The sequence below is a fragment of the Solanum lycopersicum genome, chromosome 3 (assembly GCF_036512215.1).
Source record: "Solanum lycopersicum chromosome 3, SLM_r2.1".
Classification (NCBI taxonomy): domain Eukaryota; kingdom Viridiplantae; phylum Streptophyta; class Magnoliopsida; order Solanales; family Solanaceae; genus Solanum; species Solanum lycopersicum.
In genome coordinates, this window is record NC_090802.1 from 28465616 (window position 1) to 28537704 (window position 72089).

Consider the following 72089-nt stretch of genomic DNA (forward strand, 5'->3'; position numbering starts at 1 on the left):
TTTATTTCTCTCTCCAGTCAAAGAATTTCTCGTTCTTTCTAGGTATTGTTTCTATTTCATTACTTTTGCTCATAGTTTTTAAAAAAAAGAATCAAAAATTTGATATTATTATGGAGGATCCTCCTTCATTTATCTTAGTATTATTCAGATAATGTCAACCGATACTAATTGTGTTTATGAACATGAAGATGTAAGTTGGGTTGAGAATAGATCGAAAAATTGTCTGATTCTCTAGTTATGGCCAATGGTGAGCATCGAGGATGTGTTTTCTTCTTCAAAGGCAAAAATTGGAAAAACCCCTAGAAAAGGAGTAAAAAAAAGGATCATCCCAAATTTCTTGTTCGAATCTACTCGAGGTAATGAGTTTTGATATGTTTTTGTGTTTCTTTGTTGCTCAAACTTTGAATTGATTGTTAATTTGAAATTTATGATACATTACTGATAGATTAATGTTATCATATTGTAATATATCATCATGTAATTTAATTTTTTATTCTTAAAATCCCAATTTTTTCATTATGTTCTCAATCAATCAGAACATGAATCATACGTTTAATAAACTTCACGATGTATCAGTACTAACATAGCATATACTTGACACAAATCTATAATGTTCATGGATATTTTTCTCAACCTTTTATTTCAACTTATACAAAAATTTGTCAATATTTCTTCTTAATATATCAAGTTAAAATATATTCAGCATATATCATGTTCATATCTATTTTATGTCTCATGCTTTCTATTCAATTCTAAAATTTTTTATCAATTTTCTTCTCAATGTATCAAGTTATAAATATATTCAACATGTATCATGTTTATACTATTTTATATCTTTAATATTTGTTCATTTGTCAATTTTTCTTTTCAATGTATCAAGTTATAAATATATCCAACATGTATGATGTTTATACATAATTAATGGATTTGAGATTCCGGCTAGGTTACCATGTCATTCAGTAGATGATGTTTACATTCCGGTGAATTGTGATGGATAATTTCAATGGATATTGATTGTTGTTTTGAAAAAGAGGCTAATACGTATTTACGACTCAACATTTGGATCAAGGAGAAAAATTTATTCGAGTAACATTAAAAAATTATCTCTAATGTCGCCTACTTACCTCCAGAACAGTGGATTTTTTTTTGTCAATCGGAGCGAACCAACTGGTTATCTGTTGATACTTATAAGGACAAAGAATTGAAGGTTTATTGAAACCAAAGCACCCTTTTCTTGTTGAATATGCACAAGACAATATTCATCAAGGAAGCGACACACTGTAAATTTATAAAACTTTATTTTGAAGTATATTTTAAATTCGTTTTTGATGTATCTTCTACATTTGTAGGGATTGTGGATTGTTTGTAGCACCTTTTCTGAATTTCTTAGCGATGAAATTTCAATCCAATCTAATGCTTTCTGGTCTGACTATCTCTTCTCAAGATATGCAGCTTTGCTAAGAAAATATGACAGTCAAAAGGCCACAGAAGGCATATTAGTGATAATGACGATCCATCAAAGCCTAGGCGTCATTTTACACTACCAAATCATGACGTGTTAGTTAATCCGGAATAGTTTCTGTGAGTCGATGGATAGAAAATGTTTTTCAGTTAGTACTACTTTCAATGTACATTAACTTAAGTGTTGGAGTGTTTCTAGAAAAAGTTTTTTTTCTGACTTTTAATGTCATTATATTTTGTTCCTTAATCTTAGAATGTGTATTTGTCTTCATTTACAAATTTCTATAACTAAACAAATGTTATCAAATAAAATGTACATGATACATTAGTTAATGCACATGATACATTAACGTATACGTTACCTAATAATTTATTTATAATTATAAGTGCATAACAGAATTTGTTTAACAAAAGTAATATTGATACAAAAGTATTTTTCAACACAAATCCAATAGTTGTGCTAAAAAAATTGTTTAATGTATGTATCAAATAAATTATCACACATGATACTTAATATACATTACATGATACATGATACATGATATATAGTCATTGTGATATAGTAACCTTAACAAATGTTATCAAATTAAATGTACTTGATACATTATCTAATGCACATGATAAATTAGTATATACGTTACTCAATAATTTATTTATAATTATAAGCGCATAACATAGTTTATTAAATAAAAGTAATATTGATACATAAGTATTTTTCAACAAAAATCATAACAATGTATTTATAATTATAAGTGCAACTTAAAATTTATTTAACACAATCATAACCAAGTGTTTTTTTAAACACCAATACTGTTTAATAACAAATTTAAACAAAACTTAAAATGATAAATGTTAAAAATTATTCAACAAAAATATAAATGTCTTAAAAATTACGATTGTTTCACTTTTTTTTTGGAAAGAAAGTTCAAGTTCTTCTGATGTGTCCTTCTTGTCCATAGGAATTTATGTGCACAATGATCTTTTCATCTGCATCCTTTTTTCTTCTTTTTCTTGGTAGTAAATACACAATTTCAACCACCATATTCTCAAGAGCTAATCAATCTTCCTTATCTAGAATTGATACCATTGAAATCTCATATGTCAATATGGATGCAAATCTTTGACATCCTTTTTTGTTAAAACAACGATTGCATGTGTACAAGGTATCTCATCTAGTTGAAATCTTCCACAACAACATACTTTCCGCTCAAGACAAACAATGTATCTTCTTCCAGCTTCATAATTCAGAAAATAAATTCAGATGATGGAACAACCTACGTGCATTAAAAAAGTAAAATATATAATTATTTCAAAGAAATCATGTTCAAAATGCAGATGAATCAATGATTTAGATACATATTATATAAAATAATATATCATGATACGTATCTTCATCTTTGAACTTTTAGACGCGTTTATAATCAATACCTCCTCAAATCTTCCCCCTAATGTGTCTCTTGTAAAAGAGGTTATTTCTCTATTTTTGCAATGCAAAAACCAAAAAAAATTCTACACGTATCACAATATTTTATAATGTATCAGCTTTATGATTATTGTTTCAACAATAGTATATTAAAGTATCAACAGAGTTAACTCAATGTATCAATAATATTTAAGAACTAATGAAGCATTTATTAAAACAGATTTCACTCAATGTATCAACGAACTAACGAACTCATACTAAATCATTGTTGCTATAAAATTCAGTAAAGTTACAACTATATTCACTTAATGTATCAACAAATACTCGATATACCAAAAAACATATTCAACATCTACACAAAAATCTTAATCACAAACTTTTTAATTCATAATATATCAGACATTCAAACAAAAAATTTGTATCACCATTTAAAGATCTGAAAATTTTAAACGCTCTCATACCTTTGTCTATCAAATCTCTTTACTTTGCAATTGAAGTTATTCGTTATCTTATATTTCGTCATCACATCTACAAGTGTTGCTTTATCTTATATTTCGCCATCACATCTACTGTTTTCAATGTATTTCCTTGATACATCAATATTCAACTCGACTGCAATTGCTGCTTTGAGATTCAAAAACGAAATTGATTGTCCAACAACAATTTCATCGCTTTTGTAACTTTCATATTGCACTTCGCTGACCCAAATTCCTGAATGCCTAAGTAAAATTGATATTCGTCATGTAGCTGAAAAAGAAACAGAAATTTATTTGAATTTCTCGTTTTCTCAATGGATGTTCATAACCTTTTCGTCAATGTAGATGATATTATTTTGAAATTTGAAACGTGTTACTCAATTACCTATTAAGATATGGAGTATTTAGGATCAGTTAGCCGTAATTTAAGCTAACTGACACAACATAATTAATTATTATATTTTTTCCTTTTTTTGTTCAACAGTTATTTATTTACTGTGTATCATTTACTATGTATCAAATGGTAGTCATGTATCACACGTCAACCTTTTTAAGGGATTTGAAAATGTAAATTAGTTGGGATAGATTGTAATTCTTATCTTACACTATAGGATTCCTTTAAGTTTTACTTGTTTTATTGTTAATATCAAAATAATCAGTTGTTTGATTTGAAAAAATATTTGACTCATTACTACAAGTCATATATTATCTATACAAGTTAATAAAGAGTTGAGCTCACAAAAATGGACAAAATTTATACTAAAAGGGTCGTTATAGGAGGGGGAGGGGGAGGGGGAGGGATTACATTCCATTAATAAGGAACAATACGATAGCTGGACTTTTTTAAAGGTAATATAATTTAATGTACTCGTAGAAGATATCACAACAAAAAATTCCTAAAAATAATATTTTAATATTATCTATGCATCACATCATTACGTACATCAGTGATGACATATAAATAGAAACTAAGAGAGTATTTAGGAATGACAGTGAGGCGGGGCGAGGTGAAACATTGTCACATTTTCACCCACATTTACCCGTGCCCATATTCACACCCTCCGCCCCGCCCCACCCGACATAAGTTTTTATATTTTTTCTTCTTTCTTTACTCCATTTTATAACACAATGTCACTAATTAATAAATTTGAATAGATTACAAATCCTATATTATAATATTTTATAGATAATTAATAGGATTAATTTCTATTTTAGCTAATTTGACGAACTTAACTTTAGTGATAGAGCTTGTTGTTGATGTAATAACTCTTTGAAAACAAAAAAATTGAAATCAAATAAACTTGACCCATTTTTATAGAAAGAAAAAATGATTACATAGTACTAGTATCTATTGGAACAAAATTAGTAATAGGACCAAAAATATAATGTAAAGAAAATATTTTGTAAAACCCGTAACCCGTTTTGGCCTGCACGTAGACTGCTATAGGACAGATACGCCCCGCTTGAGGTGAGCTCTATTGCCATTTTATTTTCAGTTATTTTATTAATAAAAATTTGGTGAAGAGAGGGTAAAAGAGGAAGGGGTGGGTGGAGAAAATGTCGCACCCTTTTCTGTCAAATTGAAAAATTGAATCTCTCTCCCCCTCCCCCTCTCCCTCTCCCCTTTTCCCTCCCCATCTCCCTCTCCCTCCCTCTCTCTCTCTAACCCGGGCTCTCTTTGAATTCGAGTTCAAACATCAATGGAAACCCTACTAACTGAGTCTGTGCAAAATAGCCTCGGCCATTTTATGTACCACAACGCCATTTTCATGTGTGAACGACTCTGTGCCGAGTTCCCCTCTGAGGTTCTCCACCCTTTTTTTTTGTTTTCACTTCATCAGTCTTTGTAAACATATGTATTACTCAATTTATGGTTTATAGAGATTTTAGGTTGTGTTCTTGGACTTCACTTTTTTGTTTCTTGTTGCCCTTAGTGGAATTTGACTCAAGAATGTAAGGGTTTAACGCACTTGTGTTGAAATCTCTTAAGTTGTTCAATTCTATAATGCGCAGACAAATACGCAGCTTTTAGCTGGCTGCTACCTGCACAACCAACAGGCTTATGCTGCATATCATCTTCTCAAGGGTATGACTGCATTTTTGTGTTGCAATATCTCTTTTTTCCCTCCCTATTATCTTCCGATTATGCTCATAATCATCCCTTTTTTAAATTTTTATATGAAGGGACAAGTATGGCTCAATCCCGCTACTTGTTTGCACTATCATGCTTTCACATGGGTCTTCTCACTGAAGCTGAGACAGCACTTTGCCCTCCTAATGAGCCAACTGCAGAGGTAGACTCGTAAAACCATCCTTCCAAATATCTATCCACTTTGCAGATTTTATATTATTCTCATCTCCACTTCATGTTAGCCATTGACATGCTTCTTTAATTTATATAAGCTAATTGGTTCTTGTGTAGGTTCCAAATGGTGCAGCTGGGCATTACCTTCTTGGTCTTATTTACAGGTTCATATTTTACATATTATTTATTTAAGAGAAATATTAACTTCTAGCCTTCCTTCTTCATTCTGAAATTGGTTTGATCTATCTGAATAATGAAGCTAATGCTTTACTATGACAATGAATTTTGGTTGTTTTCTAGTTATAATCATCAAATTGTTAGTGCACATGAAAGTGGTATGAAGTGAAGATCAGTGTAGCAAAATTATGGAGAGGTGGGGATTCGATAACGGAACAAGGCTATAGTAGTAACTGTAGTAACTGAATTTTGGAAGAAGTAACTAACGTTAGAAAGGAACGGCTAGGATTTAATGGGAAGCAATGGTGAGGATGATGCCACGTATATTGAAGGTGGTTATATAAAAGTGGTTAGAGGAGAGAGAAGGATAACTAACTGTTGGGAAAAGTCACGTTTCTTCCTCTCTTCTTCTCACGTTTCTTTCCTTTCTATTTCTCTGTTTCTCTTCTATCTTTTCTTTCTCTGTACTTCCTTTGTTCTCAGCCTTCTTCTTCATTTTGCATTTACAGTTTTTCTATGGAGGCTATGAAGTTCTTTGTTGATAGTTCATTACGTGTAATTGAGACTTCCGACTATCAATAAAGCTTGTTTGGTTTCTGTAATTTTCAATTCAAATTGTAAATTGAATTTGTGATCTTATTAAGGTCATAACAGTTGGTATCAGAGCCTTCCAACCTGTGTGATGGCTGAGGGTACACGTTGGAAGATTACAGAGGATAAGCTAACAAGGCATGATGAAATGCTAGCTGATTTGCTGAATTCACAAGAGGAAGTACGTCATACTCAAACTGGAATTCAAGGAACATTAGACTTAATTTTGGAGAGATTGGGAGTGTTGGAGAGAGCTCAGGTGGTTTCGAATGTGGGAGCAGGTTTACTACCTATTCCGAATGTGGATAATCGCAACAGAGCTCAGCCGAATGCAGTGACGTTACCTAGGTGGGAGTTACCTTGTTTCGCAGGTCAGGAACCGAAGGTGTGGATCCGAAATTGTGATAGATTTTTCACACAGTACAGAGTGGGCAATGAACAGAGGGTAGAAATGGCTGCGTTGTATTTGACCGATGCAGCGAAAGTGTGGTATCAGTCAATGGTGTTAAGTGGAGGAATACCGAATTGGATTGAGTTTAAAGAGGATTTGATAAGTAGGTTTGGGGAAATTGTAGTGAGTGATGTGGTGGAAGAATTTAATAAATTGCAACAGATCGAAACTGTGGAAGAGTTTTTAGGACTATTTGAGGATCTAAAAGCTCAAATGCTTATACGAAATCCGGCTTTGAATGAAGCTCACTTCCTATTTAGTTTCGTTGGAGCACCAAAAGAGGAGATCAGATTAGAGGTGAAAATGTTCAAACCGAGGACATTGAAGGAAGCTGTAGAGAAAGTGAGAATGAAGGAAATGACAATTGAAGTTGGTGTTGCCACGAATAGCAGGAGAAGGTAGTTTGAATATGCTATCTACTGGATCAGTGCGAAAAATGTTGAAGAAAGGTCAAGCTATAGTTGCTCATCTTTTTATGATGAACATGATAAAAAACAGTGAGGATGAAGTAATCGAAGAGGGACTGCAGGAAGTGTTAGATAAATATGGGGACATCTTTGCGGAACCAAAGTCTTTGCCACCGAAGAGATTGTTTGATCATGCGATACCCCTCAAACCAGGAGCTGTACCTATCAGTTTGAGACCCTATCGGTATAATTTCCATCAAAAGAATGAGTTGGAGAAGCAAGTAAAAGAGATGTTAAGCAGTGGAATCATATAGGTTAGTCAATAACCTTATTCATCACCGGCATTGTTAGTAAAAAAGAAGGATTGTACCTGGAGGTTCTGTGTCGATTATAGAGGGTTAAATGATTTGACCATTAAGGACAAGTATCCAATACCAATTGTTGACGATTTGTTAGATGAACTGCATGGAGCGTCGATATTTTCTAAGGTGGATTTGAGAGCTGGGTATCATCAAATTAGGATGAAGATGGAAGATGTACACAAGACTGCATTTCGTCTTCACATGGGCCATTATGAGTTTCGAGTAATGCCCTTCAGACTCACTAATGCCCCAGCAACATTTCAAGCCTTAATGAACTGGACTTATCGATCGTTTATCCGGAAGTTTGTTTTCGTATTTTTCGATGATATACTAATCTATAGCAGAAACATTGCAGAACATTTACAGCATCTGCAAGTGGTGTTTAATATTTTGAGAATGAATGTGTTGTTTGCAAAGAGATCTAAATGTTCTTTTGGTCAAGCTAAAGTGGAGTACTTAGGCCATGTTATTACTAAGGAAGGAGTGACTACTGATCCTCATAAGATTCAAGCTATGGTGGATTGGCTTAGACCCAAGACTTTACGGGCTCTAAGGGGGTTCCTCGGTTTATCCGGCTACTATCGAAAGTATGTACAGAATTATGGAACCATCAGCAGGCCACTCACTGATTTGTTAAAGAAAGAAGCCTTCAAGTGGAATAGTGAGGCTGAAAATGCATTTGTAAGTCTTAAGAAAGCTATGACGACTACACCGGTGTTGGCTCTTCTTGATTATACTCAAGAATTTGTGGTGGAAACTGATGCGAGCCATGGGGGTATTGGGGCTGTGCTAATGCAACAAGGGAAGCCAATTGCGTTCTTTAGTAAAGTATTGGCTCCTAAACATCGAGGTAAATCGATTTATGAAAAAGAGTATATGGCTCTACTTAATGCGGTGGACAGGTGGAGACATTATTTACAGTTTAAACACTTTGTTGTTAAGATTGATCATCACAGTTTGAAATACTTGTTAGAACAACGAGTGACTTCGGCTATACAACAGAAAGGTTTAACAAAATTGTTGGGTCTTGATTATGAGGTGCGTTACAAAAATGGCGCCGAGAATAGAGTGGCTGATGCTCTATCTAGGCGACAAGAAGGATTGCAGGCAGACGAGATTTCGGAGGTAGGTTATTGATGGCTGTGAGTATGATCACGCCCATGTGGATCCAAGAAATTATGCACAGCTATAGTGAGGATTCATTTGTTCAGGAGTTAATGACACTGTTATCAGTAGACACACACGGGCCTAGTTTGTGGCATAATGTTAATGGTGTTTTGAGGCGTAAAGGCAAGGTTTATGTGGGTTCTCAAGGGCCTTTACGGCAGCAGCTCATTTCTAATTTTCATGACACTCCTTTGGGTTGGCATTCGGGTCAGTTAGGTACTTTGAAGAGATTAACTCAATATTTCTATTGGCCTAAAATGAGGACTATGGTGAATGACATCGTAACAAAGACGACAATGCAGCATATCCGGGTTTACTTCAACCTTTGCCGATTCCGAATCAAGCTTGGAGTCATGTTAGCATGGATTTTATAGAGGGGTTACCAAAGTCTCAAAACAAAAAAGTGTGATTTTGGTGGTGGTTGATCGTTTTACCAAGTACGCTTATTTTATAGCTATGGCTCCCTTTACTGCTGTGACAGTGGCTAAATTGTTTTGGAAGCGAATCCACAGGTTACATGGAACTCCAGAGTGTATTGTATCTGATCGAGACAAAGTATTTTTGAGTAAATTCTAGCACGAAATGTTTCGGCTATTAGGTACACAGTTGCATTATAGTTCAGCCTATCATCCTCAGTGTGATGGCCAAACTGAGCGAGTCAATCGATGTTTGGAGAACTATCTTCATTGTATGACTGCTAATCGACCTATTCAGTGGAAGAAATGGTTGTCTGCTGCAGAATGGTGGTATAACACCAACTTCCATACGGGTTTGCAATGCACTCCATTTGAAGCATTGTATGGATATACTCCGCCTCAACTTTCGATCGGGCCTCTTCTGGTTACAGCAGTACAGGCAGCAGAGGATGTAGTGATGCATCGACAACAGTTTCTTCAGTTATTAAAGGTTAATCTCGCTACTGCCCAAGCTCGGATGAAATTTTTTGCGGATAAGAGAAGAACTCAGTGTGAATTTGCAGTCGGCGATTGGGTTTACTTGAAACTTCAACCTTATAGGCAAACTTCATTAGCTTTAAGAAGGAATTTAAAACTCAGTTCTAAGTACTATGGTCCATATCTAATACTTGAGAAGGTGGGGTTAGTGGCTTACAAATTAGCTCTACCTATGCAGTCTAAGATTCACCCGGTCTTTCATGTATCGTTGTTAAAAAAGAAGGTGGGCGATCGAGTGGTAGTACAGTCGGAGTTGCCTTATACGAATGATGCAGGGCAGTTCTTGGTGAAACCAGTGGCTATTTTGCAGCGACAAATGGTCAAATGTAATAATGTGGCAGGGGTGCGCGTACTAGTGCAATGGTCTAATCTTCCACCTGAGGATGCTACGTGGGAGGATTATGAATTTTTGCGCGCTAAGTTTCCCGGTTTCGACTCTATTCCTTGAGGTCAAGGATTCTTTGATGCGGTGGGGAATGTTATGAAGTGAAGATCAGTGTAGCAAAATTATGGAGAGGTGGGGATTCAGTATCGGAACAAGGCTACAGTAGTAACTGAATTTTGGAAGAAGTAACTAACGTTAGAAAGGAACGGCTAGGATTTAATGGGAAGCAATGGTGAGGATGATGCCACGTATATTGAAGGTGGTTATATAATAGTGGTTAGAGGAGAGAGAAGGATAACTAACTGTTGGGAAAAGTCACGTTTCTTCCTCTCTGCTTCTCACGTTTCTTTCCTTTCTATTTCTCTGTTTCTCTTCTATCTTTTCTTTCTCTGTACTTCCTTTGTTCTCAGCCTTCTTCTTCATTTTGCATTTACAGCTTTACTATGGAGGTTATGAAGTTCTTAGTTGATAGTTCATTACGTGTAATTGAGACTTCCGATTATCAATAAAGCTGGTTTGGTTTCTGTGATTTTCAATTCAAATTGTAAATTGAATTTGTGATCTTATTAAGGTCATAACAGAAAGATACTTCGTGCTGATAAATGTCACTATCCTGTTTGCTATTTTATATGATGGATGAGAATGTAATGGAATAGAACTGTCATGGAATAGAACTGTCATCTATTCCTTTTACTGTAAAGTAAATAATAGCATAGACTCTGCATCATCAGATGCTTGAACTATCACCAAACTTTATTAACTTCAAAACTTGATCCTTCTATTCTTATGTGCAAATTATTCTTGTATTGAACTGTAGTATGATGGAGAAGAATGGTAGCATAGACTCAACATCATTTCCTTTTTCTTTTAAGTCAATAATTTTATGGAAACTGCACCATCAAGTATTTGAACAATGCCAAACTTTATTTACTTAAAAGATATTGATTCTTCTATTCTTATGTGAAAATTTACATTTCATTGAAGTGCAGAAAGTGTTGTATGAATTAATATGATTCTTTCATTATTTTTTCTTGAATATCTTTTTGGCTAAATACCTAGATAGCACCTTAAAATTTGCACTTTTTGGAAGATAGACATTTTAAACTTCTCTAGTATCCATCTAGACACTTTTACTTGACTGAAGTGTGTCCTATGAACACTTGTATTTTTAAGACCAAGTGCATGAGATTCACTTGGCAATGACATGTAAAGTGAACCAAATTACTAAGTGGTCTAGCTAGAAAGCTAGTGTTGCACCGGAAGCATATTTCGATGATCGAATAAAATTAAAAGCTGATAGAGCTGTAGGCTCAAAATGTTTTAGCGACCTCAACGAAATAAATTCCAAAAGGAACTGATTAGGTGGAGACTGTGTTGTGGACAGCCAACGAAAGTGAGACAATTCGACCTCTTTGATAAAAAAAGAACCCCAGTGATGCGAGATAGATGGCTCACCTCATCATGGAGATTTCAAGAAGAAGAAAAAGCTTCTTTGTATATCTTAGTGAATATACATGAGAATGAGTACTTATACAATGAATCCTATGACTAAACTAGGAAAGACTATCACATAATCGATTCCTAGGCAATTACAATCAATTACATTAAATTCCAAATTATTCTACGCCTATAATTAAGCTATTAGTATCAATCAACACTTTATCTTGGACCTTTCTGTAAAATAGTTTGTTTCGCCGGCGGAACATCTTTCTGATCAAGCTCATCACAGAAATTGGACACAACCTTTCTTCCTTCATTTACATTTGAATCTGTTTCTAAGTTTGAAATACAACAATTTTAATAGTTTTATTGCTCTCTCTACACGAAAATATGAAGTGGGTTTTGCTTTTGGTGCTTCCTAGTCTGAAGCTTTGTCAGAAGCCATCAGAAATGATGATGCTGACGCAATCGGCAGCGACATTAAGTTCACAGCCTTCTAGATTTCTTCTTAGGGAAATGGAACTATGTAATTTGTTTCATTCAGATGCTTGCCGGAATGGGAAAGAGATGGGTTGAAATATTGGGAGCTTTTTCCAGATAATTTTTGGAAAAAGGAAGAAGGGAAAATATACTTGTATTCAAATGATACATTTGGAACAAGTTCAAGTGTGTAATCATTCTGTAACTTTATAAAGCAATCTTAAAAAAGGTGTCATGTTAAAGGGGCTCCCCTATCTATGTATTTGGCCATTCTTTTTTGTTTGAATTTCAGTGTTTGGGACTTGGTCATTGTAGTTGAGGAGCATGTTTTTTCACCACAATGCATTCGTGTTTCGCTAAAAAAAACCAAACTGGACATTGACATTCTGATGCCCTTGATCTTTGTAGGAGAATAATCTCTACTGCCTTGTAACCACTTATTTTGTTGGATACATTAGTGTAGCAGATATGCATCCAGATCATCTAAGAGCGTGGCAGACCTCATAACCACCTCTTTTTAAGATGATAATTCCTTTTTCACTTTTTCCTTTAAAAAACTTTAAGAAGCTTGCCCTCAATTTTTTTGTGGATGTTATATTATTGATATATCTTGAGTTATTCCGTAAGGTTGAGCATATTTTTCTGTTTCTTTTTTGCCTTAACCTTTTGTTAATCAACAATTGATGGAGCTTAAGAAGAGTTGCGATGGTGATGTATCTTCTCTTGTAAAAAGCCTGGATTGCACTCCTCCAAGGTACTAATGAACTGGATAGTTATTTCAGGTATACAGATAGAAGAAATAGTTCCATCCATCATTTCAACCAGGCATTGTTATTGAATCCATTGCTATGGGCTGCATATGAGGAGTTGTGTATACTAGGTTTGTGCCAGAATAATTTGAGCAAACATTTAAGGTCTATTGCAATATATTGCTGTGTTTTGATATTTGTTATTGCGACAACATTAATAATCAATTTTGTCCCCAAAAAATAGTAACACAATGTTGGAAGCTGACTTGTAGACCATATATCTGGTATTTAAATAGACAAAGGTAGACGGTTGGACCAATCAGCCCCCGATCTTTGAAACTAGAGAGTAGACTTCTCAGTTATAAAAACTACTTCAATAATCAAACTACTTCAATAATCAATTTTATTAACTTTGTGACTACCAGTAGAACTTTCTTTAAATTTCGTAAGCTAGAATTTCTTATACAATTTGTGATTGGAGTGCAGAATTTAAGTAGGTTTTAAGCCTCAAGTGCTAAAAACACTTTCTTGGTGTTGGAGCTGAATTTATGGACAAGTACATCTGTTTGGATAGAAGTGCTGAAACTGACAATAAGGTGTTGATAAAACGTTTTGTTTTGTTAAAATGTTTGAGATAACCTTGAGCTATTACTAATCGGTTAACAGCCGACCACTCTACCACTGAGCTACAGTAAAATGAGTTGTAGTTACATTGAAAAGCACTTTACAAGTGTTGGAGTTGAATTTATGAATAAGCACATACATGTTTGGATAGTAGTGCAGAAACTGAAAATAAGGTGTTGATAAACATTTTGTTCTGTTAAAATGTTTGATTTATCCTTAAAGCTATCAACACTGAAATGAGTTTGTAGTTAACAATCTTTTTACAACAACAAACCTAGTGTAATTCCACTAGTGGGATCTAGGGAAGGTTAAGTAAAATGTACGTAGTCGTACCTCTTCCTTTTTGGGATAGGTAAATTGTTTCTGATTGACCCTCAATGATCCTCCTCCTTTGTCGGGGGTAAGGCAGTTCCCCATGGTATAGCCTCAAGGCAGAAAGACCACCAAAATCATAGGACATGGTGTTAGATGCATGATCCAAATATGTTATAATTATCAAAGAATGTGTGAAAACATTACCTCAATGTTTCTCCTTGATCCTCAATATTTTTCACCTTTTCCCCACAGGCTATGCTTCTCAAGATCTCCAAAAACAGTTGTTTGCACTAGATTTTCTTTTATAACACAGATCAATTTGGTATTTTATAATTGTTGCATCTAAAAAATCTGCCCTCATATATTCACTTTTTTTGAACCGTAACATATCAAATGGACTCATAATTGGACGAAACCACTTTCTATGAGACACAAATAATGAATGGACCCAACCATACAGTTAAATTATGATTTGGACCACATATTGGTTGTACTAAGGGCCTGTTTGGAAGAATACCCTGGTAATTGGATTTGGTGTAATTGATATAATTACACTTAATTGGTTGGACTTGTAATTACTTGGTCAGCCGGTAATTGGTGTAATTGGCAGGGTAATTACACTCTACAATTCACATGCAAAGGCTGTGAATTGCTGGTAATTACATGGTTTAGTTACCAGCTTACTTTTTAATTTTTTTTTTATTTCTATTTTTATTTTTTATTTTAATCTTTTTACTTTTATTATTTTAAGTTATTTTATCATTATTATTATTATTCTAAAAGTTTATTTTTTATTTTATATTATTATATTTCATTATCTTATTGTTCTCAACCTCGCTTTACGTGATTCTATGCAATTTCAATCATCTATTTCTTTATGTCATGCTTATTTTATCATTAGCATAATTTTATTGGTATTCTAATTTTTTAAATTAAAATATAATTTATTGTTAAGTAAGGTTATAGACTTACGTTTTTTTTTATAAAAATTAATCCATATTTTTTATGCTATGTTGAATTTGCTATAAGAGTATTGTTTTTATTTTTTTGCTTTGAATTTTTAATTTGTGCTATATTTTGAGTTTCATTTGTTTTAGAAATATTGAATTTACATTGCACATCATTTTTTAATTAAACTTGAAAGATTATCTTATCGTCAAACATTTAGTAATTTATGGGATTTTATTTATAGATTAATCTTTTCATCAGACACACATTTCAAGATGTCCGTCGAAACTTCATAATTAATTCAATTGAATATATTAATTTGAAAGATATAAATCAATTATTTTTTCATAATATTAGTTAGAAAATACATGTTTATTAATTAATATAATTTCAAAAAAGAATATATATCTTAAATATATAATGTAATGTCATTTATAAAGTTCTTATTTGTCTAGTATAAATTTGAAATAATTAATTTTTATTTTTAAAATTTAATATAATTTTATGATTGCAATTATGCATCCAAACAAAACATGTGTGATTACACTGTGACATCGAAATAGGATTGTGTAATCACAATGTAATTACACTATGACAACCAAACAGGTGTTAGTGTAATTACTATGCTGGTAATAACTACCCTAGTAATTACACCAGTTCCAATTACTAGGTGGCTTTCCAAATAGACCCTAAATGAGGGGTTGGTTTCTTTAATTGTTTCTAAATATGCTATTTATGCAAAATCTGTTCTAGTTGAACCATCTTAGAGTCTAACTAAATTTTCCAGCCAAGTCCCTAATAATTATCCTGAGCTAACTTGTAGATCCACTTATGTGAAATATATGAGAATATTATTGAATTGTGTATCTATGTTACAAAGAGATCTTAGTTATAGACACTACAATACAATCCTTTATCGAGTATGATACTATATGCTCCCTTAGTTCCATTTTATGGAGGTAATTTGACTCGGCATAGAGTTTTGAGAAAGAAAGAAAGATTTTTAGAACTTGTGGTCCAAAATGAATGATAAAATTTGTGTGGCTGTAGCCTGTAAATAATCATTTGTAACTTAAGATAAAAGTGTTCGTTTTTTAGGTATGGTTGTATTTTTCTGTTCATATTCGAATACTCCCCTCAAGCTAGTGCATACAAATCATATGCATCTTGCTTGTTAGAGATGTAACTAATATGGGGATCGGACAGGGACCCGATAAAGATATCTCCAAGTTGATCATTCGATTTCACAAAGTTTGTAACAATATATATCTAGAGAGTAGCTTTTCTTTGACAAAATGACAATCGATCTCAATACGCTTACACCTCTCATGAAATCCATTGCTAGTCATGTCAAACTCCTAAATTACTATGCTCAACTTCCCATGCCAAGCTTAGGAAGATCGTTCCAGACTATAGAGTAACTTGCGCAATCGACATATAAGGCTACTAAACTCTCCATAAGCAGCAAATCCAAGTGGTCGCTCCATATAGACTACTTCATCCAGATCACAGTGAAAAAAGTACCATTGTAATCCACCCCAAATATTTGAGTATAACCTTTTGGCAAAAGTGAATCTAAAGCAAAGAGAAAATGCTAGAGAACTCATCTCTTAGATTTTGCACAACATTGACAAAAGTTGAAACTATGCAAATAGATCTGAGTCACCCTAAAAATGCACGATGCTAGCAAATCGGTTAAGAGAAAGTAGTCACCAGAATGATACATGATGTTATGCAAATTAGGTATGAGAAAGTAGTCATCAAAAAGATGACACTGTGCTATATAAATTAAATATGAAGAGTAGTCACGAAAAAGATGACACGAGGCTACACAAATTAAATATAAATAAGTAGTCACTAGAAAGATGACACGATGCTACACAAAAGAAAGTAGCAACCGAGATGACGACATAGTGCTACAAAAATCAGATATGAGAAAGCAGTTACTCGGGAGATGGCATGATATAAGAAAGTTGTCATCAAAATGATCGCAGGGTGCTACACAGATCAAATATGAGAAAGTAGTCATCAGAAAGATGACACGATGGTACACAAACACACATAGATATGGGGTTGACATAAAACTCTAGAAAGTCGCTGGGCATTGACGCTTATGACCTCTGTGCTTTAGTTTTGTTCCCTTGAATATGGGGTTCATACGTATATCATTGGCCCTACTTTTGTGAAAATAACCAATTACCAGACATGTAACATATATGGGTCATTGGTGCCCGCTGGAAGCAGAAGCTTTTTTTTTCTTTTCTACCAAGATCATAGAAGCTCCGATAGTATGTAAAAATGACACTTGCGCCTAACTCAACCTCTAAAGTTAGCCTATGAGGGGATGTTTGTCCAAGTTCATATTAGGAAACCAATTTATCATCCCTTTGCTGATGTGAGACTTTGTAACACTCCCATGAAGCCTCAACTAGAGCTTGAGCACTTATGAATGGGGGCCCAACGTCGGTGAACAACAATTGGGATGAGTTTGACTCGGATACCGTGTGAGAAATATATGAGAATAATATTATTGAATTGTGTATTTGTATTATTACATAGAGACCTTATTCATAGACATTACAATTCAATCATTTACGGTTTACCAAGTAGGATACTATATACTATTCCTATTTTTACTCTGAGTAGGATTGTATATATCTATTCCTATTCTAAGTAGGATTTATATACCTATTCCTATTCTAACTCTACAAATGACCTTCATGAAAGGAAGGTAAATCATTTACAAACTACTTGATAGGCAACATTTACAAACTTTTCTCCAAAGTGCTAACAGAAAGGCTGGAAAGTGTGATGGCTAAATTGGTACTCTTAGCAGACGACCTTCATTGAAGGGAAATCATGTATGCTGTCGTAGTAGCCAAAATGAAGCAATAGACTCAAGTTGAAGCAAAAGGAATTAGGTATTTTGTGTAAGCTAGACATGGAGAAAGCATATGAGCATGTTAATTGAGGATATCTTATGGACCTAATGGAGAGGATGTATTTTGGACAAAAATAAATTCACTGGATTGAATAATGCATATTAGTACTGTGCTTCTCATTTCTTATGAATAGCCCACCGGCGCGTCTTTTTTGAGCACAAAGGGTCTCAAGACAAAGGATGGTTAAAACAACCAAATCTGTAAGGATGGCTAAAAGGTTCTGATGTTGCTAGAGCGGGTAGATACAACGTAGAGATAACCCATCATCAATATGCTGATGATACACTCATATTTTGTGATGCTGAAGAAGAGCAACTTAATTTTTTTTTGGTGTTTTTTTGAGCTATTTGAAGGAACATCTGACTTGCATATTAATTGGAGGAGTTTCTTGTATCCCATTAATGTAGTGCCAAATATGGAGATGTTGAATGCAATCTTAAGTTGTGACATTGGTGCCTTACCAACCATGTACTTGGGAATGCCTTTGGGAACTAAATCTACGTCCATAAATATGGAATATTGTGATTGAGAAGTGTGAAGAAAATGGCATGGAAGACTCAATATCTATCTCTTGGAGTAGATCGACTGTTTACAAATTTTTTCCTTGATGCCCTTACGACTTATATGATGTATGTGTTTACAATCCCCTCAGGAATTATGAATAGGTTGAATAAAATCAGGAGGAACTTTCTCTGGAAAGAAAATAAAGAAAGAAATGGGCACCACTTGGTAAAGTGTAGACATTATTAGCCAGAAAGCAATATGAAAGATTTAGAATCAAGAATTTGAAAATACAAAGCAAGGCCAAGGCAGTTGAAATGAAATGAGATACCCGTCAGAGAGAACAAATTGTGACAGATTGACTGGTGTTATGTTAGAATTCTCATCCTTCATTGAAGAAATGGAGATGGTTGATCCTCTATTATGTGGAGGCTCTTTCACCTGGAGAAAGGGAGAAATAAAATTGACAGATTTCTATTGTTCAGAGTGGGGAGATAGTTTTACACAGATAAAATTCAAAGCAGTTTCCCCAAAATTGCTTCAGATCATAATCCTATTGTGTTGTCCCGTTGAGATGATGGGTGGAGCGTCTTACTTTAAACTTGAAGCATGGTGGTTAGAGGTGGAGGGGTTTTAAAGAGAAGGTGAAAGATTGGTGGGAGTCTTTTGGTGTGACTGGCAGACCAGGTTATATTTTGGCTGAAAAGTTGAAAATGTCGAAAGTTAAGCTTAAGGAGTGGAGCAAAAATAATAAGGGGAATTGGAGACAAAGGAGGGAAGATATTCTCAATCAAATTTCTAATTGGGAAACAATTCAGGAACAGAGGCCCCTCACAGATGATAAACTGTTGCAAAGGCCACGTCTGGGCATGGAATTTGAAGATGTGGCAAGGAAGGAAGAATTAGCTTGGAAGCAAATACTAAGAATCCTATGGTTAAAACAAGGTGACAAGAACACACGATTTTTCCACAGAATTGCAACCTCTCATAAAAGATTCAATTGGAAGTAGATGGAGCTGTTACTAAAGACCAAGCTGTGATCAAAGAGGCTGTGCATAATTTCTATAAAAACCTTTACAAAGAGGGAAAACTGAGTTGAGACTGCAGGAGGCTACAATGATAACTGAAGAAAAAAAAAGTATGGCTGTCGAGACTTTTTGAGGAAGAAGAGATAAGGGTATGTTTGGACTTATCTGCAAAGGAGAAAACCCCAGGTCCTAATGGATATTCGATGGTATTTTTCTCGACTTTTTTGGGCCATATTGAAGGAAGACATCCCTAATACAATTCAAAATTTTCATTCGAATCAGATTTTTTAGAAGAGTTTTAATACAACCTTTATTGCTTTGATCCCAAAGAAACCTAGAGCATCAGAGTTGAAGGATTTTACGCCAATCAGCCTGGGGGGGGGGGGTCTACAAGATCATTGCTAGAGTGTTGGTCGAAAGGCTAAAAAAGGTGGTGGCAAAATTGATCAACAAACATCAAATGACTTTTATAAATGGGAGGCAAATCATGGATGCAACACTCATTGCTAGTGAATGCATTGACTCAAGAATGAAGGGAGGAGCCCTTGCTCTAATGTGCAAATTGGATATTCAGAAAGCCCATGACCATGTGTATTTGTCTTTCCTTCTGAACACTCTCAGACAAATGGGATTTGGCAGCAAATGGATAAAGTGCATTGAGGTGTGTATAAAAACAGTGAAGTTTTCTATTCTTGTGAATGGGGAACCCGTGGGTTTTTCGAATAAAAAAAAATGCTGAGACAAGGTGATCCTCTTTCCCCTTTCTTATTCATTTTGGTAATGGAAGGTTTTGATAGTATGATGAGGATTGCAACTCCAAACGGATAGATTAGAGGCTTTCAGGTCGGAGATAGAGTGGGGGAAGAAAAAGAAGTGTGTCATCTTCTCTATGCGGATAATGCTATCGTTTTTTGTGAACCTACAAGTGAACAGATTAGCTACATTAGAGTGATTTTGGTTTGTTTGAAGCAGTTTCAGGGTCGAAGGGAAAAAGTAGTCTTTTTTCGGTAAATGAGGTCCATTAGATTCAGCAACTAGCAAATATATTGGGAGGCAAATTGGAGCATTTGCCTACCATTTACTTGTGCATGCCCCTAGGTAGCAAACACAAAACAATGGAGATATGGAATGTCATTCTGGTGAAAATAGAGAAGGAACTTGCTAGATGGAAGGTACAATACTTATCCCTAGGGGGTAGAGTGATCCTCATAAACTCCGTTCTGGACTCTTTGCCAACCTATGTGATGTCCTTGTTTCCAATCCCAGCAAAGGTGGTGAAAAAACTAGACAAACTTAGAAGGAACTTCCTATGGAAAAGCATAAGGAGGGAAAGGGTTATAACTTAGTCAACTGGAAGAATGTTCTTCTTAGCAAAGATAGAGGGGGTTTAGGGATCAAAATTTGAGGCTACAAAATGGAAGTCTTTTGATGAAAAGGCCATGGAGATACACTAAGGAAGATGCAGCTCTCTTGAAGGAGGTTATTGTAGCAAAATATGGAGAATTAAATCCCTGGTGTACAAAAATCACCTCCGAACCATATGGGGTCGGGGTATGGAGGACAATCAGGAACCTATGGCCACAAATGGAAAAAATATGTATATGAAGATGGATAATGGAAACAAATTTTTTTTTTGGAAAGATGGTTCGATAGACCAAACCTCTCTCAGAGAACTTTTTCCAGATTTGTTTCTAATCTATGAGAACCCTGATGCTAGAGTGAGCGATTGTTGGACAATATAGGGATGGGACATATCTTTAAGAAGACTACTTAATGACTAGGAGGTGAAGAGGGTGGCGCACCGGAAAAAATAGCCGGAATGATTATAACTACAACAACAACAACAAACAATGATTATAACTACAACAGCAGCAACAGACGAGACAAGATCCCGTGGAAACATAGCAAGGATAGAGTCTTCTTAGTCCACAATGCCTACAATAGAGGACCAATGGGGATGACGGGGGGCCTGGAACTACTTTTGGAAGTGTGACATTCATACAAAAGTAAAGTGTTTCACTTAGTTAGTGATAAAGAGAGCATGTTTAACAGTAGAAGTTCTACAAAAGAAAGGCAGACAACTGTTTCTAGGTTTTTGTGCAACTTGACAGGAGAAACAAATAACCATTTCTTCCTACATAGTAGTAAGTTTACTACTCAAATTTGGAACATGTTTCTCAACATCACAAGCATGAACTGGCATTGACCAGAACATACATCAGATCTGTTGAGCTGTTGGATTAGGAGGGGAGGCAGTAAGAGTCAAAAGAGAAGGTGGAAGCTAATACCATCATGTGTATGGTGGTCAGTCTGGAAAGAAAGAAATGGAAGATGTTTTGAAGATAGATCCAATTCCATCCACAAAGTTTAAATGGAATTGTATAGTATCTACTTTTTTTTGGTGTAAACAACTTTGTATAGCTGATATAGACTAGATTATAGATTTGATAGGAAATCTGTAATTATTCCTTTTTGGAGGTAGCCATTATACCCTTAATGCTGAAGAATTCAAACCTTACCAGTTTCACAAAAAAAAGAAAGTACAATAATGAGAATCAACTTTTGTGGGGGAAAGAGGAGGAAGATAATACTACACCTTATGGAGATTTGTGTCAGAAAAGGAGAAGCCTATGGCTATCCACCTGAAATTATGGAATGAACTCATGCCCAACGCCAAGATTAAAGTGTAAAATGGGAAAAAAGACCGACTTCTAGAAGGATGATTGTCATGAGATAGGCTACATGGAATTACTCTTCCCACACGTCACTTTCCAGCCCTACATTAACATAGGACTATAGCAGCCCATTGAACGCCTCAAGAATGGAGCTTAACTTTCAGAAATAGCTAAATCATTAGGAAATCCAAAGGGTGTTTGGTATCTTCAGAACAATTGAATCGTTCAGTGATTTGAGGCAGGACAAGACGTTTTATGGTGGCAAGGAAGTAATGAGATCTTTCAAGGTGAAATTGTTTATAATAGGTTGAATCACCCCACTCAGCTAGCAAACATTTGGTCCTGTAATTGCACCTTTAAACTGAAATACCACATAAAGTGGCTTGTTTTGTATGGTTGCTAGCTAAGGAAGCAGTACTGACTCAAGACAACTTGTTCTTGATGTTTCTTTTGTGGTGATAGTGCAGAGATAGTTAATCATCTATTTCTTCATTGCTAGATCACAAGATAACTGTGGAGACTGTTCTTAAATCTCAAAGGCATATTATGACTATGTCCGTAGTACTTCAGAGCTGGGAGGAAGCAGGTCTGCGGACTGCATGCTAAGAACAGAAGTAGATGGAGAATTGTTTCTACAAGCATTTTGGTGGGTAGTATGGAATGAGAGGAACTCTAGGTGTTTTTAGAACATTGTAAATACTGAATTTTATGCGGAGGATCAAACTGAATTGCTTTTTGATCTTATGTTTTTGGTGTAATCAATTACAGATCAAATTGAATTGTATTTTGATCTTATGTTTTTGGTGTAATCAGTTATACTAAAATGATACTGTCTATTATTGATGTTTTAGATTCACCATAGGAATAAGATTAGTAGAATTTCCAAAAATGGTTTCAGTACAATCCATGAATTGTTTTGCTCATGATGAAATATATACACATTTACCAGTTTCCGAAATTAAATAAAATAGCTATTCTGAGCTACAAGAAGTCTCGGAACATGATTTGGATTTGTAAACTAAAAACGGTCAGGTCATCACATTGGGATTGTGTAGATACCATTGTTTTATTTTAGAAAGATTTTACTATTTGATATAATCATAATGAAATCATGAGAGATTTTGTTTTCAAAGACACAAACATTTACTTCATCTTTAAAAGTAACTGGAAACAGACGTAGTATTTTCAGCTAATTGTTATACTTTGTAATATTTTCTGCCTAATTTTGGGATATTTCTCTTGTTTGCCTGGATTGTGAACTTAGGTGGTTTTGAAGAACTTAGCTTTATAGAAAACGAACTTGACTGGTGTTTTGTCCTTGAAACTTAGCATAAATTTCCATTGACTTAACAATGACTGAACATACATTTACTTTTTTTCCAAATAATATTTCGTGTTATTTTCTACTTCATGAAGGTTATATTGATTCCCATTGTTATTTAGTTATGATTTTATATTTTGCATCCTTATTGTTGGATGACATACCAGGTGCTGCAGAAGAAGCAGCTGCAGTTTTTGGCGAAGCATCTTTACTTTGCATTCAAAAACAACACATAGACCAAGGGAACCAATCTCAAAATTTACAAGCATCCACTGATGATCAGAATGTAGCTTCTAAGAATATTGTCTCAGACGACATCAGCCCTAGGCAATCAAAACATACACACAGCAATAATCTTCGAGAAATTTCTGGAAATTATAATGGAGCAGCTGCTATCCAGAATTTAGGTGGGGTTTCTACTAACATGTCATTCTACAACACTCCCTCACCAATGGCATCACAGGTAATTTGATACCGACTTGTAAAACATTTTTTGTTGTAAGCCCTTAATTGATTTTAAACCATAGCCAATTATCTTCACTTGGGGAGTATCATAGTAGAACTTTAAAATGGTTACACCTTAATCAGAATTCTCACTTTTTGATAAAAGAATTTGGATTGACTTTATAATAGTCATGTCTGAACCTTCTAACTTGACCTCTTTCTGGTACGTCTTTTTATACATGAAGATAACTTAGCGTGCCACAACCAGGATAACAGCTTCTCCTTTTGTTAACCCTAGAGATAGCTGCTATTTACTCAACAAATCAGGTGATTTTCTTACTTTTTAAGATTATGCTGCTGCTCATCGGTTGCATTCTATCTGCAATCAAAAATCTGGTCTCTAGTTAACCAGTATTTATTCCAATTGGACCTCACCCGAATCGCCCCATCTATATTTTTCTCTACATTGTTTATATAATGCGGTTATCAGGCTTACATCCATAGTTGTTAGTTTGTCTGTTCAATGACATTTTATCTTTTGTGTCTTTTCGATATGGGAAATAGGAACTCTTTTCTTCTGGTGCTAACTTAAAAAGGGTCATTGGTTGTTACTTGCTATCACTGTATGCATTGCAGTGAAGATGCTTAATTTTTATTATTCTTTAAAGATTACATAACTTTTTCCCCTTGAACTCTAATGATGTAGAATTAGATAGACAATTTATATATATATATATATATATATATGTGTGTGTGTGTGTGTGTGTGTGTGTGTGTGTGTGTGTGTGTGTTAGTGCTCCTTTTTAAAAGGTTAGTGTTAAAGAATGACAAAAGTCCCACATCAATGGTTAATGAGATGAGTAGACTCCTTATAAGGCTTGGACAATCCTCCTCCCTGTGAGCTAATTTTTGGGGTGTGAGTTAGGCTAATTTCACATGGTATCAGAGCAGGGGCCGTCTCACCCGATGTTGGGGTTCCCAAAAATCCAAATTGTCCAGGCACAAGATGCTAAGCACTGGGCGTGAGGTGGGATGTCAAAGAATGACAAAAGTCCACATCAGTGGTTAATGAGATGATTGGGACTCCTTATAAGGCTTGGACAATCCTCCTCCCTCTGAGCTAGCTTTTGGGGGTGTGAGTTAGGCATAAGACCTAATTTCACAGTTGTATTACCGATGTAGCACAAAGGTTGTACCCAAGTACACCACCAAAAGTTCAAAAACCAAGAGAAGTCCGTAATCTTCTATTGCAAGCTATCTATGCGCTGTCATAAGGTTTCTACATCATTTACCAAATCCATCCTAATCCTACTAGAACAAAATATTACAGTCAGATTTGATCTTTAGAGTATTGTTAGCTTGACCAGCAAAAACTCTTCTATTCCTTGCCTTCCATATGCACCACCAAAACATGCTGTAATTGTATTCCATTTAGTTTTCAAAGGCCCAATAAGTCTGAGGTTGATCTTGGCATTACTCAGTTCATGTCCAAATATTGTAAAACATCTACCATATTTGTGTTGCTATTGGACAATGCAAGAATATATGATTGATTATCTCTGTTGTTATTACACATATACCATTTGCTACATAACTGGTATCCCCTTCTCTGCAGATTATCCTGAATGAGACATGCTTCTCTAGATTGTCCTTTGTACCAAGCAATACACCCTTACCATTCTAAAATAAATGGTGACAATGTATTTGTTAGTTAGATCATAGTTTCTTAGATTGAGGAAGAGGGTAGCAATCAGAGAATTTGACTCTAATTTAAAGCAGATTGCAAGTTTTGAAGAGGACAGAAAATATCTAATTTATTGTCAATCCGATGGAGTCTAAAATGTCTTCTCCGGTTTAAAACATAGTTGGTAACTTTCTAATGATATCTGTATAGTTTCACAGAGCTATGTTCTTGTTAATTGAAGTGAAATTAATAGCCTTTTTGGCCTAGCTTCTAAAATGAGTTTATTTTGAGAAGTGCTTTTCTAAAAAGTACTTTTGGTGACAACCAGTTTGTGACTTTGCTTTGTGAGAAGCAGTTTGTGTTTGACCATGTTTTTAACAAGTTCTTCTAAGTGTATTTTCTCAAAAGTGCTTTTCAATACAGCACTTTGGGAGAAAAGCTATCTTTTTAAACTTCTGCTACTCCCTGAAACACTTATTTTCTCCTCATAGCTTGGTTAAACAACTCACTTTTTTAAACATACACACTTTTTTAAAAACAAGAAGAAGCACTTTTGGCCCTTCCAAAAGCTTGGCTAAACAATATGTAAAGGTGACAATCTTCTATATTAAAGAATCAACTGACATTCTTATATGCACTTTGGCAACACTAGAATTTCTTTTTGATTTTTCGAAAGTTTGTAAAATACAATTTCTTTGCAGTTGTCAGGAGTGGTTCCACCTCCAGTTTGTAGAAATTTTCAGCAAAATGGTACTAATGCATCTGTGGCTGGTGCTGATAACTCTCCACGATCAACTGTCAATTCAACCATTCAGGCCCCTCGGAGAAAGTTTGTTGATGAAGGGAAGTTAAGAAAGGTATGCAGTACTATAATACATAGGTTTCAGTCATCTAATTTATTATAATATTAAGTTCTTCTTTCTCTGTATAATCGCTGCAGGATTGTTAGGTTTTTTATAGAAACTTCCCACTGAAGTAATGTCGTACTTCCTCATATTCCATTTTAAGTATGTCTATCAATCAGGATGCCTTTATATGATTCTAAAACAAAGTGAAACAGCTTTTATTCTAAGTTTTTCGTGATAAAAAAAGCTTCACAAAATGATATCATAACAATTTAAGTGTTAGTTTTCTCTTTTGTTGAAATTTGGAAGTGAGCTTTTAGTGTGAAGCTTTTGGTGCAAGCCTGCTGTCCTTACCAATTTTCACCTGTAGAAGCCAGTTGTTAGAGGCTAGGCTCTTATTTTGTCTTATTTGACCTCTTTTAGTTAAAAAACGAGAATGTTTTTACAAACTTTTAGCTTGTTGAACTATGGTATTGATTTTGTTCATCTCCTTTATTTTGTGCATTTGTTCAGTTTTAACTTTCAATCTCTAAACTTCCCTATACATTTCTGGTGCTTTATATGGTGGATTTTCGTTGTCTCCATTACCCCTTTTTTGGGTCTGAGTCCACTATCTCTTATCTTTCCAGATATCTGGGAGGTTATTTTCTGATTCTGGCCCTCGACGAAATTCAAGGCTTTCGGGAGAATCTACTGGAAACACAAATTCAAATGTATCTGCAGCTTCTGGAAATGGAACCATTCATTCTTCCAAATATTATGGTAGTTCGAAGCTGAGCTCAATGACTTTACGTTCCATGACAAGTCGAAAGACACAATCTTGGGCTGCCGAAAATTATGGTGAAGGTGATTGATATTTTGTCTTTTCTCTTGATAATTCTGTTGTTCATTGTATTTTTAACCTAAGCGTTGTCACCTTTTTAGAATAGACTAATCATAAAAATTTTATGTGAATCCTAAGGTTTGGTCACACAATTGCTTGAAATGAAGTATAATTACAAAGAAGTGTTGACTTTTGACTGTACCCAGTCAACATTAATGCGTGAAACAAAACGGAGTGTCAGGCAACTTTTTTCTTCCTCCCCCCCCCCCCCCCCCCTATGCAGAAGTCATAGTACACTTGAACAGCAGTTGGGTGGTGATATGCTGACATCCAGGCCTGCATGGAGCTAAATTTGTATATTAGTCTGCTACAGAAAAAGAAGTCGGGTGTGATTTTCTCTGGAAACTTTCTATCATCTAATAAGGACATATCATCTGAAGATATTTTTACTAAACATAAGGGAGGCACGAAACTCCGCCTGTCCTCCAAATGGATTGCTTTTGTGTTATATGTGTTATTTCTGAAATCTAACAAAATTTTGTTCTTGTTATATTGGAGTCACTTTCATGATCCCCTAAATTCGAATAGACTTGTGCACACTTTTCTTATTTAGTGGTTCCGTCACAAACTTTAGGAAGGAGTTTTTCTCCCTCTATTTTTTTGACTTTTTTCTTACCTCTTTTATTATTCGTCAAAGTTGAAACTTTACTTCTGTAGTTCCCGAGTTCTGGTTAACTACTATTTGGATGTGTGGGATCACAATTGATTAATGCATTAATCATTTGAAAGAATTCAAGAGTACAGATAAATTGTTTTTTTCATCTGAAATTACTGCTATCAACCAATGGAAAAATGAAGAAAGCTGAACACCAACAGCTATGTTCATATGGAATTTCTTGTGTTTGTGCACTGTTGCTACCTAAGAAAAACATCTACCTTTGAGATGTGTTTTTATTCGTAACTGTGTTAGGTCTGCATCTCAGGGACTCGCAATGACATTTCTGATGATTCTCGGCTAAATATGACTCTGTCACACCCTTCTGGTGATGCTAGACCTCTTGAACAAGAAGGGCCCGGAACTTCTGCTTCTGGGGTTAATGTAAGCAGCACATCTATCCTCTCAGGTGCTTCAGATATATTGTCCCTTTTCAGGATTCTTGGGGAAGGCTATAGACTTTCTTGTTTATATAGATGTCAGGTATTACATTTTGATTCTGAATGGATAAATTTCAGCATTTATTTGATGCTCTACATTGATTTGGTTGAAATATGATGCTTTACGGTGGAACAGGATGCACTGGATGTTTATAACAAACTACCACACAAACATTATCACACTGGATGGGTTCTTTCTCAGGTAAAGGTTCTGTCTTTCTTGATCACTTTTTCTCCAATCCTTTTGGAGGCAATGTATGTATTTTTATATTTCCTCCGTTCAAAGTCCTGTTAATTTTAAGTTTTCTCTTTATGCTTGTTTAGGGAATCAAAGGAGATATTCATTCTTGTCCTTTACTGTTTATTTGCTCGTCTCTAATTGAAATTGCTTCCAGTATGTAGGTTCCTAAAAACTTAGCGGGACATGCTCATTTCTTTTTTGGGGTTAATTTCTAACTTGATCTTCATGATGTATAAGTTCCATGTTTAGACTAGTTACATAGTTATGGATACGTACTAGAAATATCGATTAGATAGCTTTGTTCGAGTGCACTACAAGAATATTAAGTGGCCTGGAATAGATATGCATGTCTTCTTTATATTCATTGAATGTCAGAGAGCACTATTTTCTAAGAGTGGTCTTCTAGGATCTTGATTCTGCCGTGTTAGGTGCTGAAGTAAGTCCTCTGAATAGGACAATGAACTTTCATTTGGACAGTCTAGAGTATTGATCATGATTCAAGGCACTGCATTGCATGGTCCGGAGAATATCTACTTTTGCTAGTATAATTTTTAGGACCATTTTGTACTATGTTTGACGGTCTTTAGCCCTTTCTACTTGTGGTGGGGCATGGGCTTCTTTCTTTTTACATATCCCTTGACTTAACCGGCTCTTGAGTTCTCTTGGTATCTCTTGGCCTAACTTGCTCTTTAGTTTTCTTGGTATCTGTTGCTTATCAAATATAAAAAGGTTCTCTTGGTATTTGTCTATTGTGGCATGTCATGACCAAATTAGAATGCCAGATTTATCTGTCTACATGTGGCATCTGATGTGCATATTTGAATGCCAGATTGGAAGGGCATACTTCGAAATGGTTGATTACCAAGAAGCAGATCATGCATTTGGCCTTGCTCGTCTGGCCTCACCTTATAGTTTAGAAGGAATGGACTTGTACTCGACAGTGTTGTTTGTGAGTCTTCTTTGCTCTTTAAGTGGTTCAATCAGAACATGTATGCTTTGCTGTGAGGAAATATTAATTGCCTTTAATTTTACCATCTCTTAGGGTGGTGGGGTGGTGATGCCGGACGGGTTTGATGAAACTTTATTTGATCCCTGTTACGTCGACATTACTATTATTTGCTTACATTCTATGATCATTATTACTATTATTTAATAACAATATTTTTTTTTGTTCCGGTATTTTTGTTGCATCCGGTTATTGTTCACTAATTAAAATTATTTCTTGAAAGCATATTTTTCTTAACCTTTGGTAGTTAGGAAACTGGTTATATATGGTTATCCTAATAGTTCTTATGTTCCAAAAGGGTCCCAATCTTTATGTCCTCTCTGTCTTTTCCTGACAAACTATTTGATTTTAATTTTAGCATCTCAAGGAGGACATGAAGTTGAGTTATCTGGCGCAGGAGCTGGTATCAACTGATAGATTAGTTCCTCAATCTTGGTAATTCCTGCAAAATCCGAAGATAATATTGTCTGATATAGATATTTCTGGAGCTGTTTATTTCTTTTGTCCAGATATGTGTGGATATTTGGGCTTATTTGTAACATCTTATCAAGTATTAATTTATTTACTCATGAATGGCTGAGTATCATTGATCATTCCTTCGCCATGTTTGCTGTTTTTGACCCTTGATCAAGTTGTTAACAATGTGACTCCTTATGTTTCTGATTATTCTTAACCTGCTAGACGCATTATGTTGATTTAACAATTGGACTTACATCTTCTGTCTGAAAATTCTGACTTCTGTGTTTGCACTCAATGTGTAGATAAATATTCGAGAAGTTTTACCCAATGGCTTGACTTGTTCCTTTAAAAAATAAGATTTATGTAAGGATTGTTAAAAACTGCTATTCTTTGCTACTTGTATTAGTAGAGAAAATGCCTCAATAAAGTGGAATATGAAGGGAGACCTTTTCATTCTAGCCTGGAATTTAATCTCCAGAGTGCATGTAGAAACATATTGTTTGATATTACTATGAGACTATCATCTGCTAAATTGCATGCGTCCACACATTTAAAGTTGGATATAAGTTCTGTTTGTGGCGCTCTTGTGCCAAGTAAGGCTTTGATCTTTCAAAGCGCCAAACAGTGTTTCTTGCTGTTGCAAATAGTAGTTGGAGCTAAGCAGGAAAACCAATATCATCTGTTCTCTTCATTATACCATAGTTTTAATACTTTATCTATGGTCTAACAGGTGTGCTATGGGGAATTGCTATAGTTTACAGAAAGACCATGAAACTGCTCTTAAAAATTTCCAACGAGCTGTACAACTAAATCCTAGATTTGCCTACGGGCACACCCTTTGTGGTCATGAGTACGTCCCATTCCTCCCCTTTCTCAATCATTCCCTTTATTGGTCAAACGTGAGCGTGGAATGTCTTTTTTTGTTGATTGTAGAGAGGTGTATTGTTAGTTTCTTTAGAAGCTTGCCTTGCTGTCTATTTTTCCAGATACGTTGCTTTAGAAGATTTTGAAAATGCTATTAAGAGCTACCAGAGTGCACTTCGTGTGGATGCCAGGCATTACAATGCCTGGTATGGGCTTGGAATGATCTATCTCCGACAGGAGAAGTTTGAATTTTCAGAGCATCACTTTCGAATGGCTTTGGGTATAAATCCACAGTCTTCTGTTATCATGTCATATCTAGGCACTGCATTACACGCTCTGAAGGTGTAGTAGTTTCCTTTTCTGATTTTTATGCTGAAACATGATTTTGTCCTTAATTTAGACTCTAATCTTCATCTTATGGATGGACAGAAAAATGAGGAGGCATTGGAAGTGATGGAGCTGGCTATTGTAGCAGACAAGAAAAACCCCCTTCCAATGTATCAGAAGGCTAACATCCTTGTGAGCACGGAAAGTTTTGATGCCGCTTTAGAAGTCTTAGAGGAACTCAAAGAGCATGCTCCTCGTGAGAGCAGTGTTTATGCTTTGATGGGTAGGATATATAAGAGGCGTAATATGTACGACAAAGCCATGCTTCATTTTGGAGTAGCATTAGATTTAAAACCATCTGCAACTGATGTTGCAACCATTAAGGTAATTGCCCACAGATGCACATAATGTGTGTATATACTGGTAATTTTTTTCAGCATGTCGAGCATTATGGTTTCTTTTCTTCTTTAGGCCTTTTTCTTATTCTATCATAGTTCTATTTCTAACTTGATACCAGAAAAAAAATAGTTTCAGACATCTACTGGAATCACCTTCCATGTTGTCCTTTATTGCTGGAAACTTTGTGATATCTTGCCTTCTTTTTTCGTGGTCTTATTCTTTCGATCTTTACCCCTTTGTTTCTAAATTGTAGTAATGCTTGTCTACTGAAGAGATTTTCAGAAGACTGATTCAAATTATATAAGCTGATGTTTGTCCTTCCCACTGTTTCCACATTTTCTATCAGGCTGCCATTGAAAAGCTGCATGTACCAGATGAGATGGAAGATGAATTATAACATATCTGAATGAACTGGAAAAATGAGAAGATGAGGCTGTAAATTATCCAGCTCAAAATATACAACTACTTGAAGTTGTTGTTTACTTGTCCTTTGGAGAAAGCTCCATGTACAAACAAGTCACTGAGAAAACATGTTCTTTTGATGTAAATCTTTTGCAGTTTGTTCGTCTCACACCTGAGTGTGAGAACATTGTATACCAAAAGAGGTCTATGCTGAACGTACACTTTTCATTGATCTGTGATTGGCGTGTTGGAACCCCCAGGATTTGCTATCATTGTATATATATTTGAAATGATGTTTTAAAGGTGTGTAGTGTTATTACTTGGTTTAACCATCTATGTATGATAATATGAGTAGTTGTAGTAGGGCAGTTGGAGCCTTTTGCTTTCATCGAATTATTTGAGAGCAGCGATTTGATTCTACGTCATTTTTGGACAAAATTGGCAAATAACCACTTCTAACACCTGTTTGAAACATTAGTGCTGCTGTTTATTACTTGCTCTGTTTCAATTTATGTGTGTAGTTTAATTTGATGTGTAGCTAATAGAAACAAAAACTTGGTTTAAAATAAGTCAGATGCTGGTGGTTGTAAAAGAAAAATGAATATTTCAAAGTTAATTTGTTACTAAAAATAGAATTGTCATTATTTTTTATAAAGGTAAAAAAAAAAAAGAGTTATATAAATTGGATATCGAGGATAATAGGGAAACAACCTATAAGCAAGCGAAACAATTACAATTTTTTTGAGAGAACAAAATAAAGGGGAGAGAAAAATAAAGGAAACTATTGATATCATGTAGTATGATTCTATCTGTTCAAGTCTTGGTCTACCGGTGGGTCGTCCTATGTATATTAATATAAAACATAAAGGATAATAGTTAAAAAGTACTATTTAACAATAATAATTAGTATTTACTAGAAGGTATTTTGCAAGTTATTATTTCTTTCTTATTCTGTTTTGATATGTCTTATTATAAACGATAATAGTTTAAAAAGTATATTTACAAAATAATAGTTATCTGAATTTAAACTATCTTAATTTATGAACTTTCTAATTTGAATGTTAAATTAGTATAATATCCTTATTTTTATTTATTATTTTATTAACAAGGCAAATATTACAATCAAACCAAAACCTTAAAACTAATATCCTTATTTTTATTTATTATTTTATTAACAAGGCAAATATTACAATCAAACCAAAACCTTAAAAAGTGTCCTACCACATCCAACTACTTTACCATCCAACTACACTCAAATTCACTACAGACAGTAGTTTAACTGCATTATTCCTCTAACTAATATGATTTGCCTATTATGACATCCTCGATAGAGTGTTGTTTGTACTATTGGGCGACTTAGTTCATCCACACTTGTTTTATTTTCTTGAAATACCCGTTGCTTCCTTTCTTGCCATACATAATAACATACAAAACTTGCTAATAACATTATGTGTATTTGCGCTTTTATTGGGTTGCCTACTGCTTGATAGTTGATTCATGACATCCCATTACAAGACTTTGAATCTGTTACCACCTGAGTAGTTTAGTCCATAAAGATGTTGCAAATTCACAGCAAAAGAAAACATGCTCAATCCACTCTGTACTTCTTTTACATATAGGACAAACAACGACATCTGTGATTTTCCATTTACCGAGCCTATTACGTGTGTATCGTCTTCCATTTGCTACCAGACATTCTTAGTTTTTTTTTTCCAAAAAATAAAATTAAAAGTCTCATTTAATCATTGATATGCAAAAAGTTACAATATTTAAATTCTGGAAAATACCACGAGGCATCAGGGAAAAGTCTCTGCTATCCTTATATTGAAGGAGGAGCTAGCTTTAGAAGCATCACCGACTGTAGCAATGTTTTGACACCTAAAAAAATTGTGGAATATGAGAACATTCAACTTACTTTAGAGCTCTTTATGTTAGACAAATACTATCATAATTCTCACCCTTTAAATACTTCATGGAAAAAAGAAGATTCCCAGATTTGGAAAGCGATTTGTGGAATAAAGAATGAGGTGGAGTCTCATATTGTAATTTGTAGTTTTGAAAATTTAACAAACCAGGAGACTTTGTAAAGGGACCTTCTCCTTATGTCAATGTGTTTACAAATGAGAGGCTATAAAAAGTACAAATTGGTTGGTGCACTGTGCACAGTATCCAACTGTGGCAGAAACCCCGACCAATGGCATGTCCTCGAAGGTTATGCCTATCCTTCATAAAGCTTTCCTCAATAGATACAACCTTTAGTTTTTGCATCTTGAAAATTCTCAAGAACACAAGCAAAGAACCAATCTTTTGTGAAGTTTTCTCCAAAAGAGCACAAGGACCTGATAGAGTTGCATTTGTCACAGTTGTCTTAGGACTCATACTTCAATGCTTATATTGTAAATCTGTTCCTAATATATAAAGAAATCAAATAATTTTTTCCGGTTCCAAAAGGTCGAAATAAGTTAGACTTAACTGTTTTAGTGGGTAGTGTTGTATCTGCTCAGTTAAATTCTAAGTCATCTAGGAGCTAACTGATTTAGTGGAGTCTTACGTTATCTAAGAGTTGATAGCTTAGAGGGCAGTGTGGTATCTGCTTAGAATCTGTAAGTAATAGGTGTATTACTTAGTTTCGAGATTAAGAGGTTTATCTCATTGGTGGTGTAATTTGTGTTTCACTTTTGCTTTAGAAGATTAGTGAAAATAATTGAAAATCATATGTCACATGTCGTGGTTTTACTCCCTTGAGCAAGTATGTTTCCACATAAACTACTTGTGTTTTTCTCTCTTATTTTTTTATTCTTCAATACTATTCTTGTTCTGTCAAGAGACTTGTTCCATTGACTAATAGTGGACGTATGTATTCTATCAATTGGTATAAAGCAGGTGTTGTCTAGCTGGTTAACACCAAAAAAGAGATTCCTATAGAAAGATGCTGCTCCACTGAATCAGGAAGAAGGACAATCGTCAATAAGACCACCTCGTTTCACCGACCATTTCTATAGCTGGTGGAAGACAAGGATGCACGACTTCTAATGGCTGAAAATAGTAGCTATGGGATATTGTGCTTGATTGACCCTTCATCCCAATAACGGAAGTGAAGGATGGTGAAATCACAAAAGTAGTTCCCAAGACCCGTCAATAGTACAACGAGGTGGACAAAAAGAAGATCGAGAAAAGTTACAAAGCTAAGAAGCTGCTAGTGTGTGGTATAGGTGCTGAAGAGTACAATCCTATTTCGGCCTGTGAGTCAGCAAAAGAAATTTGGAATCGTCTCAAGACAAGTCATGAGGGCATGGAGCAGGTGAAGTAATCAAAGGTAGATTTGTTGACCACCCAATATGAGAACTTCACAATGAATGAGGGAGAAACTATTCATGACACATACCAAATTCTCCTCCATAACCAACGAGCTATATTGCTTGGGAGAACCCATCAATCTCAGTAAACAGGTCAGGAAGATTCTTTAAATTTTTCCCAAGTCATGGGCTAGAAAATGGATGTCGTTACTGAAGGAAAGGACATGAAGGTGCTGACAATGGATGCCTTACTAGCAACCTTCAGACTCATGAAATATATAAAAACCAAGACACTTCAAAAAAGGAGATAAATACAAAATAAGTCTCTAGCTCTTAAGATTTCATCAAGTGAAATCTCTAATGAAGAGGAGAATATGGCTTATCTCACCAAGGGATTCCAAAAAATCGTGAGAAAACATGGATGTTTTCAAAAAAGAGGGACCCTCTATGGGCTACTAATGCAAGTGACTTATGTCACAAGTTTGGAAAGGATGGACACTTCATGAGAGAGTGTCTGATGCTTACGGCTGAAACCAAGGAGTGTCAAAGTCGTAGGTGTACTTAAGATGAAAGAAAGAAAAGTTGTAGCTGACTATGTTGTGAAGAAAGAATTCGCTGTTTAGGGGGACTCTTCAAGTGAGTCAGAAGAATCGAAATGTGCAGAAGATGCATCCATGCCAGTTGTTAAAGACAATGAAAATGTGTTTGATGGCAGGTTCAAAATCATGGCTCTATCTCACGACGAGGAAGAAGAAGAAAAGGTAAGTATGGTTGACCTTAAACAAAACTTAAATGCTAATTCTATTAGAAGGTTGAGAAGTTTAGTTGTTGTTCTAATTGACTAAGTTATAGAGTTAACAATTGAAAATGACTCTATGAACAATGGTCTAGATAATTCCAGTAAAGTAAATATAATATTGACTGTTCACATGTCTGTTATCGAGGAACAATTGACCATTCTAGATACTAACAATCTAGAACTCAATGAGCAATTAAGAATAATGAACGAGAAATCTAGCAAAAAAAAGGGGGAGGCTGTAGTTTGCAGATAGAGATAGAAGATAGTCTGAAAACTACTCAAACCAAAATTTCTTTAGTCTTGGAGAGAAATGATCACATGGAAAGGAACCTGGTCAGTCTTAGAGAAGAACTAAAAGATTCTCTAAGATAGATCAACTCGACCAAGTTACTTTCTAACATCACTAGTCAAAGTAACTACAACGGGAAGGGGTTACGGACATTGAACATTAGTCCTTCTTACAATCCCCACAGTAAGTATTTGTCCATGTTAGATAATATATTATACATTTATTGTGGTCGCATTGGTCATCTGAAAAAGGAATATCCTACTTGGAAAGCCTCACAATAAAAATTTTCAATCTTGTAACAACCCTAAAAATGAACTAGGTTAATCTTGTCACATTCGGGGAGCACACCCTAGATGTAACCGGTGTCGTCGTCCTCGGAGTGAGCTAAAACTAGCCTTTTAACATTCGTCATAAAATATCATAGGTTAGAAATGAGGAAAAATTAAAAATTTTCATATACATCTATATTGTGAGGTTTACATAGACCTCTTGCTTACACATTATATATACATAAGGAGTTTACTTAGACTCCTCACATAGGAATATTACATAGGCTTCTACTTTTAAGCTACATACAAAATATACAAAGATAGTCTAATAGGAATGTCTCACATTTAAACCACCTAGAATGTGTGACATTCCTATTAAGCCAATAATTGTATATTCCTTAAGATAAGACCATATACAACACAAGACCAACATCATCAAGTAAAACCAAGTCAACTTGTGTAATAACATTTTGAGTACATAACCAAAACAACTCCAACATCACGTTATAATAACAAGCATGTATAAGAGTTCCTAACATTACATCATATGCAAGACCGCACATATAACCCACATCAAGTCTACCAGTGCAATGACCAAGTAAAGTCTCATAATCTCACTCAACCAAGTAAACCAAACAAAGGATCACAAGCAATGCCTAACCTCATATAACATAGCATCAAGAGTAGTCATCATCATATTTAGCAATACAGACCAATAACATGTTCATAGGTGAAACTAACTTCATATAGGATCATCAACATGTAAAGTCAACATATGCATAACATTTACTCTATAAGGACATAAAAACAACCTTCTAGGACTTCCCTCAAGGCCAACTAGTGCAATGTATAGGTAGAGTCCCATATCACTACCTAAACTAAGTCAAACCCCTTAAGTCACCCTAGTTGGTGTCCACTTTATTACTTCATTTTACTTTTGGGAACACTTACCTTAATAGACATAGACCACATGATCTAAATGTGGAATTCGATTTCATGAAATCATAAACTGAAAGAAAGTGGTCTACTTGCCAAAGTAGTACCTAACATGAACATAGAATCTAGGCGGATCCACTAGCTAGTATTCCTATGTAGGCAACATAGTTCAAGAACTAGGATACATGTTTGAGACCCTCTTTATGCCTTTGGAAATGTAATCTATATCTAATGAGTACAATAGTGAACCTACCTTCCTTACTTGAGAATGGACACTCCTCACTACTAGTTCACTCGTTGCTGAGCTAGAGTCCCTTTTGAAATGTCTTTAAGTTTTCCTTTAATCAATCATAGCTTAGTTTAGGTCATAGGAGACTAACCCTTTGTATAGTCATAGTCATTAGATCATTAGGAATTGCATAAGAACATCATTTAAATACAACCCTCATATATGAGATTAAAACATTATTATCATGATGTCATAATAAGGCACATGGGTAATTCACAACCAACATTATATTATTACATCTTAATCATAATCTCACAATTCACATAATCAGGACATTTAAATTGCATCATCATACCGACACCTACTTAATCTAATAACAATATATGATTTATTTAAACTTCATCACCAAGTATAAGTCATCAAAATTGAAGTAAAGGTTCAAGATCACAAAGTCTTACAAATTCTCCTTAAAAATCCATCATCCATGATCTTACCACCAAGAAAACAATTTCATCCAACAATAGGTGTAATAAGATCATAAAATATTAATTAACAAAATAACTAAGTCAATTGCATAAATACTAGTCAATTCAACATGAGTTCATAACCATATTACTAGGTTTAACATCAATATCTACCATAATTAAATCATGATACACCATAATATAACCATAATAATCATTAGAAATCAAGAACAATACAATTTGAAAGATCAATTTCGGATTAGAAAGAAACCCATGTTCATATCATCGTTTGGAAATCAATTTAAAAGAACCCTTTGGGGAAAGTAATCCTAAAGGTAAAAGTTTCCAATATCTTGTTAATCCTTGAAGTTTTATGGAGGAAATGAATTTCTTGCTTCCCTAAAACCCTTTGAACTTGTTCTTCTATAGAGTCTTCTTTAGGAAGAGAGAAATAAGAGAGAAGGTAGAGATATTTTAGTTTGGGAATTTTTGGTGTTGGGTTAGTTTAATTAGGCTTAGGTTTTTATATAAGTCCCTAATTAACTTATTTAGACCTCCCATAACTCTTAATTAGCCAACTAACTAACTAATTAAAAGAATCCACTTAAAATTGGACAACCTTTGACATACTTGACCTTCAAGACCCCGACCTATGGTTCGTAGGTCAGTCAACGACCTTTGCACCCACCGTCCTGCACAACCATCGTTTATGTCAGAGACTAGTTTTTTGGAACAATCTTAAGTTTGGATAAGTGTAGGACTACGGATCAATCGACGGCCCATCACTCAGACGACGCCCCGTTGATTGGCTTCATAGGTAGCCACTGCCAACATAACCATTTGGGGTCAAATTGAAGGGTCCTCTCCAAGGGCCCTTAGGATGGTCCTTGGGGATTCGTACCCAAATGTTTCGACCCTAAACATACTCTAACACTGGTTTGACACCTTTCCACCAAATTTCATCAAATTCTAACTCCTAAAACTTCGTGAAATAGGCTAAGGTACATTAACACTTATTTCACTAGTCTCCGAACGTCATGGACGTTTCTTGATGTCTTGACTCTAAAACTTCCTAAATGGTTTATAAACATTATTTTATGTCTTATAACAGTGTTTAAAGTCTTAGATACTCATGTAAGTCTCTACATTATGTTTTGGAATTTTGGAGTGTTACATTATCCCCCCTTAGGAACATTGGTCCCCGAATGACACTAAAATCTTTTGTAGGGAAAGGATAGACTCAATACTAGAAGCCCAACCAACAACAACATATAACAACATGAGTTATAACTCAAACCAACATAAAAACATGGAATTTACACATAGAAACTCAAAACATGAATTACACATGTAAGAGCTCAACATCACAACATGAGGAATTTTCTTCTCAACATCAACATGAGCTCAACACAACAGAAAAAATCACTTATGACAAAAATCGTTTCAAAACACATCAAAATGATCAATATTATTTCATGAAGGCAACATCATACCAAATACACAAATAAGTGCAAATCAAGTCAAAATAGCATTTTTCCAGGAAAACTTATTTTAGCAAAAACTTTTACTTAATTATGCATATCTTTGCAAAACAAGTCAAATTCAAATTTAATCATTACATTAGTTATTAATAGGAACAACTAACCCTAATTAGCAAAGGTATTAGGATAACAGGACTTCATGTCGGCCTCCACCTCCCATGTTGCTCCCTCAACTAGGTGGTCCCTGCATAACACCATTACGGAGGTCACTTCTTTGTTCCTCAACTTCTTCACTTGTCGATCAAGGATTTACACTGGAACCTCTTCATAGGAGATGTTCTCATACACACCTAGGCATTCAATAGAAAGAATGGACTCAGGGTCACCGATGCACTTCTTAAGCATGGAGACATGAAATACCAGGTGAACCGAAACTAGTTTACTAGGTAATCTCAACTTGAATGCAACCTTGCCAACCCTTTGTAAAATTTCATAGGAACCCACTTAGCGAGGAAGAAGTTTCCCTTTCTTTCAAAACCCAATCACCCTTTTCATGGGTGAAATTTTCAAATACACCTTATCACCTTCTTTAAATTCTAGGTCTCTTCTCTTATTGTCGGCATAAGAATTTTGTCGGCTATAGGCTGTTTTAAATTGGTTCCTTGTCATATGAACTTTATCTAAATGTTCATAGATCAATTCTGGACCAAAGAGTGAAGACTCGCCAACCTCGAACCACCCAACCGGACATCTACATCTCCTACTATACAAAAGCCTCAAAAGGAGCCATAGATATAGTCTAATGGTAACCGTTGTTATAAGAGAACTCAACCAAAGTCAAGTTTCATACCAATTTCCCTTGAAGTCAATTACACAAGATCTAACCATATCCTCAAGGGTTTGAATAGTACTCTCCGCTTGACCATCCGTTTGAGGATGAAAAACTGTGCTTAACTTCACTTGAGTACCTAACCCTTTTTGTATCGACCTCCAAAATCAAGAAGTTAATTAGGAACCTTTATCCAAAATGATGGATAAAGGGATCCTATGAAGACTAACAATCTTATTTATATAGATTCTTACATAATCTTCCACCGAAGTAGACTTAACAGGGATAAAGTGAGCGAATATTGTCAACATATCCACAACCACCCATATTGAGTTATTTTTCCTTCGTGTCCGAGGCAAACGCACTACGAAGTCCATATTAATGTCTTCCCACTTCCAAGTGGGTACTTGTATTTCTTGAAGTAAGCCACTCGACTTTTGGTGCTCGACTTTCACTTTTTGGCAATTTGGACACTCTACAATAAATTCCGCTATGTCCCTTTTCAAGCCATCCCACCAAAATAATTCTCTAAGGTCGATACATATTAGTAGAAGCCAAATAAATCGAATAACGAGAACCATGAGTTTCCTTTAGGATCCGGTTTCTCAAATCATCCACATTGGGCACATATAACCTCTCTTGGTACCTCAAAGCACTATCTCCCCTAAGGAGAACAATGCATTAAACTTACCAAGAACCGATTCCTTTAACTCCATCAATGATGGATCAAGGTGTTGCTTATACTTCACCTCAACCACCAAAGACATTCGGAGTTATGATGGACCATAAAACTACCATTAGGAGAATCTTCCAATTGAACTCCCAAACGAGGCAACCTATGAACATCTTTCACTAAGTATTTCTTGTATTCTTCCATATGGGACACATTACCCATGGTCATACGACTTAGTGCATCCACAACCACATTGGCCTTGTCGGGGTGGTAGAGAACACTGATGTCGTAATCTTTCAACAATTCCAACCACCTTCATTGTCGGAGATTTAACTCTTTTTGAGTAAAACATATTGAAGACTCTTGTGGTTAGTATACACAGCAACATCAACACCATATAGGTAATGCCTCCATATTTTCAAGGCAAACACCATGACCGCTATTTCTAAATCATGAGTTGGGTAGTTCTTCTCATGAACCTTGAGTTGTCTAGAAGCAGGCTACTAACTTCCCATGTTGCATTAGAACACAACCCAATCCCACTTGGGATGAATCAAAATATACCAATAAATCAATGTTACCCTCCGGTAAAGTCAACACTGGAGCGGAGGTAAGCCTATCTTTCAAAATTCAGAATCTTCTTTTACATGCCTCCGACCACTCAAATTTCACACTCTTTTGGTCAATGTAGTTCAATGAGAAGCAATGGACACAAAACCATCCACAAACATCCTATAGTATCCAGCTAAACCCAAGAAACTTCTAATGTCGGTTGGATTCAATGGTTTAGGTAAATTTCTAACCGCCTCAGTTTTCTTTGGATCAACCTCTTCATTCTCACTAGAAATGATATGACCAAGAAACGCCACCGATCTCAACCAAAACTCACACTTGCTATACTTGGAAAAATGTTGGTGTTCCTTCAAGACTTGTAACACCACTCTCAAATGACCCATATGATCACTCTCATTTTTCAAAAACACCAAGATATCGTCTATGAAGACAATCACAAAAAAATCTACGTAGTTTTGGAACACCCTCTTCATTAGGTCCATAAAAGCCGCCGGGGCATTTGTTAACGCAAATGACCTAACTAGGAACTCATAGTGACCATACCTAGTTCGGAAAGACGTTTTGGGGATATCTTCACCTCTCACCCTAAGTTGGTGATAGCCCGACCTCAAATCAATCTTTAAAAAGTAAATCGCACCTTGGAGCTGATCAAATACATATTCAATCCTAGGGTGAGGATACATTTGTTTTTATAGTGAGTTTATTGAGTTGATGGTAACCAATACACATCCTAAGGGACCCATCCTTATTCTTCACAAACAACACCAGAGCACCCCATGGAAAAATACTAGATTGAATGAAACCTTTGTCTAGCAAGTCTTTGAGTTGAGCCTTCAAATCTTTCAATTCTGGTGGAACCATCTGATAAAAAGGAATTGAAATGGGGTTCGTATTCGGTAATAAGTCAATACAGAAACCAATTTTTCATTTGGGAGGAATTTCGAGAAGATCATTAGGAAAGACCTCTGGAAATCCTCTCACTACGGGGACTAACTCAATAATATTTGACTCTTACAATATGGTATAAACACCCTTTAGATATCATCTTAAAAGCCTTTAGACAAGAAATTATACGACCTCTTGGAATAGAAATTCTCCCATTCCACTCTAAGATGAGTTCTTTAGGGAAATTAAACTTGACAACTCTTGTTCTACAATCAATGGAAGCAAAACAAGCATGCAACCAATCCATTACCAAAATGACATCAAAATCAACCATATCAAGTTCTACTAATTCAACATGGGTACCTCTATTGGGCAAGATTATAGGACAATTTATATATACCCTTCTTGCAACCACCGAATCACCTACCGAGGTAGTTACCACAAAGGTTCATTTAAGATATCGAGCAAAATATCAAACTTTCAAGATACAAAAGAAGTAACAAACGACAAGGTAGCAGCGGAATCAAGTGAAGCATAACATTTATAGAAAAGACTTGTAACATACCGGTCACCACATCGGTAGAACTCTTTTGTTTACCCCTAGTGAGGAGAGCATAAAAGCCATTCTTTCTTGGAGCATCAACGTTAGAAACACTTGGTTGAGCTTCCCACTCCCCTTGTCTTGACCCTTCACATTCGGGCAATCTCTAACTTTGTGACCACTTTTTACACACCTAAAACAATTGTCCGTGCCAACTAGGCATTCACCCATATAGTTTTAGCCACACGTTCCACAAATAAGATTATTTCTTGGTAAACTAGTACATTTTCCCTTTTGAGACTCTATCATCACTAGCCTTTGGAATTTGGAAGGGACTTGATTGGAGAAGCTCTTCTTGATCTAGGCTTATCTTGAATTTCCAACCTTCTCTTTGAAGAAACACTTTCATAAGACTTGGGCCTTTTGGCCTCTCTATTATTCCACCCTAGTCTTCTTTCTTTCACTGGTTGAGCATGAACCATTAAATGAGAGATATTCATATTATCATGAAGCATAGCTGAACGACTTTCTTCTACAAAGTCATCGGACATTCCCGTAAGAAAGCGACTCATCTCATCCCTTGACTTAGACACAAAGAATGGAGCATACTTAGACAATTTAGTAAACTTCAATGAGTAATCAAGTACACTCATACCTCCTTGACGAAGGTTGGTGAATTCTTCAACCTTAGCTTCCCTCAACTATCTAGGAAAGAAGCTATTAAGGAAGTCATTCTTGAAGATCTCCCATGTTACCATACCACTTCTTAGTACCCTATTGTCCCTCTATTGAGTATACCAAGTGTGCGCCACATCTCATAGTTGATAGGAGGCCAACTCGACCTTTTCACTCGGAGTCACACCAATAGTAAATAAGATATTATATACCTCATCAAGAAAATCTCAGGGGTCTTCACTCTATTTTGACCTTAAGAACATAGGAGGGTTCATCCTAGTAAAGTTTCTCAAACGAGAAGCCATAGTGCTAGCATGTGGAGGCATACGAGGTCCAACTTCCCGATTTACTTTAGCCGTCATAACTTGGGACTTGAGAAGTGGCGACATTAGCTTGAGAAGTCATGGCTTGGGACAAATTGAGAAACTCAAACTTATCTCTCCATCCATCAAAGGTGGAGGAACAAGTGAAACTTGATGATAGGAACTTTCTCAAGTGGAGGAACTTTATTGTCTTGTGGAGGATCTTGGTTGCCATGAGCTCTCGCATTAGCAATCCCTTCTTCAGCGCTTCTTGCGTCAGCCTCTTCTAGTAATCATACCTATAACCATAATAAGAGGTTTAGGTGAAAATAACACATAAAGTAAGACTCTAGAGGTACGATATAGGAATACAAGAAGATGAGGATTTCCTACGCATAACATAGTCTCTAATTCATAAGTGTGGTGCACTTTACAATTATGAATAAAAATCTACATAGACATGGTTTAGTGAGACATCCATCCTAAGGATATTCAACCTCATGCTATGATATCAAGTTTGTCACATTTGGGGAGAACCCCCTAGACGTAACCAGTGTCGTTGTCCTTGAACAGGACTATCACAACCCTGTTAGCATTCATTATAACATATCATAGGTTAGAAATGCGAACAAATTAGAAATTTTCATATATATCTATATAGTGAGGTTTACATAGACCTCTCGCTTACATATCATATGTACATAGGAAGTTTACTTAGACACCTATAATAGGATTCTTACAAAGGCTTCTACTTTTAAGCAACATACACAATATACAAAGATAGTCTAACAGGAAAGTGTCATATTTAAACCATCTAGAATGAGTACAACATTTGGGCATAACCCATACTTCATTACAACAAAAGCCACATATTAGCTTATACAATACTAGTATTCAAATGAAAGAGAAGGAAACTAAATGTCTTTAGACTATGACAACATCAAATAGATAGAGAGTGGCATCACCCTCGGAATGGTGAAGACTACCAAACTTGGAGAATGAGAATCCAAGTCTTCTTCAAATGGCCGTCTAAAAACTCAACGGTTGGAGCCTACATAGATTATAGAAACATAGAAATATGGGTTAGTACACCAATTGTACTAAGTATGGAAACATGCACATAAAACATTTGAAATCAGGCTAAAGGGCATATTTGTTCAAAACCATGCAAAGTTTCTTTGAAAAGCCTTAAGCACAACCAAGAATCTATATAAGCCAATAATCACATATTCCTTAAGATAACACCATATACAAAACAAAACCAATATCATCAAGTAAAAGCAAGTCAACATGTGTAAAAGCATATTTGAGTACTTAACCAAAACAACTCCAACATCATGTCATAGCAACAAACATGTCTAAGAGTTCCTAACGTTACATCATATGCAAGACCTTACTCGTAACCACTATCAAGTCTAGAAGTGCAATGACCAAGTAAATCCCCATAACCTCACTCAACTAAGTAAACCAAACAAAGGATCACAAACAATGACTAACCTCACATAACATAGCATCAAGAGTAGTCATCATCATATTAAGAAATATAGACCAATAACATGTTCATAGGTGAAACTAACATCATATAGGATCATCAACGTGTAAATTAAACATATGCATAACTTTTATTTTATAATTACATAAGAATAACTTTCTAGGACATCCCTCAAGGCCAAGAAGTGCAATGAATAGGTAGAGTCTCATATCCCTACCTAGACTAAGTCAAAACCCTTAAGTCACCCTATTTAGTGTCCACTTTATTACTTCATTTTACTTTCGGTAACACTTGCATTAACCGACATAGACCACATGAGCTAATTGTGGAATTCGATGTCATGAAACCCTACACCGAAATAAGGTGGTCTACTTGCCAAAGTAGTACTAAGATGAACTTAAAATCTAGGTGGATTCACAAGCTACTATTCCTATGGGGGCAACATAGTTCAAGAACTAGGAGACATGTTTGAGACCCTCTTATGCTTTTGGAATTAAAATCTCTATCTCATGAGTACAATAGTAGACCTACCTTGCCTACTTGGGAAGGGACACTCCTCACTACTACTTCACTCGGTGTTGAGCTAGATTCCCTTTGAAAATGTCTTTAAGTTTTCCTTTAATCAATCATATCTTAGTTTAGTTTATAGGAGACTGACCCCTTGTATTGTCATAGTCATTTTCTTATTATGAATTGCAAAAGAACATCCTTTTATCAATACAACCCTCATATGTGATATTAACACATTATCATTATCATGTCATAATAAGGAACATAGGTAACTCACAACCAATATTATATCATTACATCTTAATCATAATATCACAATTCATATTATCAATACATTTCAATTGAATCATCATACAAACACCTACTTAATCTAATCACAAGATATGTCTTATTTAAACTTCATCACCAAATACAAGTCATCACAATTGAAGTAAAGGTTCAAGATCACAAAGTCTTACTGATTCTCCTTATAAAGACATCATCTATGATTACAAAAAAAAAACAATTTCATCCAAAAATAGGTGTAATAACATCATACAATAATAATTAATGCAATAACTAAGTCAATTGCATCAATACTAGTCAATTCAACATGAGTTCATAACCTACGATTAGGTAAGTGGGGTCAATTCATTACCTCTTCCACATACTAGGTTTAGCATCAAGAAATACCACAATTGAATAATAATACATAATAATATAACCATTATAATTATTAGAAATCAAGAACAATAAAATTTGAAATTCGGATTAGAAAGTAACCCATGTTTTATCATCTTTTGGAAATCAATCTGAAAGAACCCTTTGGGGAAAGGAATCCCAAAAGTGAAAGTTTCCAAAACCTTTTTAATTCTTGAAGTTTTATGGATGAAATTGAAGTTATTGCTTCCCTATAACCCTTTGACCTTGGTCTTCTATGGAGTCTTCGTTGGGAGAGAGAAAGTAGAGAGAAGGTAGAGTATTTGAGTTTTGGAATTGTGGGTGTTGGGTTAGTTTAATTAGGCTTAGGTCTTTATATAGGTACTTAATTAACTTAATTAGACCTCCCTTAGCTCTTAATTAACCAACTAACTAATTAAAAGAACCCACTTCAAATTGGACAACCCTTAACAGACATGATCTACGAGACCTTGATCTATGGTTCGTACGTCAGTTGACGGTCAGTTGACGACCTTTGCACCCACCGTCCTGCACAACCGTAGTTTGTGTAAAATAATGGTAATTTGGACCAGTTTTGATTTTGGATAAGTGTGGGACTATGTAGCAATCGACTCCTTGTCACTCAGACGTCGCCCCTCAATTGGCTTCGTAGGTAGCCACTGCCAACACAACCTTTTGGGGTCAAATCCGAGGACCCTTAGGGTGGTCCTTGGGGAGTATTACCCAAATGTTTCTACCCTAACACTGGTTTGTCAACTTTCCACCAAAGTTTATCATATTCTTACTCCTAAAACCCCATGAAATAGGCTAAGGCACACTAGCACTTATTTCACTAGTCTCCGGATGTCATGGATGTTTCCTGACTTCTTGACTCTAAAACTTCCTAAAGGGTTTATAAACATTATTTTATGTATTATAAAAGTGTTTCGAGTCGTGGATACTCATGTGAGGCTCTACATTAGGTTTTGGATTTTTGAAGTATAATATCTAGAGCCTATAATGAGTGTTATGAGTTAATCAGGTGTTAAAATGATAACTAAAAGCATTGCAAGTCAGTTTGTAGAGTTTGGGAGTCAAACGTCAAACAACGACCAAGATGTCCGAAAACTAGTCTAAGTTGAACTAGAATGTAGTAGAGTTATGTAGTGGAGTTTTAGGGTATGGTATGAGGGTAGAATTGAGTATCAATGGTTCCTACAGATAGACTGACATGTAAAGGATCAACACGTTCAAGTACTACTCCCCGAGGACCACCCTAAAGGTCCTCAAAGAGGATCCAAATGTTGTCCAGGAAAGCTGCCGGACAACCCCTTTTGGAATGCTGTTGCACGTCGTGCCGGGCAAATTTTTCCCTGCGATGCGTGGTGAACGAGAACCATTTTGTCTAAATCCAGAACCAAGATGTGTAGGTGTCCCCGCAACACACAGTGACTGCCAATATTTGGTCGCGTCATTTTTAAGTCAAATTAGACTTGGTTAAAGGGTCCAATAAGTGCAGGTTTATTTTGGGTAGTTTGGGGATTATTAAGTGATGATCATGGAGTCTTTTTTGAACCATAAAAATTCACCAATTAAGCCAAACCCTCAACTCAAAACAAAATCTCTCCATTCCTTCTCTACAAAACCCCCATTGGTGAAGCTTTGAAGCTCCAAGGATGAAGACCAAATTTTCCAAGTTTTTCTCCATCAATTTCATTGGATTTATTCAATTAAGGTATGATGTTTAATACTTGATTCTTCTTCCATTTAAGTATCCAATTCCAAAGGCTTTTCAAATATGATAAGAACATTAGAAAATCCTATTTTGGATTCTAAGCATGGGTTCTTGCATGAAAAGTTTTAGAACAATGTTTTATGAAGTAATTGATGTAAATTGAATGTTTTAAGATAAAAAACTTCATGAAATCAAGCATTCCTTGAATTCCTATTTTTGGTTCTAATGTGGGTGAATTGATCATGGCTTAATCTTATTGAATTCATGTGTAGATTGTATTGGGCTATTGAATTATGTATTGATTAATGTTAGAATTGTTCATGGTTGCCTTATAATGTTGATATCTATATTGATTATTCATGGATCATTGATTTGATTGAATTATTGGCTTATTCTTATGTATATCGTTATGCGTAATATCTCTATTACGTGAATTTGTATTTGAAAGCCTAAAGGATGATGACTACATCTATGATAAAGTGGTGAATTGACCTGATTACTTATTTTAGTATTGAATTGATATTAAATTATATTGATTGATATAGTCCACTTATGGTGGCGGTGCTTATATGTTATGAACATGGCCTTGTCGGTATTTTATGTGAATTATAGTGTGATTATGGTATATATGAAAGTATAAGGTTAAGGTATCATGTGAGTCCTATATGATCTTGCATGGGTATTATAATGATATGATTGAATGCATTGTCGTTTTAGTTGATAGTATATGATATGGAGGCTTAAGGAGAGCCTTTGGAGGATGATGTAGTGTCTTGTGTGGTAAACTAGTTGTCCCTGCTTGGTACTTGAAAAGTTATATAAAGAATGAAATTCTAGGATCAGTAGACCTAAGTTGGTGCCCTTCCTTCAAATGATTAAATGAGGTATTCTAGAGCATGTATTGAACTGGTAGACAAAAGCATGGTGCCCCTTCTTGATAAGTCTATAAACCTAAGTGAATGTGAAACCTTGAACAATGTAAAGAAGGTTAATGATGACTTTTGGATCTGTAGGCTTAAGGTGTCACATCCGGGGAGCACCCCCTAGAAGTAACATGGCGTACTTGACCTCTCGGAGGTCTTATACAAGTCCATATTTATAATTCATCTCATTGTCATAATAAATTTAGCGGAAAATTTAAAAGTTTTCATAGCACATCATATACTAGAAACATCACTTCCACATATATATAAAATATAAGTCATAATACATAGTTAGACTCTAAATCTCTTTTGCCATCTTAGACTCAACCTCATAGAATAGATTAGGGACACGACCCTTTAACATCATAACATAATATTTAATCTATTACAATACATTGAATATAAACATGACATACGAAATCCTTGGAACATAAGGATTCCTTTCCTTGAGCTTGGGAATCACATATCAAGCTCTTCACCACATTGACATCCTTTAAGCATCCATAACCTACCCTTTGTCTAAACAGGTATAAAAGAATGGTGTTAGTACGATAATGCACTAAGTATTACAACCATGCAAAAACATGCATTTAAAAGGGACATTTTACTTGAAACCATGCAACATGCCTTTTTGTGGAAATCTTATAAAACTTTGTAAGACCCCGAAAAATGACCTAGGTGAAGCTATAGCCCAACATAATTTACGTGATGTTCTAAAGTCCTAAAATTCTTTATAATGTGTGTTTTAGGAGTGTATAAGAGTTTAGGTGCATTGGAAGTCAAACATCAAAGGACGACCAAGACGTTCGACGATTAAGTGACCTATGTGCCTCATATGTAGTTTTATATGTTTGGGTTTTATTAATGATGTAATAAGGTTATTATAAGAGTTATTATAGTGTATATAGTCAGTGTGTTGAGTTTTGTAAAGTTTGGAGGTCAAACGTCCAAGAACGTCCGTGAAGTACGAAAGGTTTACCTTGAAACGACCTTGGTGTCTATGTATGTTTTTCGAGTTTTACGTGTTTGTTCTAGATGAAACTCATGTGGTAGTTCTGAAAATCGTATATAATCATATTTTGGTTTGAAAAATCTAGGTACAACTCCACATAGGACCCATAAAGGGACCCTAAAGGAGGACCCTAACTTGGAGCTCAACACTGCCAGGCAGTGCCAATCGACGACCCTAACGATGGCCTGTCCACCAGGCAATGTCCCATCGATAGGTGGAGTGATGGAGACTGAAATATTGAAGGTTGAGGATCAGTGGTATCAAACCACGATACCCCATCGACGTCTCACCCACAGATCGTCGATGGTGGGGCGTCGATGGTGCCGTAAACTGCCTGCCAGTTTTCTGTTAAGGCTTGGGTTTTTTGGGAAATTCACCCCAAGTCATATAAAATGTGAGGAAGTTTTTTTGAGTGTTTATGGGTATTTTAAGAGTATATAAGTCATTAAAAACTCATTATAACCCTAGCACCTAAATAAAAATACATTCCCTCCCAAAGTTTCTTCAAAATCCTCTGTGAGAGTTCAAGGTGAAGATGGAGCTTGAAGATGGTTCTTCAATGGATTTTATTATTCAACTTTTATCGGGTTATGCTAATAAGGTATTAGATTTCTTTATCTAAGGCTTTATATCACCTTAGATCCAATTTAAAAAATGATTTTCAATGATTTCAAAAAGATGAAAAGTCCAATTTCTACTCTAAGTCTTGGGTTCTTGCATGAAATGTTTTGAAACACTAATATATGATAATATTGATGTTAAAATGATATTTTCAAATTAAATTCTCCATGAACCCTTGTCCTTCAAAAAAATCTCTCAATTTGACTAAAATAAGGGTTATGTGATCATGCTTTGATATTGATGAATTAATGTGTAGATTGTTATGGTCTTTTGACTCATGTACGGGTTACGATTAATTGGTTTATAGGATTTTTTAGTTTGATCAATTGAGTATTGTATAATCTTAGATATTTTGACTATCAAGCCTATTGAATTGATATTGAGTTAATGCTTATGAATTTTAATGTAGTTTTCTATGGGCTATTGAATAAAGTAAGGATTGTATTCAATTAATGTATAATTGGTATTAGATTGATAAATTTATATTGAGTTGACTTAGATTCATTGATTATTATGGTTTAAGTATTGAATTAATGTTCATGGCCATGGGTAAGGGCCTTATGATATCAAATTTGATGAATTAGCTTTGAAATCGAACTTGTAAGATGGAGTGGGGAGTATGATGACATAATTCCTTTTATTTTGTCTTAATTAGACTTCAATTATGTCGTGATTGGTGTGGTCAACTTATGGTGGTGGTGATATGTGAATTTATGTGGCCTTGTCAGCGTTACTTTATACCATATGATGATCATGGCCTTGTCGGCACTACTTGGAGTATTGTGATGATTTGTACAGTTGATTTATGTGAAGTATGAGCATATATATATATATATATAAAGTAATGTGAAAGTATGTGTTCTTTCAATGTATGTTAGGAAATCATGTAGACTATGACTATGTGATTGTATGTGTAGTCTTAGGGTTGATGCATGGTTGTTCCTACTTGACTATATAATTCTATAATGGTTATATTGATGATAATATGGTAGTATATATTATGAATTAAAGATGATAATGGTTATTCCTAAGTGACTTAAGAATGACATGTGATATGTGTTAAAGTGAAGTATGTGGTGTCTTGTCTTGGTTTACTTGTGTCCCTTGCTTTATGTATGTATGAAAGTGAATATTTGATGTATTTACTTAGGATGATAAAGCCTTTTAGTCTTTAATGTATGCAATATTTGTGACCTTGAATGATGTTAAGAGGGTCTTTATGTGAAACCTTGAACTTAGTGGTGAAGTTTTAAACCGTAATGGTGTCCTTCAAGTAAGTAATGATGGACTTAAGGTTGATTGGATAGAACGACATCATATCAAACCTTAGGAAAGTCATGATGAGCTTCTTGTCGCCATTGGAAGGTAGCCCTAGAGGACCTCTTTGGTAGGGTAATTGTGATTGGCTTACGAACTAGATTTGGAACCCAATTGTATGAACCTTTAATGTGAATTAATCTATGAGAACGAAGGCTAGCACCGAGTGAGTATGGTAAGGGAAGTAGTTCTAGTCAATAATGAGACTAGAATACAAAGCATGCCCTTTATATTCCTTAACCATGTGCTACATGGGATGTGTACTAGTTCTACCATTGGCAAGTTAAACAACCTCATCGGAGTTGGATAGAACTCCGGATTCAATGTCTAGCTATCATGGTCTATGTCAGTTATTGCCTATTCTCATCATGTGGGATGCTTACTAGCAATAGAGAAGTTCTATGAAGTTTAGGTTGTGGTATGGGACATTATATTAACATTGCACAATAGGCTTTGACGGTGTTAGTTAGAGTTGCTAGGTCTTGTCTAAGACCATTACTTGAATGTACTTTATGTGTTGAATGTCTTCTAAATGAACTAACGAATGTAATGACTTAAGTTAAGAAAGTATGTTAAAATGAATAAATACTTGCCTAGAGTACTTAAGGGTTTTCTAGTTAAGGAATGAAGGGGGCATAGGAATGGTCACTTCTTATCTTATCTAGATAAGTCTTAAGAATAACTCTAGTTAGGGAAGATGATTGTTTATGTGGACATGATCCAAACTTAGATATTCTTACAGATTATTTAGGTATTCTTGAAGAGGTAAATCATGGGCGTTATCTTCTTTATTTACTTAAGTCTTTTGATAGCCTTTGGTAGGAGAATGTCACTTTCATATGTTTGATGTCTTATAAATGTATGTTGATCTCATTATAGGTTGTCTTAAGAATTATATAGGTGTGCGTAGAGAGGGTGTATGGGAGGTGTCTCTTTGTGTTAATTAAGTGATTCTTAGGATGGCTTTTAGTGAGGGAATTATATGCAAAAAGGTGTACCAAGTGAAGTTAAGGGACTGCACTATGACAACAAATTTAGTTAACTGTACAATGAAGTGAACTCACTATAACATTTCCTAAAATGTCATTATTTTCTTAAATGATTTCTTATGTGTTTCTAAGTTGTTAAATATTTTTCTTATGATTATAGTATGCTGTTTTTATCGAAATTCATGAAAAACATGTTAATTACTAAATATCCCTTTTTCATGGGTTTTGCAGGGCTTCCATACTTAGTACATCTAATGTGCTAACCACACTTCTTTTTCCTTTTGACTAAAGCGTAGGGAATTGGAAGTCATGATGTGCCATGGATGATGGATAGGTTCCGAAGGCTTGAAGATGAAGTATTGGTGAGTCCCTATTGATTCGAGGACAATATCCACATGTCCCTTATGTCGTAGTCTTTATTTTATTGTCTTGTATAGGATTAGTCCTAAGTTTTGTATACTCTAAAGTTTAGATGGTTCAAGTAGATGTTGTAAAGGTTTAGTATTTTAAATGAAAGTATTCCGCTTGTGTAATATTTATGAAAGTGTTTTTCGTGTGTGAAGAAAGTTTTAAATTCTTACCTTTTTTAGTATGTTTATTATATAATGAATGATACGATAGGCTTAGATGAGACTTCTTGAAGTCTCATTTGCCGTGTGACGACACAAGGATGCTCTAACTTCTAGGGTGTACTTGGGTCATGACAAACTTTGATATAATAAGCATTGTACAATTTAGATATTTCATATAGGAAAATTCTGTGGTCACACATAATATAAAATCACACATTGCATTTAAGCATATAAGTCACCACTTTACAATTATAGTGAACATATTTCATTTTACATTGAAATATATCCTTTTACTTTAACTAATTATCTTATAAAGTAACCCTCTAGTGATGTTGAGTACAATGTATAGACTACGTTCGATAACACTATCCACACTCCACCATCACTTTAAGGCAACTTGGGAATCATGCATACAACCTTCATTAACCCAACACATGCATTCATAGAAGTATTTCATATAATAAAATACATAAATCACATTTGACCCAACATGATTTAAGGACTACATAGATGTACTCATTACAAGACTATATAAAAGTCAAGATTTCCAGCATAATCATTGCAAGGCAATAGTCACATTAACATACTTGGACTTCACCTCATAAGAACAATGTAGAACCCTACTCATAATCACTTCCTAATTCTACTTGTACAATACATGTGAAGTCCCATACCCTCACACATGCTAAGTAAACCTACAAAGAGACTACACGCCTTAATATGCCCTTCATACATCAACAAGACAAACATAGAAAACCTCCTTTATGTCAAGCAAGACCTCATCATCTGGTCAATAAGACTCATACTATGCGTATAAGGTAAGGACACATAATATATACTCATACCATGTATATTATCACAACAAGTAGACAACTCTACAATGTCATGCATAAGAAACATAAACATAATCATATACATTAAAACAACTTCCTAGAACTCCCTTCAAGAGCTACTTGTGCAACGCATAGGTGAAGTCTCATACCCCCACCTACACTAAGTAACTTCCCTTAGGTTATCCTAGTTAGGGTCCTAGTCATTTATTCCATTCTCCATTTTACTTTAGGGAAACTAAATCCTTAACTGACACAAAGACCATGGGTGCTAAACATGGAATTTGATGTTGTAGAGACTTACACCAATAAAAGTTGTTCTTACCTATCCAAGGTAGAACATTAACACATACTACCATACTAAGTGATATAACTTGCTAGATCCTATGTGGCAAGCACAGTTTATGGATCTTGGGGGCTATCATGGAAATATCACTCTATGCCCTTTTTGGGTTATGAGTCTATCCACCCCGTGATGACTATGGTGAACCCTACCTTCCCTCCTTGGGAAGGTGCCACTCTTCATCTACAAGTTCACTCGGTGCTAAGCTAAGTTACCTTTTTTTAAAGCCATTATTACGTTACCTTATAAAACACAGGCTTAGGAGAATTAACCCCTCATATGCTTAGCTCATAGGTTATATATGAGAGTTCATCAACTAAGTCATGTAATAAACCCTTTCACATGGCCATAACATATTCAAAGCACCATATAGTTTTAGGGTAACCTTGAAAACACCTTTCAAGTGCCCCTCTATTGATTGGATCATCATACATGTGTGTGTATACATATATGTGAGCAGACCTTTCACATAAACACATTAAGGCCACACATGTTCATTCATGAATGCATAAGTGTATAGGTGTGACTATATGAGCAATCCTTTCGTATAAACACTTTAATACATTGTACACTTTCATAAAATAACCATGCTTCATATTCATATACATATAAAATCAAACCTAGGAAATATCCTATCAAGGCACACATGTGCAATGCATAGACAAGGTCGCATACCCTTGCCCATACAAGTACATCTATAAAGTCATCCTAGTTAAGGGATACATATCATACTTCATAAACATATACTTAACATGCATAGTAGTAGACATTAGTGCATATGATAATTATCCTTTGATTCGACACCTTGAACCTATACTGCTTTGATAAGCATTCATGAGGTGTGTGTGTACATTGGACCACATGTTCACATAATGGAAACAATCCTAACATTAAGGCATCCACCTTAGAAATATCACAATACATATTTAAGTCCCTAAAACCATAGACAACTCATATCTATATACCATACACCAACCATCATCGCAAAGGAGGTACGACATATTCATCATTTACATCTAGGACTCCTAATCATGCTCAACACAACATATTCATATAGGAGTACATAGGTAGGGATCATACTACAAAGTAATATTCAAACATCAACATGTAGACCACACCTATCCCTAACATAGTCATTTTAATATAGAGGAAGCATCATCAATATAACCTAGATCATAAACTAGAATTGGAGACTAGGGATAATACTTCACATTGTGTGAACATCATAACCACACTTTCAAGATACAATTACCTTCAAGGACATGATAACAACATATAATAGCATAATAACAAAATAAACACCGCCACCATAGGTGGACCATACCACACAATGCCATTCAAGGCTACATCAACTAGCAATTCTACAAGAAGAGTAGAGAGAATAGGGCAAACTTAAAATTTCTTACAAGCTTTGATCATCATGATCTAAATACATGTATAAAATAGTAGCTAGAGGAATCATTGCATAAACAAATCATTCAATTTACCATAGAATCGAGATCACATTGAAGCTACATTGGCAATCTAGAGAAGATAGGAGAATTATAGACTAATATCATTCAAACCATCAAACCTTGATCAACATGGATCAATCATTAAAAGTTCACCACCAACATACAATTTAGACATTAGATATAATAAATTTAACATGCTAGATTCATTATTCAATCAATACAAAGTCAAGATAACAATGCCCATAACATAGACTAATTTGAGAATTGGAGATAACACGGGTTCATCGTTCAATTGGATTGAAATTAATCTTAAAAACAGTAGATAATCATTAATTTATCATAAACATGCTTTTTAAATCGATTTGAGAAAGAACCCATGGCTATATTGAAAATTGGGAATTTTGATCTTTATAACATATTTGAAAATATTTGATTGACTCCTTAGATGAATGGATAACTAAAGATCAAGCATAACCATACCTTATTTATTGAAGTCCTACGAGAAATTTGAGAAGAAACCATGAAAATCCACCCCATAGCTTGAACTTGAGTTTTCCCTCCAATGGAGGTTTGAGAGAATTTGGAGATAAAGAGCGATTTAGGATTTTTGATTTTCTTATTGGGTGGGTGGGTGGGGGGGTTGGATTGAAAAATGGATTGAAAAGGTCATAAAATCAGTTTATAAGCGTCCCTTTAAGTTACCAAAACACCCTCACGCTTTTTGGGACTTTTAGACATATCAAAATTGACATAAAAACGACGCAACCAGATCTGGGAGTGGGATGCGCGTCGCGGGGCATCCTTCCAATTTTGCCCCAAATGATTTTTGGGACATTGAGGTGCGTTCTAGGCACGCATCGCACAGGGAAAGTCCAAATATTGGCTTGCTCGCTTCTTTGGGCAGCCTCTTGTCCATGTTTGGGTCCTCCTTGGGGGACATTGGGTGGTCCTCGGGGAGTCGTACCCGGAAATTTTGACCCTTAACATGTCTATTAATATATTATGGTCAAATACACTGACTTTCCACTCCAAACAACACATGAAAACTAGGCCAACATATAAGTACACACTAGCATGTCTAAAAGGCTAACTTTTGAACCTCTGAGACTTCTAGAACGTTTTACCTCAAAACTTCATGAAACTTAACACACTGTCAATAAACATCATTATAACTCATATAAGGACCTCATGAGCCCATGACACACACATAAGCACATAAAAACACTTAGGCTCTTGGTGACTAGTCGTCGAATGTCTTGGTCGTCCCTTGATGTTTGACTTCCAAATCATCTCAAATCAAGTATACATACTATAAAACAATTAATTAACATATTTTAAACCTTTTTAGACACATGTGAGGCTCTAAGTACCTTTATTGATTTTTGGGGTCTTACAATATCCCTCACTTGGGAACATTTGTCCTCGAATGACACTTGGAACATCTTAAACACATCAAGGACTCAATGAAAATATAGCAGCTCACAACATTCAAAACACAATATCATAGAAGTCAATGCACAAAAATTACAAGGAACACAACTTCAAGCCATTTAGCACTCAATACAATACAAGCAAGCAAAACCTTTTATTTACTCACTTTCAAAAGGCATCACCAACATAGGTTCTTGTCATGTTCATAGGAGGAACAACCTTCTCCTAATAATATCATGGTCTTTTACATTTCATTTTATTAGGATCTGATTATGCAACAACCTTTTAGTCACACATAAGCAAGTTCAACATCACTCAAGAATCAATTAAGCACTCGTACTTCAATGCACATAAACTTGAGTCAAGTATATCAACTAGGATTATTATCATTTAGTCATAATACCATGAATTCCATACTTAAATTTACCATGCTTAGTTATGTTTAAGGAGGAATGTCCTTCTTCTCAACATACTTACATGTCTCATGAGTTCATACACAAGCAATGCATAAAGGTCAATTCATTCTAAAATGAGAAATTCTCAACTTTTAACCAAAGCATTCTAAAACTTTTTCCCTAGTGAAGTCAAAATGGTAATGCACACTAATAACATCACAACATTCAGAAGTCATTTCAGGACATTTTAATATATAGCATAACACTAGCCTTCATGAGCAAGCATCAAATTGAGAAAGTAACACAATTTATAGGCACCACAAGGAAACTTTGCTAAACATGTCTTCACCTTTCAAGAGTGAACCTACAATCATTCTTTCCAAGAGAATAAAATTCACATAATTTCCAAGAGACTCTAAATTTTTCATTTTCAATTTCTCATTTTAAGGATAAACCTTATACATCACAAGTGACTACAACCATGTTTCTTATCTTATCTCTTGAAGTCAAATTCACAATTAGCATATTAAGATGCCCAATCAAAACATACATTACATGTGAAGAACATGCAATTTATACATTATGCAAGACTCTTATCATTAACAAGCTTACTAAGAATTCATTAGATTCAAGCTCAAGTAAGACTAGAAGGAAAAGGTAGAAATATCTACAACCTTACTACTTCATTACCATCCCCACTTAGGGTAAACCCAATTACAAGAAACTTAACCCGACCTCAAGAGGATGTTTAGCTTAAAAACCTTTATTTTTCATTACATACAAGTGATTTCCATGCATTAGGATTTAGTGTTTAAAAGGTAGAAACTATTCTTCCCACATAGGATCTAGCAAGTGACTTCACTAGTATGCTAGCACGTGTTAATGTTCTACCTTGGCCAAGTAAGAACACCTTCCATTGGTGTAAGGCTCTACAACACCAAATTAGGTGTAGCACACATGGTATTATTGTTGGTTAAGGTTATAGTTTCCCTAAATTAAAATGTACAATGCAACTATGTAAGGTCCCTAACTAGGATAACCTAAGTGTAGTTTCTTAGTGTAGGTGAGGGTATCAGACTTCACCTATGCATTGCAAAAGTGGCTCTTGAGGGAAGTCCTAGGATGGTGTTCTAATGCATGTGCCTATGTATATGTTCCTTATGCATAATTTTGTAGTAATTGTCTACTTGTTGTGATGAAGTGCATGGTAAGAGTCTATCTGATGTGGTCTTGTACTTATATGCACTATACTGGTCTTAATGACTATGTGATGAAGGTCTTGTTGTCATGAATGAAGTTGTCTTCACTTACTTGTTGATGTATGAATTGGATGTTAAGGCTTGTGGTCTCATGATAGGTCTACTAAGTATGTGGGAGGTTATGGGGCTTTACATGTGCATTGCACTAGTAGATTTAGATTGGTATTGTGGGTAAGTTCTTATAAATGTGAAGTAAAATAAGTATATGTGCATAATGACTAAGAGTTTACTGTAAGGTTCTTATGGTTTTGACTTAAATGTGTCTATGATGTACTATACTTCTTTGATGGTAGGTGATGACTTATGTATGATGTATGATTTATTCCATGTTTTAAGGTGATGCATTGCACCAAGTATCACTAGAGGATTACTTGGGAGGTTGATGGGTTAAAAGAAAAAGTTCACTGTTAAGGGAAAAATGCTCACTGTAAAGTATGAGGAACTTACTGTAAAGTGACCCCAAAAGTGGCTTAAATTCTATATGTGATATTATATGATGTTTTACTTTTGAATATGTCTATATGAAGTACGAAAATTGTATAAATGCTATTGTTTAAAGGTTTTATGAAGATTTACTGAAAAAAGGGATGAAGTATGATTTAAAGAAAATGTTCCTTTTAAATGCATGTTTTTGCATGATGCCATACTTAGTGCATTCTTGTACTAATTCCATTCTTCTTCTAGGACACAAAGTGTAGGTTATGGATGCTTAAAAGCTGTCTTTTATGGTAAATATCTTGATAGATGATTTCCAAGCTCAAGGAAAGAAATCCTTAAGTCCAAGGATTCCTAAGTCATGTCTTTACTGTAAAGTGTAAAATGTAGTACTAATGTTTTATGTTTTAAGGGTCTTGACTCTAAAGTAATCTTATGATGTTGAGTCTAGTCTCTTTTTGAAAATGTTTGGATCCTCCTTTCGAGTATGACTTCTCGGTGACCACCCTAAGGGTCTCAAAGGAAGATCCAAACGTTGTCAAAGAAAGCTGTCGGACAGCCCTTTTTGAAGGTTGCTGCATGTCGCACCTGCAATTAAAGGTTAAATTTTGCTCTGCGACACGGGTCCAACGCGAGCCATTTTGTAAATCTGCATTAGGTGAGGTCTAGGGCGATATGAGAATGGTGGAGTAAAACTTTATAGGCTTGGTTTATATTTTCTAGTAGACAATACATTAAGGAGTCCATATGGCCTTGTAGAATAGAATTCACATGAATAGAACTCACAATTTCAAACTTTATGTGAATGGTATTGTTTATGACTTCAAGGGTTGAAAGTATGTTGAGTTTTCAGGGTTTCTAATTTTCTGGAGTTTGTGCAATCCACTATAGAGGGTGATAAACCGTGATTTTACTGTTCCTTTAATCCTTTTTACTTGAAATTTTGTATTTGTGTGAAGAATTTGTTAGTAGATGCGATGGTACTTTTCTTGTAATTTACAAGAAAATAGGTTTGGAGTAGTCAAGATGAAAGCATAAGAAAACACAATCTCTTGAGGTTTTGACTTCTCATCCTATGAGTCGTAGGAATGATTAGTCGTTGAAGATATGGTTTTGGAGGTTAGTTTAAAATGACGAAAGCAATTGATGAACTAAGAAAACTTGTACGAGCCATAGAAACTAGCTGTAGGAATTTTTAGAGGTGTTGTGCTCCAGAACAAGAATAACAACTAGCCAGGACACGTTGTACAAAGTTATGTGAGTCATAGAACATATCCGCATAAAGATTCAGAAGTTAAGAGTTGAAGCTACTATTTGACAAAAGGTTTCAACTAACCATAGGAATTCCTACGAGTCATAGGATCGACTCGAAAGCAAAATTTTTGTAGATTTACTTTTCCTACTTATTTTAGGATTTGGGTCTTTAACATTAGTTGTAAATTTTGTTTTTGGGAATTAGACAATATAATATTTTTATTTTGTCTTTGAGAAATAATTTTTAAAATTTTTTTGCACTTAATTCTAGAAGTGTTGGTTTATAATATATTTTTGTTCTTCAATTCAAGATTTTGCATTTCATCTACTCTAAATGTAAGTTCTTGATTTATTTTACCAAACAAATTATTAAGGGTGACCACCTAAGTATATATAAATCCACAACTAGGTTTTTAGGAACCATGTGTAATTACAAATATAGAACTAATTATTAAGTAGTTCTTGAATAGTGTTTATCAATGTGATAGCTCAACTACACCTTATCCAATACTAGGTGTAGGCGGTCAACATCTTTTACAAACCCAACAAAGAGTTGAGATCGACCCCATAAGGAGTGATACAATTTAGAATTCATTTATGATGTTATAAACGTGGTCGAATCCATTGTGACATTATAAATTATCGAAAGCATGTAGTAAATCAAAAGGGTTGACGACGAATATATGATGGGGGATTAGGCTTGTCAATTAAAGACTACAACAATTGGAAAATGTAATGACGGGGGAGTACCACCTAGACGTAACACAACAGACTTGACCTCTCGGAGGTCTTATATAAGCCCTTAGACATCTTTCATTGCATAGACATAAAAATAGCAGAAAGTTTAAAAGTTTTTCACAATATAACACAAGATTAAAGTCATCTTATTTAAAACCCTTTTAAAAATACAATGGAGGTACTAAGTCTCGATGTATCCATCCTATAACATGACAACAACACAATAGGGACACAACCCTTATAATACAAATCTAACTACTATCTAGTACATAAACTAAAAGAAAAATCTTTACATATGGTCCTTGAATCTGTAAGGACCCATTTGAACTTGCAAATAGTAATCCAAGCTCTTCATTCTAGGAAAGGTCCATAATCCACCACCACCTACACTTTGTGTAAAATGATGAAGAAGAATGGTGTTAGTACAAGAGTGCACTAAATATGATAACAATGCAAAAATATGCTTTAAAAAGGACGTTTTGTTAGGAACCATGCATCATGTCTTTTTAGAAACTTTATAAGCAGTTGATAGAATAAGCACAATATAGTTCACATACATCAAACAGAAATGGAATACCACTCATAACCACACATAAAGTCATTTTATAACATTATTACACATTCAATAGCTCCAATACATTACCTTCCTTTTCATATTAAATCCTTTCCTTTAGTAACCCTTTTGTAATAATCAGTACAATGTATCACCTTAAGGTCACCAAAGATGATCATTCATATACATGCTTCATCAATCAAACCACAATATTCATAAAGTCATAAACACATCATTAGGCATGATCTACACATAACAACTATCACCCAAGACAACCCCTAAGTCACACTAGTGCAATGTACAAGTAGCATCCCATAATACTACTCATACCAAGTGAACCTATGATGTCACCCTAGACTTCAGCACATCACATTCAATAAAATACAATACATACATTTTAAAATTACAAATAATACCAATATACTTCATTAATGTTCACATAAGAACTCTTTCATTCATTATATCTTAATCATAACCACATTATAGGTAAATCACCCTCACAACCCCTTCACAAACCTACTTGTGTAATGTGCACATGGAATTTCATACCTCCACATATACTAAGAAAACCCATTTAGAAGCCATAATTGTAATTCACATGCATAATCATAATTCATGACATAAGTAATCTCATTCTTAACATGCATTCATATCAACATACATGAACCATAATAATTATTTCATGAAGGAACCTAATCATAACCTCCGTTAAAGTGTACTTGTGCAATGCATAAGTAGGGTCCATAGTCCTGTCTACACTAGGTAACTTTTCAAGAAATCATGAGTAATGCTCATTTTTTTTATCTTAGTTCATTTCTTAACTTTTGGGAGACATAGACATAATCGACATAGACCATGTGACCTTCATGGAATCCGGTGTCATAAAACCCACATTAAAAGAAGTTGTTCTACTTTTCGAGGTAGAACCTACATAATAGCTATCTAAGTAGATCCACTAGCTAGAACCTACTGGGCACTTCATTAAGGTATAATGATATTTCTTCTATAAACCCGACCTATTGTCTTAGAGGAGAGGCTTCCATCTAATGAGTATCACTTCGATGACCAAACCTATTGCATTAGCGTAGGCGTTTTTTCCTCATTGTACATATCCAATTGGTGCTAAGCTTTGAAGTCCCTCTTTAGTATCTTTAAGCCTTTAGTTATCATTAATTCGTAAATTAGGCATTAGGGACTTACTCCCTCATACATAATATAGATCAAAGGTTTCTAAGATGAGAATGACCTTTCATCATAGAACCTACATTATGTGAGAGTATCCTTTCACATAACCATAATATTTATAACATAGTCTAGTTTTGAGTACAATTAAAAAACCTTTCAAAGACTAACTTTCACTAAATTATCATAACTTTATTCGTTCCTGCATTCATGTGTGTAATACATTTATAGAAAATCCTTTCACATAAACACATATAGACAACATATGTTCATACTTCATTACTCACATACTTTTCATGCATAATAAGATATAAAGGTGCATATGAGAACTATCCTTTCGATTTACACCATAAATATATCATACTCATAGTTATGCATGAAGTGTGTGTACATATTAGGACTATAGAGTAGAAGTTAGGTCAACTACCATTTCTCCAATCCATGATGATCATAGATAATAATCAATAATACAGATAGCAATAGCATTGAACAATACATTACAATCTGAGCATAATTCAATTAACATCTAATCAAGATCTCAAAACCCACTTTATATGCTAAATTGAGATATTAGCGAGATCATGGGTTCTTCAAGGAATTAAATTAAAAATCACTTTAAAACTTTATTAAAAATCAATTTATCATTACAATGACTTCGAAAACCATTTGACAATGAACCCATGTTTAGATTGAAAATTGGGAAATTTTATCGTAAAAACATATTGGAAAATCTTTGATAGAACTCCTTGGATGAAAGGTTATCAAGAATCAAAGGTTAACATACCTCATTGATTGAAGACCCACAAAAATTGGAGAAGAATTAGTTAAATCCATCTCCTTGCTTGATCTTGAGCTTAGTCTCCAAATGAATTCTAGAGAATCGTATTGGAGAGAGAGAGAGAGAGATGATTTAATTTAAAGAATGAATTCTAATTTGGGGTTTTGATGTTCTAAATAAATAATAATACCATAAAATAGGTAAAATAACCGTCCATCCTTTAATTAGAAGTTAGGTGAATTTACCAATTCACCCCTAGGCTGGCCGAGACATTGAAGTGTTGCAGGTGTCATTCGACGACCACCACTTGACGAGGCGTCAGTAGGTTGACAAGCCATCATGTTGCTACATAATTTTGGTCTGAGACTCCCTCATTTGGGGTCTAAGCTCCCAAAACAAAGTTTCTATCCACGCCACCCTTTTGACGGGACGTCAATTTTTCTAAGTGGTGTCAAATAAGGTCGTCAATGAGACTATTTTGGTAGCCTCTTGACAAATATTTGGATCCTCCTGAAGGACCCATAGGATGGTCCTTGGGGAGTCGTACCCGTATGTATCAACCCTAAACATGAATATTTAGATACTAGGGTCCCCTCCAATCATTTTAGACTCCAAACAACACTTCAAAATGAGGCAAACATACAAAGATGCACTAGCACACAAAAGTCTAGCTTCCGGACGTATTGGTCGTTCTTTGATGTTTGACCTCAAAGATCTTCAAACCAACTAACAAGATATTTATTACCTTATAAACAAGTTTTTAACTCTTAAGCACACATGATTCTCTATTTATTCATATTTCATTTTGGGATTGTTACATTAACAAGGAGTAATCAAGTAGACAAGGGGTACTTGGGGATGTGATTAGCTAAAGGGTAATGTCTCTTTATCGGTAATTGATATTACTAACATAGATGAATATCATTTGGTAGGCTAGGATATATATGCAATAGCTTTCTCTCAAAGAACTATTACGATTCAAGCGATTTCTCTCGAACATAGACAAGCATAACACTAAAAACAACCCAAAAACTCAATTTATCCACTCTCTCGAGCTAAATAGGTAGGATAAAGTTAAGATTCACTCTCTCGAGCTGAACCACAATAACCAAATCACTACAGTCATCAATATATAACCTTAGTTCTAAAAAGCTCTTTATCAAGCAAGCATATAACACTAAAGTAGAACTGCATTTGCAACTACAATTTATAGATTAGTACAGAAATATCAATTAAACCCATTTCAAATCAATATGTAAATTAGTAAATAAAAATATCGTAAGCTAATTATATGGGGGTTTTATACACACATCATAAAAGGTTCGAAATCAGTACCAATTATGTTCTACATGATCTGGGTATTGCAATCCACATCTTTACAATTACCCAATATTCTCAATATTGAAAACTCAACTCAAAATCCGCTAGAGAACTTCTTAATCTAAGGTAAAAACAAGTCTCGAACAAATTCTCAAAGTTCTACAATGGAACTATTACTCATGAATTGACAGGATCCTTTTTCTCCTTTTTAAAATTCAATTTAAAGGTTTTCAAATTATTTCCTTCAAGATCACTAGGCAAGGTTAGTCAAATGCCGCCGGTCAAATCGGTGATGTGCATATGCTTATATTTCAATGCCTGTTTTCCTTGGCTCTATAACCTTAGACTTCTGTAACTTTAGGGTATCAAAATCGATATAGCCGACCCATTTGGCGGTACAGAGATTGTCCATTTCCATCGCCAAGTAGGGTTTTCACTAGGTTTTATTACTAGAATTGTTAGCGAGTTGAATCGCCACTTGTCGGCTGGCCGAGTGGCCTTGGCAATTACCAGAATTTCCTTTGTTTAACTTCCTTACCTTTTTTCACTTATTCTTTTTCCCGAATATCCTTTCCTTTCTTCTTAGCCATAATTTCTAAGAACCAACAGTTTCACATCATTTTAGAGCATGAAAAAGGCATTGATGACAATAAAACTATGAAAAAAAGTTTTAAATAAGTTGAAATCTCAGACTCATCAACACTCCAAATAATAATTTTGATTTTCCTCAAGTAAAAGTCAAGATTAATAAGTTCAACAAGGATGTCTGCAAAGAGTGCTATTCAAGACTCAACATAAATACACACAAAAGGTACAAATTTCACATGCAATGTTCAGTTATGCCTATGTTTTTAATTGTGACTAACCATTATCAAATGAACTCGATATCACATTGCTTACTTCAAAAGCAAGTTCAAGCTCAACAAAAACATTGAATTTCCCTCACCCCAAGAATGGTTCCATGCTCAAACTAAGTTCATCCACAAAATATAATTTCGGAATCAAATACAACTCTCACACTCCCAAAGATGATCACATGTATGACTCTACCACAGGCTTTCCCTTATTTTCCAATCATCATTATTTTGAGCTCACTCTAGATCAGAAAGGTCTTTTAAGGAATGTATCGGGACTGAGTGTAAAGGTGTGCTCATTTTGGTTTAGTGACTTCTACCTTTATAAAGTGTGGCATGTAAGTCACTTTTTCTCCTTCTCTTTCAAATATGATGATATTCACAAGCCACCCTATTATTCATTTAAGCATGACTCATTCAGTACTCCATTTCGTTTTGCTCCTTTCACAAACTTTAATTCACAATAGTTTTCTCTTTTTCATTTCTTTTCTTCTATTTTTTTACATGGAGGGGTACCATCTTTTTCATCATAATCCTTCAAAAGAAGATTTTCGCATACCTTGCTTTTCCTTTTTTTTACAACACCCCAACTTAAGCTTTGAGCTAAGTTGTCTATTCAAACGAACCAATACTTCATGAAGGTTATAGGTGATAGGAAAAATAAGTCAAACTTGTTCAAGTATATTCCAAAGAAATGGTGATCAAAATGTGCCAAGCTAGGTTCACACTTTCACATGGTTGCCACAAAGAAGTGTAACATAAACTTTACGTTCACTCTTCACAAATTATGCCTAAGAACATTTCAGTCACTTTCTCTAATTAATCAATTGGACTAACAGGGAAAGATATAGGTGTCATCAAGCACAATATTCAAGACAACCTTACCACACATAACATTCAACACAATTATAAAAAAAACTGTACATTCTTCACCTAGCATGCAATGAGCATCACAAGAGACGAAATCAACAATCGTCTAGTCACAAGAAGATGCTAGGAGTTTACATATCACTTATGTAACTCAATTTGACACATCGTAGTCACACACTCATATCATTCAATTGAAAGCGCTATTCAATTTATTGGTATTGATCAAAACTGACACTCAAAATTGCAAGTGAACAACCATAACCAAACACACCAAGAGATGACAATATTTTTTTAAAAAAATTGGTTCAAAACCATTTTGCATTTCAAAACAAAGGACAAACACAATAGATCAACACCATACATATAAAACACAAATACAATCCAACATTTACAAAATGAATAACAAATATTCATAAAACATCTCAAAAGAGGTAGGTATAGAAATATCTCACGCCGCCAAACTAGTCTAGCAGTTGTCCTCAAATTCAAAGAAATATAGAAACAAAACAAGATAAAAATAGAAAAGGAGTTGAAAATCTTCCATTCAGGCTAAGTTGGGTGAAGTCAACATCTTCGTAACTTCATGTAGCATTATTGATCGGCTAATCATCATCCTTGTCTCCACTTGAGCCCTTGATAGACGTCTCTCTCGAAGAATCCTGCATAGGTGTCTCAACCATGTCTCCCTCAAGATCTTCTAAATCATCATATATAGTTGCGTTTCTAATACTGATCTCACTATCATCTTTCTCAGCCTCAGACTCAACAACTGCATCGTCTCTAATAAAATCTTTAGGCATAGAAGCCAGTAGAATCTCTTAATTAGTAGGAACATCTACTCTTGGGACCACAAGAATATCAATTGTGAATAACAACATCGACATCTCTGTGGAATTCAGATCTTCCACATCTCTCCTCAATCCAGAAACATTGACTTTCAAGCCCGTTACAATAGCAGGATCACCCAACCTTGCTCACAAGTCTCTATCCTAACAACCAGGTCATCTAGTGCAAGTCGGTGGCCATCAATAATCTCCCTATTCTCTCTCATCTCAACCATAATATGGTACAAGACAGCAACACTCGCCCACTCTATCATCCCAAGCACAACGACCTCAATCCGTGAGGCACACACATAAGTAGATTGAGCAAGATGACCCATCTTGTATAGCATAGACTGGTGATAGGGAGTCGGGAGGCACTACCAGCAAAATCAACACTAAGAGGGGGTACATTAGATAAACTATGAGGTGAAAAAGTAGAGGGGCCAGATGTACGTGTAGGCTCACTGGCCTAAGAAGGGAGTATTGCCTCAGTAGAAAACATATCAACATCAACTAATAGGGACATATCCATCAGTGCAGTTTTACTCCTATAGGCGTCATCCGTTATTTACTTGGCCTCGATACTTGAGATGTCAATAGAGGAAGTAGGGGTCACTTTCACTTCCCTATTCTCATTCATCAGGATACAACCCACTTGTACAACTTGATGATCATCACCGAAAAGAGAAGGGAGGTATAACTTTGCTTGGTCCTTATGACCATATCTAGATCAATGAGAAGTCTCAAATTAAGCTACTCCATATCCATGATACTACCCAGACGTGCCGTCTTCATATGCTGGAGGATCGACTAATTCTGTGAAGGCATAATGGTGCTGCTGATGAACCTAAGAAAATACCTGGCAACCACATATAGGTCCTTCTTCTCAATAGTCACACCTCCCCAATCCACCTTAGAGTCACATCACATATCACTGTTTCTAAAGAACCCTTTAAATCATCTAAGGTCTTCTTCTAGATCTTACCGATGTAGTAGTGCATGAAGTTCATTGTGATCCTGAGTGCCTTATTTATATCCAAACTATTGTACTTCACCTTTCTCCCCTGAACCATTGCATTGATATACCCATTTAAAGGCGTTGTCCTTCTTTTTCAACGTTATTACTAACTTCCCATAAGTAGAATACAACTCCCATACCCAAGTCAGAATGTAATGGTTTAATATCCCAAGAAATTTTTCGAACTAAGACTAGAATCATTCTTCGTAGTGTGTGAAATTTTATCAAGGAATTTAATATTTCATAAGTGTTAAGGTCACTAGATATAGCACCTTTAGTTCAAAGAAGAACCAAAGAGAAAAGCTATCAAGTAATTCCTAGTTCTTCTAAGTTTTAGGTCAACTTCAAACAATCATAACTCCTATCACAAAATGAGTTAGGTGATCTACATGATAGAACTTAAAATCCACCAAGTCCTCTTTCTAACTCCACCGAGTTTGCTAACTTTCAAGTTTAGATGATTAAGATATTCCCTTTTGAAGTCAGACTATCCAAATAGGGAAAGTTACCCAAAATAGTAAGGGGTATTTTGGTCGTTTCTAAATAAAATAAGATTTAATTCGTTTTAGTAAGTTTTATAATGCTAATGTACACCTAGGGTTTTAGTTGAGAGTTCAAGAAGAGAAAAGAAGAAAAAAGAAGATAAAAGAGTAAAAGATCAAGCCGTTAGTTAAATTTATTAATTTTTCTAGTGGATTTTCACCATGGCTTGATCCCTAACAGATATATAAGATTCCATAGCATTGGGTTTGTTTACCCACATTCCAATCATGTTAGTTTCAATGTTAAAATCGTTTTAGAAAAATGAATGTTTGATATTCTTGAATTGTGTTCTTGGAATTGATTTTCGTCTTGAGTTAAGATGAAATTGATGAGTTATTAAGGAAATTAAGTCAATTTTAGAGTTATTTTTAGTAAGATTCTTGAGTGAAAGTGATGCGTATCTGAATCTAAAGAAAAATTGAGAAAAAGAATCAAATTTGGGTGAATTAGGGTTAGAAAACGAGGATGAAAAAGTCAGACAAAACATGTACCACGTCAGCATCGCGAACCTGTTCCTTCAGTGTAAATATTTTCTCTTTGCATCACGGAGAGGCCCAGACTACACTGTTTAACAATTTATTTCTAGCAAACATTTATTCATCTCTGCGTCGCGAACTTTCTCCCCAGACAATGTCTTTCAACTGTTTCTCGTGTTTAGCTATGTAAAAATACTCCTAAACATCACGAGATCTCTCCTAACACAAATTATAACCTTGAATCATAATTACAATTTAAGGTAGAGTTAAGAGTTATGTCTTCAGAGTTCCTTGGAACATTTTGAGGAAGTCCATTAGAGTCATTTTGAGGAATCTTTTACAAAATCAAATAACTTGTTTTAAGACTCGAGCTAGTGTGTGTGAGAGTGAGGATAATGTATTCATGAGTCTACTTTATCATCACAAGATCTATCATATGATGAAACATAACTCCTAAATCCATAATTCACATTCAAGAGAGAGTTAAGAGTAGAGTTTAAGGAAGCCTTTCAGTTCAATTGTGAATCCTTTGAGATCCATCATCAATTTGAGTTAACTTTTGAGTAAGTATGACAATGAGAAGAGTCATACACATGGGTTCCTTATTGATATTTTGTCCATTGAGTTAAGCATTTATGCCCACAACTTCTACTTGAACTCTATAAGTATAGTACCTTTGAGAGGAGTAGGAGAAAATGACATAAATAGTGGTCCCTTAACTATTCACTTAACAGATTTAGTCCTTTAACTGTTCAAAAACTTATCAGCCGTAATCCTTTAACTATATACTTACTGGCATTAGTTCTTTAACTATAAACTTACCAATTTTAGTGCTTTAAGTATTCAAAAGCTTATCACGTTTGGTCTTTGTCCAATAATTAATATAAATAAATTAGGTTTATATTAGTTGAAATCTTTGCGAAATTAAATCTTTAAAGTTGTTTCACTATCCCCATCAATTTTTCTTCAAACAGCATCATGAAAAGAATGATAAAGTCGACAATTCAAAAAAAAATTAACAATGAATGAAGATATGAGTCCTAAATTTATTTAATAGATTATAAAATTAAGCATATAATTATTTTTAATGTCTTGAATCGGCACTTGAATATGTTAATTAGTGCAGATTTTATTTATTTTACTCAAATATCTTTATGTAAAATAAAATGAATAGTGTAACACTCTAAAAGTCCATGAATTAGTCTAGAGATTCACTAGTGAATTAAAACTTGAAACACTATTTATAATCCTAAAATAATGTATTGAAACTAAGTAGGAAGTGTTAGAGTCAAAACATCAAGAAACGATCATGATGTCCGGAGATTTGTGAAATGTGAGCTAGTGTGTCGTGTCATGTTTCATGGGGTTCTAAGAATAAGAATTTATTAAAATTTGGTAAAAAAGTGTCAAACATGTATTAAGTGCGTTTAGGATCATTTTATATATAAGCAAACAAGAGGAGTACGAATGCTACATCACATTGGTATACCTAAAGTAACGTAAGTTGTTGTAACACCTTGAAAACCCAAGACACATTGTAAAGCCTAACATAGGTGTCATAAAGTCTAAGAACTGTTTATAAGTCCATTCTTAAAAAATTCAGGTCATTTAGGATGTTTAAAAACCAAAACGTCCATGACTTCTGGGAAGT

The 72089-nt window shown here is 34.9% G+C and overlaps 1 protein-coding gene across 1 annotated transcript; it reads left to right on the top strand.

The window, feature by feature from the left end:
* Positions 1 to 4830: 4830 nt before the first annotated feature.
* Positions 4831 to 32307, top strand: LOC101260701 (cell division cycle protein 27 homolog B). The gene is made up of 16 exons (XM_004234751.5): positions 4831 to 5165; positions 5374 to 5446; positions 5545 to 5654; positions 5783 to 5829; positions 12861 to 12958; positions 23349 to 23644; positions 26011 to 26166; positions 26784 to 27000; positions 27961 to 28175; positions 28269 to 28334; positions 29203 to 29322; positions 29738 to 29814; positions 30569 to 30688; positions 30825 to 31044; positions 31132 to 31413; positions 31775 to 32307. The coding sequence occupies exons 1-16, from the start codon at positions 5061 to 5063 to the stop codon at positions 31823 to 31825; spliced, it is 2253 nt and encodes a 750-aa protein (XP_004234799.1). The 5' UTR covers positions 4831 to 5060; the 3' UTR covers positions 31826 to 32307.
* Positions 32308 to 72089: the final 39782 nt, after the last annotated feature.

What these genes read in the sequence shown, in the direction of transcription:
- LOC101260701 (XM_004234751.5), top strand. Translation starts at nt 5,061, where the DNA reads ATGGAAACCCTACTAACTGAGTCTGTGCAAAATAGCCTCGGCCATTTT. An exon ending in CTAATGAGCCAACTGCAGAG is followed by an intron (nt 5,655 to 5,782) that starts GTAGACTCGTAA and finishes GTTCTTGTGTAG; the next exon opens with GTTCCAAATGGTGCAGCTGG. An exon ending in CACACCCTTTGTGGTCATGA is followed by an intron (nt 30,689 to 30,824) that starts GTACGTCCCATT and finishes CTATTTTTCCAG; the next exon opens with ATACGTTGCTTTAGAAGATT.